The 72,089-nt window shown below is 43.3% G+C and overlaps 3 protein-coding genes across 3 annotated transcripts; all 3 read right to left on the reverse strand.

The window, feature by feature from the left end:
• Positions 1–214: 214 nt before the first annotated feature.
• Positions 215–5,999, reverse strand: LOC147855110 (phosphatidylinositol 4-phosphate 5-kinase 9-like). The gene is made up of 8 exons (XM_087330444.1): positions 4,077–5,999; positions 3,435–3,599; positions 2,957–3,122; positions 2,443–2,553; positions 2,130–2,317; positions 1,670–1,818; positions 1,017–1,152; positions 215–769 (listed from the first exon to the last, which is right to left on the reverse strand). Exons 1-8 carry the CDS (start codon positions 5,336–5,338, stop codon positions 478–480), a joined length of 2,469 nt encoding a protein of 822 aa, XP_087186570.1. The 5' UTR covers positions 5,339–5,999; the 3' UTR covers positions 215–477.
• A 10,105-nt stretch (positions 6,000–16,104) lies between these two features.
• On the reverse strand, positions 16,105–23,844 carry LOC147855111 (26S proteasome regulatory subunit 8 homolog A). The gene is made up of 9 exons (XM_087330297.1): positions 23,642–23,844; positions 20,916–21,013; positions 20,618–20,842; positions 20,451–20,513; positions 20,210–20,373; positions 17,600–17,756; positions 17,383–17,481; positions 16,594–16,704; positions 16,105–16,492 (listed from the first exon to the last, which is right to left on the reverse strand). The coding sequence occupies exons 1-9, from the start codon at positions 23,784–23,786 to the stop codon at positions 16,352–16,354; spliced, it is 1,203 nt and encodes a 400-aa protein (XP_087186423.1). The 5' UTR covers positions 23,787–23,844; the 3' UTR covers positions 16,105–16,351.
• A 3,259-nt stretch (positions 23,845–27,103) lies between these two features.
• LOC147855112 (single-stranded DNA-binding protein WHY1, chloroplastic-like) lies at positions 27,104–31,455 on the reverse strand. Its single transcript, XM_087330802.1, has 7 exons — positions 31,165–31,455; positions 29,122–29,210; positions 28,946–29,038; positions 28,692–28,786; positions 28,160–28,233; positions 27,988–28,076; positions 27,104–27,616 (listed from the first exon to the last, which is right to left on the reverse strand). Exons 1-7 carry the CDS (start codon positions 31,382–31,384, stop codon positions 27,506–27,508), a joined length of 771 nt encoding a protein of 256 aa, XP_087186928.1. The 5' UTR covers positions 31,385–31,455; the 3' UTR covers positions 27,104–27,505.
• Between the last annotated feature and the right edge of the window lie 40,634 nt (positions 31,456–72,089).

The following is a 72,089-nucleotide window of genomic DNA, read 5'->3' on the forward strand; positions in this document are numbered from 1 at the left end:
TATTCCCCTTTTTTTCGGATTGGGTATTGCCATGCTTGATTGAATTCCAATCAACATGGGGCAATGATTTTGTCCACTGATTAAAATTTTCTTTAGTAAAGAGGGGGAATGCACTATTTTTGAAAGAAGACACGATATTCATCCGTACAAGCTTGTAGATCACTGATCGAATATGTCCTTTTCTATGAAATATGATCACAAAAGAAGGAAAGAATGCTTTCAAAGAAGATTATATATAATAGATATTCATCCATACAAGCTTGTAAAACAAAACTGTCACAATTAATGGAGATGGTGGGACGGCATTATGCATTAGGTTACACTCTTGTAAGATACAAAAGAGAGGTTACATGTATATTAAGATACAAGGAGTACATAGATTAATGAAGGGCTATGGTATACAAAGAATACATTGTTTCGGTAAGCCGAGATCACCAAGAACATCTATAGATCCTCGACGGGGTGCAACAAAACGTGCTATACGAGGTTCTCTGGGAAGACCTTCTTTAGAAACTCTTGAAACCTTTGAGAGTAAAGGTGCGGATCGACAGCCGATATCGAGACAGAATCGAATTGGAACGACTTATACGCATGCTCGATCTTCTTCACCACATTGTACTCCTGCAAGATATCGATGATGCCGAAGCATAGGACGACATCATACGACTCAGCGAAAGAATCCTCTCCTGGAGACACATCTCCACCGGTCACATTTTTCGACTTCTTTTCAGCCCTTGCAGGCATGTTGGCACCTAGCTGGATTTGAAGCCTAGTTGGTGTAATGCCAAAAAACAAGGAACTAAAGCTTAGAACATATTAGAATTTCTATGTTTAAAAAGATAGCACGTGCAAACGGTGTTATCAAGATAATCAAAAGACCTGTATGTGCACAAAACATTATTCTAAAGATGATCGGAGCCTGGTGGTTTGAGCCCCTTCCCAAATAAGCCGACTCCCACCATGTCCCGGTTAAGCAAATTAATAATAAGATACCAAAGTGTGAAAAACAATCGCACCTTGTTGTCCCAGCGAGGAGGTCCACTTGTCCATCACCAGCGATTGCAGCCCTCAATGAGCTACCACGAATATGGGATCCTTGTGTTTTGTCATTTGGTTCATGAGCCACCAGCACCAGGCTTTGTGGATATACGCCTAAAATGTAGCAAGTGGTTTTCAAACATATAATAGTGAACGCGATGAACATGAAAGGGTCTCGACTGGAGCCCCAAAACACCAAAGAATTCCCAACATTTTTCATTATTTACCAGAGTACCCCCCTCAAGTTTCAGAAAATTACCACAATATTCCTCACCAACACACACACCCCTAGCATTTTTCATCTTTACCAAAATACCCCTGAAGTGTCCGAAAATTACCACAACATACACCCCTCTGTTTATAGTCAATGTTGTGTTAGAAGACACACATCTCTCTGTAGTTGTTGATCTTGTACTACATAGGGTGTCTTCTGGTAATTTTTTCAAAAACTTCGAGGTATTCTGGTAAATATCCAAAACCTTAGGGGGGTATTGCGGTTTCCTTCCCAATGACCAAAGATTTCTTCCAAGATTGTCATTAAGGTTGTAAAGCTACAGGAGTTATGTATTAGTTCATGATGGTGGACACTTAATGGTTTTGGGATTTGTTTGCATGTGTGTTGAGATGTTACCAACAATCGTCGGCGTTGTTCCTCCTTCCTTTGCATCTTTGTTTGTATTCAAAGTTTGGTAATTTGGTGCCCTAAAGTGAAGCCCTAACAGAAGGCTGTAGTCCATGATTTGCTGGGAGACAAGAAAATTGCAATCATCCTCGATTTGCCTGTAAAACAAATATTGCGATCGCAATTAACTTCCACCATCGCCCTTTCTATTCATTTTTTTCCGCGGTCAGCCCAAAGTTCTCACTAGCCCATCCACCCAAGTTCAGATCTCACTATTTGCACCAGTTTAAGAAATGCCCTCTCTCTTGGTTGGCTTGCTGGTTTAAAATCACAGGGTAGTTCTAACCTCGCTAAGGGCTCGGCCCCATACCCATAGATTGTGTTTGGTCTCCCATGTTTAGAAGCAACTCGGCGCAATAAACCAAAAATAAGAAAACACTATGTAGGCACAGTAGTAATCGCTCTTTACCTTAGAAGAGCATCCCGCCACGATGGTTCCAAATGGAAAGTAAAGTCCAAATCGAGGTCTTTTAGTGTTGTCGTCTCATCTATCTCAATCTTATCCGTCGACCGCCCTAGTGACGATCCTTTCAAGTCAAACCGACGATGAATCCTCAATTCAGTGCAAAAGACATTGCCCATCACTACAAACCGAACCTTCAAAAGACAAAAAGCAAATGGCATGTTAGTCTACAACTAAGTTAATAACCCTCATATAAAGCCTCTGAATAAAGAAGCACATTCATTTATTTGGGACTTGAAAAGGAGGGTTTCCGTTGTACCTTGTGGCCACCCACAAGCTTGATACGATGAAGACCAAAAAACTTCGTGACCAAGGTGTTTTCATATTTGCAAACATGGCTGTAGTAGTGCGGTAGCATTTTTAATAGAATCTGTATCATATACCCAAAATGCAAGAGATCTGATTATAACAGGGTGTTTGGCGGTAGTACTAATGAGGCCCACAATAGTTAGCCAACTATTTCTTCGAAGTTGTATATAGTTTTTCTACATACTATTCGCATTGCCTTTCTGGAAGGAAAACTATTGTTTTCAAGATTCTATTTTGAAAACAATAGCCTTAAAACTATGAATCAATAATAAGCTCCTATGCCACATCAGTATATGGAACTAATTGCTAGTTCTTTCTATCACTTGCTTTTTATTCCTTTCCTAAGAAGTTTCAAGGCATATGTTTCTCTTTTTATTGTGTTTTGAATGTAATAATGCCTTGTTTCATAAATAACAACGGAGCAAATGAAATATCCTAATATATACGATATCTTAAATACATACCTTAAGTTCTTGTTTTCGTAAAGTCTTGATAAGAAAACGATCATCGTGGGAAAGAAAAAATATGCTCCCACTTTTCCCTGGCGACGAAAGCTCTCTCAATGCATCGTTTCCACAGATCGTCAACATGTAATCAGCCGCATCGATTTTGAACATCTCACGTAATGTCCTGAAATTCCCATTGAGAAAAAAAGTTTATATATTCTATAGCATAAAGAAAAAGGAAGAAAGAAAAGACAGATTAATTTGTCCCTCCCTAAAAGACCACAAAATGGCCAACAGAGACCTAAACGAACAAAGATTACAATCCTCTGATGTCGACATGAGCAACAAAAGAAAGATGTGTTTGTTTTTGTAATTAAAAAAAAACTTACTGAAACGCCCATAAGAAAAATATCTATGTGTATAAAAATAGATAAATAAAAAAGAGGGTTTGTTCTATAGTATGAAGACATATGACCTAGACATCGTTATTTCTTACCTGAATACAAGGGGGCAGTAATCTTTCCATCTAAAATCGACAGAGTGATGACATGGTGTTGTATGAGAGCCTTCTCGGGGGAAATTCATCCAGATCCTTGCTTTGTTCCCGAAATCCGACGGTTCGAGCTCCCTGTTGAGATGATCTAACTTTCCTACACTCCACCTATAACAAAACCAAGACAATCGAATTTTGCTAAATCTTACAAAAGATAACACACAAACCTAGCATCACTATAATCTCCACATGCACGAAAACCATCTTCATTCATTTCAATCCATCCATACAAACCTACAATCATCTCATCAATGTGTCATTCATATAGCTACATAACTTTGATTCGTTCATTGGGTCATATCAGTTTTTTCAATTTCAAATTTGATGCAAACGTTTTTCATTTCTCAACTACATACAGTTGGAAAACATTCCAGCAAAATTTCTCTCGTTTACTTTCTGAAATCGAGGTAAAACGAATTGAGCTTCCACGCACATACAAATAATGAGAATCAGTTGCCAAATCTAGAAATCCTTGACCTAGACATGGCAGGCACCTTCTCTAGTAAATAATAAACTCACAAAAATCGTGAGTAATACTAACCCTACTAGTAACTACTTGATTTTAAAACACCTGATAGAGCATACCTGATCCCAAGTTGCAAGTCAAGCATAAGGTCATAGCTTCGGTGCCCTTTGATAATGGTTTCCCCAGGTCTCTTGCTTTCTTTTACTTGTTGTCGTTGTCGATTTCGCTTGTGTCTGGACAGAAGTGGACCTTTCACTATCTCACTTATGAGGACACCTTGAGCATACTCTCTCTCCACAATTGGTAATATCATAGACTTCTCGAATTGAACTTCATCATCTTCCAAGATGGTTTTACCCCCAATGAACGAGTCCATACCTAGAAACTTCTCAAACACGCCTTCCATGCTCCTCTTCCGTTCAAGGCTGACCGCCTTTGTGGGCAACGACTCGGCTTTCCGCAAGAATCCACCCGACGCGCTAACCCCTAATGCACGGTTGTTATTCGGTTGGCTTTGCTTTTGCATTGTAGAACCAGAAAGAGCTTTCTGGATGTCGGTCGACGACGTCCTCCACAATCCGAAAGACCCTCTTCGGCTACGGTTCACATCATTGCTATCCAAATTCTCTATGGACGAGCCACCATTGGGCACGGCCCCAAAACATAATGATGAAGGCTCTGTTCCAGGTGGGTAATAAGTACCCTTCCCATCCTTAAGACCTCTACTCCATGTGCCCACATAGCATCCACTATCCACCCATGTGTATACACCTCTCCCATGTTCTTTCCCATTTGTCCAATTTCCATCAAAAGAGTCACCATTGCTCCACGTAAGCATCCCTTTCCCGAACATACAATCCGATTTCCAACCTCCTGTATATGTGTTCCCATTGCTCCAAGTGTATGTCCCATGCCCTTCTCTCTTCCCTTGATACCAATTCCCTTTGTAATGGTCACCATTGGCATAATGCTTCTCACCCATCCCATGCTTTAGGTTCATGATCCAACTCCCAGAGTAAGTCGATCCATTAAGACCAGTATATGTCCCAACGCCATGCAAACATCCATTCAAGAAATTCCCTTCATATGTCGCACCATTAGGCCATGTGAACTTCCCTTTACCTGATTCCATTCCTTTGTAGAACTCGCCCTCAAATTTAACACCATCTGGCCATGTGTAGGTATTGTTACCTCTATCATGACTTGCCACTCCATTGGGCAGTGAGATCCCTCTGCTTAGGGAATGATGAGATGTAGTCAAGGTTCCATTAGGGTTTGATTGTTCTTCAGAAGGGTGCACTTGGTCTTGTCGATTCCCTTGAGTAGATGGATGCACTTTGTCCCTCTCATGCCGAGTATGAATTACTAAAGAGCTTGACATGCAGAAAGCTCGGGATAACGCCGTCTTGACCGATCTAGAAATAGAGGGTAAAAAAGACAAATATCGGAGAATGTTCCTCTTTCGATACCGGGGCCTGATGAAAAAATGGTATCATACTAGGGTTCAAGACATATTGAAAAGCTAGATTTCGCGCTTTTTATATTGGAATCCAGGTAATGACAGAAAAAAAAAATCCTCTTTGGGAGATTCAGATCAAACTGAAATCTTGCTTTGAAGCATCAAGATGGGGCATACAAAAGGATTGATTTAGCGCCATTGGACCAACCAGAGTTAGAGTAAAAGCTGCTACTGGAGAATATTGTCTCGTTGGTATCAATCAGAATTTCAATTGATCAAACTGGTATCAGACTTTGATGACCACCCTTTAATAGTGTCAGATCACAAATACTCCTGTTCGATGATAAGAAATTCAATCAAAATTGTAACAGGGTTTGATCAAACTGTAGTCCTGAATAACTCCAAATTAATGTAAAAAATCCACTATGGGAAGAAAAGACTCCTCTTTGGCATCAGAGATGTTCTGTCCAGATGAGCCCAGAACTGAATTCAAATTCTGATAGCTCTTCAAGACTGCGATTCTGGATTCAAATTCTGGTATGTTCAGCCAATTCCTTCGATCTGAAGCTTTGATAATAAAAAAAATGGTATCAGAGCTGGTGAATTAAAACGGTATCCAGCTTTTTAATCATCAGGATAATATCATTTGGTGATCAAAAGCATATAAGAGATGGATCAGCCGAATTCGGTCACCAAAAGGATGTCAGAGTTTATTGAATTGAGGCAAAAACACTCAGCCAGACCGCAGAATGTTATTATCCATGAACGTTTGAATGCAGAAACAGAGCCGAGCAGAACTCCCTCTCTCTCTGTTGTATAATAATATGCCTCTCTCTACCTACATATTTCTATCTCTCTGTAGTAGGAAACAGGGGATTCTATCTCTCTCTCTCTCTTTCTGTTTCTGCGTTCAAGGATCTATGTGTAGATAGCTAGAGCCAAGCACCAGAGCCTTGAAACATAGCTTAGAAAGAAGAGGTCAGGACAGACAGGAAAAAGGGCAAAATCAAAAGGCTGAGTGTGTTCTTTTCTTCTTCTGCTGCTGCTGCTTCTTCTTCTTGATTCTCATCATCATCATCATCATCATAAGAAGAAGAAGAAGAAAAAGGTGTTCCTTCCCTAAAATAAAGCTTCTTCAAGTAGTGATGAGCTCAATGATGATGATGATGAGAGAGAGACAGAGACAGAGACAGAGAGAGAGAGAGAATCTAAAGGTAAAAAACATGTGGACATACTGTGGGGGGGGAGGAGCAGGAGGATCTAGAGAAAACACAGAGAGATTAAGTAAAAAAGGGGGGGGGGAGGGAAAGGTGAAGGTAGAAAAGAAGGGAGAGAGAGAGAGAGAGAGATGGGGTTGTGAAGGAAAAGGAAGAACAGAGAGAAAGAGGACCCACAAACAGAGAGAGACAAGAGAGAGACAATGTGTGTGTGAGAGACAGAGAGACAGAGAGACAGAGAGTGTGTGTGTGTGTGTGTGAGAGAGAGAGAGAGATGACCCACAAACACAGAGTGAGAGACAGAGAGTGTGTGTGTGTGTGAGAGAAAGAGAGAGAGAGAGTGTGTGTGTGTGTGAGAGAGAGAGAGAGAGAGAGTGTGTGTGTGTGTGTGATAGAGAGAGATGACCCACAAACAGAGAGCGACAGAGACAGAGTGTGTGTTGTGTGAGAGCTCAGAGAAGAGAGAGAGAGAGAGAGAGTAGAGATGGAGAGAGAATGTGAATGTGTAGGAAAGGGGTAGAGAGAGAGAGAGAGAGAGTGTGTGTGTGTAGGGAAAGGGGTAGAGAGAGTGTGTGTTGTGTGTGTAGGGAAAGGGTAGAGAGAGAGTGTGTGTGTGTATGTGTAGGGAAAGAGTAGAGAGTATGTATGTAGGATAGAGAGGAAGAGAGAGAGTCTGTATGTGTGTGGTTAGGAAAGAGTAGAGAGAGGGTGAGACAGAGAGAGTTTGTGTGTGTGTGTAGGAAAGAGTAGAGATAGATAGATAGGAAAGAGAGAGAGAGAGTGTGTGTGTGTGTGTATGTGTAGGAAAGAGTAGAGATAGATAGATAGGAATGAGAGAGAGTGTGTGTGTGTGTAGGTAAGAAGGGTAGAGGAGGAGAGAGAAAGAGTGAGTGTGTGGGAAAGGGTAGAGAGGGAGAGAGAGAGAGAGAGAGTATGTGTGTGTGTTTCTCTCTCTAGGAAAGGTAGAGAGGGAGAGAGTGAGAGTAGAGTGTGTGTGTGTATAGGAAAGAGTAGAGAGGGTGTGTGTATAAGGAAGGGGAGAGAGGGAGAGAGAGAGAGAGAGAGTGTGTGTGTGTGTGTAGGCAAGGGTAGAGAGGGAGAGACTTCCTCTTCCTGTGGAGGGTTACAATATGTGTGGTTCTCGATGCTCGAGATTCCGGACATGTACCCGTAAGTTCTCACGGGCTTCTGCCCCGTACATGGGGAAGCTAGTGATATATATATAGAGAGAGAGAGAAGCGATCCCGATATTCTCTTCCGGGTGTGTCGAATGAGTTTTGTGGGAGTCACCCCTGGGCCCTAATGTTTGAGATTTTCTTCTTCTTTTTCTTCTCAGCGTCCAATGCTCTCGGCAACGTTTTCTGTCAGTGTGCCGAGGGATAGATAGATGTCGTTTTTTACGTCCACTGGAGACCGATTGCTATCAACGAGAAAGAAAAGAAGGATATATTATTGTCTTCTAAGTTCTAAGACCAAAATCTGGCCCATCGAGAAAATTTTGATTACAGTAAAATGGGATATGTACCCAATCATCGCACGCACACAGAGAGAGAAAGAGAGGGACAATGGAGAAGAAAAGTATACTTGAGAGAGAGAATAGCCACATAGAGAAAGATTGAATCCAACATAACGTAACCCACGTTGACAAAAGAGAGAGAAAGATACGAAACCATCACAAAGTGACAAAGACAAAATGTGTGTGTGTGTGTGTGTGTACGATGATAAAGGGCACCGCCCTTGGCCCCCCCCCCCTCTATTTCCACCACCCACCTATATATACATACATACATCTATAGATGATAGGACTCCTTTTGGAAAAGAAAACCTCATTTCATCATTGCTATAGTAGCTAGTGATAGAGCAATCATCCATCCGAGAGGATCATTGACTCTGTACTAGCCTTGTCATGGGACGACCGCTTAACTCATCCGATTGCGACGAGAATGAGACCACGAGCTTTTCAAACACATTGGTGCCATGATTTGGGACCCGCACGCAATGGACGCCACCTTCCTCAGCCTTTTGGAAAACGGATTTTCATGATATCGTGGTTGTCCACGAGCTGATGGACCACAAATGATAGTGTTGCGAGTTCCGGATGTAATGTAAACTACGGTAAAGGACTTGGAAAGAAGTGGCCGCTTTAGGACTTGGGAGGCACCAACGGGTTCACAACCTTTTCATATTGCGATTTATCAACATGAGGCCACAATGAGTATCGATAGAATTCAATGATATGGCAACAAATTAGTCGAGAGGCCTAAAGTAGGACCCGCACATTCATAATCTCTTGATACAATAACAATCAAAATGTGTGGCTTACATCAACGTATCCATGATCATCAATGCCATGGAGCATGGTTTCGTGGAAACTCGCAACAATATAAGGATTTGAAGTCACTTGTCCATCATACAACGGAAGCTCATATGGTATGCTAATAAGTGGAGGTTAAGATGAACATCTTGAGACCTTTTGATTAGAAATGGACCATCATATGGACAATAGGGGGGGGGGGGGTTCTCATATTTCTTCCCTTTTGGGTTCTCATTTGAATCAACAAAGTGAATCATTCAATTTATGAGAATTTATTATTATAACTCGGCAGTTTGTTCATGTGTCATCACAAGAGTGGCTCATAAACAGTGTGGCAATAAATTATTAAATTCCCGAAGGCCATCATGAAGGAAAATCATTAAAATTCTAGTTGTCAACGTGTCATTATATGATTAAACATTTGATCATTAAAAATCCAGTTAACAATGTGTCATGATGTGGTTAAATGTTGAACCATTAAAAATTTAACAAGGGATGTGGCAATATCTTATTCAATAAAAAGGACTTGTAACACCTTCTTTCAATGGTTGAGAATAAACTTCATCTGACTCCCACCAAATTTTACGATGTGGGGTCAACCATTGGAAGAAGATTATGCCACTGGGAGAACAAGGGCTTCAATAATCCCTTCTCATATGGAATTTAGGTGGAATCAACACAATACTAACAAAACAATTAGTGAGGGATTGAAGCATCTTAGGAAGTAATTTGCATAACGATAATTTGCCCTGGTTCACGACAAGAAACACACTAGCTTAGTGATGGCCAATTTGTTTTTTAAAACAACGATGTTTGAGCTACATAGAAAGTGGATGTCTCAGATGTCTCTAGCTATGATACTTACACAAGTTATCAATGTTTCTACTCTTAAAAATGCCCACTTTGAACATTGCATTTTTGTAGGTGATACGTGGTTTTAAAAAAGACATGATACATAGGATTTACGGTTTAGGGAGAGGGGGAGGGAAGGAGAAAGACACAAAGAATACCAAGTAGAGAAGAGATAGAGATAAAGATAGAAAGACAAAGCAGGAGCTAATCCCATCTAGATTGAGATGGTTTTATCAAGCCATAATTTCAAGATGTAGATGTATTGTTTATCTCTCTCTAATCGCATGATAAAAGGCACTAAAATAGTGGGCATGAAGTGGTGGACTTCATTTCCTCAAAACACAATTAAAAATGTGGGAATTGTATGGTTGAACTCGACGAAAATAGGATTATGTTGGTATGATGCCCTCCACATCATCATTGAGTCGAAGGTGATTTGTATTAGGATAAGTGGTTATTTTTATTCATACTTGTCCATCCTATGTTGTGTTAAACTTATGTTTGAAGTCTATTACTAGGTAGTAGACCTTAACATGCGACAAAAGCAAAAGTGAAGCCCAAGTGTTCTAAAAAATATAAAAGGACGCTTTAACCTATCATAGGGGAAAACATAGTAATCTTTCACTCACTTCAAATTCAAAGCTCTTAAAAGGCTCGTTAAAAAGGGGATAAAATCCATTGATGAAAACTTGTTCTATTCTTGATAGCTACCTCAATTTCTTAGGTCATCAAGACATAGTATGTAAAGTGACACCCTTACGTCAAATTCTAAATCATTACATATGGGGAAAGTGAATGAAACATATGGTTAGAGTATCATGAATGTTCTATTTTAACGATATGAAATACATAACCTATTTAGGGTCGATATAAAGAAATTGATATAAGCTACCATAAGTTATAGTGTGTTCAAACTCAACGAGTCCTACCCTATCCATGGTCTAGTAACTATGTTGTTTAGTATGTGGATGTGTGAATTCAAAAACTATTAAATTATATTATGAATAAAGCAATCACCGCTTTCATCCTTTAGTAAAAGACTTCATATGCTCCGAAAAACACATTAGTTCTAGCTTTGATATTGCCATTGACACTACTAATTCCAACCTTCGATAACAATGTGAATATTGATCACAAAAACAAAATTTAGTAACGATACATTGTTTCTTTCTCTTCATTGTTCATGCTTCAAATATTGTGACCTGTTGTTACTAGAGGATGTGGTGATCAAAACGAATGTGAGCTACGAAGTCGTGACTCGTCAGGGTTTTCATTTCAAAAGTAGAAATATAAGGCTAGTAGAGGAAAGTCGAGTGACATTAAATGACATTGCGAGGTTAATTTGTGTTCAAGTCATGAATGGTAGTGGTTATCATACGGAAAGTAAGCGAGTGCAAGCAAGCACGAACAACTATCGTATGCCATATGTCTCGGAAGTTCGGATCATCAAACAAGGAATCCTTATGTTGTAATATTATACACATATTCTTTATATTGGAGATCCACGTATGGTTAGTGAATGATTCCAATGTGATGATTGTGCTTTGAACATTTAAGGTGATTTGCATTCATGCACTCGTTTACTAGCATGGGTTTGGAACTTCTCAATTGTGAAGACAATAGCCGAGCATTTAAAGTGTTCCCATTGTATGATTCACTTGGAACTTTTGATTCAGCGTAAGGATGGATCCAACCATTTTTGAAATTGAAAGTGAAGTAGCAATAAACTTCATTTCCTTTTTTCCATAATGTGTCCTCATATATATATATAATAATATATATATATATAAAGTGGATTGACTATGTTTCTTTCTTTACAAATAGTGCCCCTATCAAGTATGGTTGTCGAATCTAGAAAACAAAACAATTTCTTCGATAGAATCTTCAACAAATTCTAGGTCATATTAATTATTATTATTATTATTATTATAAGAAGCCCACTTAATATTAATATCAGACTTTGCACTTCCTTATGTTGGGGTAAGGAGGGGTTCGTCAACAAGCAAGTTCGTGTAAAGAAGAGCATTTTGTTGTTTTCACTTGAAGGAGAAAGTGGTAGAACGAAAAGTTGATACCCATTGATCTATTGTATACTGTCGTTGCAGGAATTTTTTTTAACAAAAACATATCGTGATTTTGTCGCTAGTTAAAGCATTTCAACAATGTCCCTTCGAAGTACCAGTAATTGACTACACATGGAAGGAATTTTGTTGTCTTCGGTGCCACGTGTAGTTTTAAAAACCCACTAAATTCCAATAGAAAGACCCACGACGGCACTGTATTTCAAGTTATATATGCATCTTGTTGTACATTTATTATTCAAGAAACTAGTCGTCGTGTTTATTTAAATCTAACATTATGTTTTAGCCCAGATTTCATGTGTATGATTGGGATTTATGCTTTTAATAAATTTGGACTATGCAATCACGGCTACTATGAGCATATCTCTAAGGATTCATAATTCTTCATAGGTTTTGTGCTACATATTGGCATCAATACTCTCTTAGGTATCAAATTCTCTCAAAACATTGATGAAGACCAACAATATATATAATCTAATAGCAATATTTTGTATCATATCCTCACATGTTGGTATATTTTCAATCCGTGGGTTGTGGAGTATGACTTGTAAAGCCATATTTTTTTGGAGTAGTTCCTCATGCACAAGATCTTTGCTAAAAAATATTTTTTATTACAAACCTAGTACCATCAAATCTAGATTTTGAGATTTGAACCAAAATCCCTAAGGCATAACATAAGTAAATCATCTTTAAATGTTTATGTTCAAGGTTTTAGATAATGAATCAATCAATTGCTAGATGGAGAATGTCTAAAATGTTGTAAATAGCAAAAGAATGTAATGCCTTGACAGTGTACTTACGCAAGTGATGCCTTGTTTCAAATCCGTCCCTTTAAGCAAAACAAAATTGCATGTATGTTTATGTGTATGGATGTATGTATATTGTTTGATAGCTATGTACTCATGGTTTTTAGAAACTCTTGTAGCATAAGGATGATGTGATTTTGAGAAGCATACGCATGTTTCTTCTAAAGTCTTGTAGCAAAGGGGTGATGTGATTTGGAGAAGCCTATGCGTATATCATTACGTAAGTTCAAGATATTTCATCACATGCAAATCATAATGAGAATGAAGTTGCTGAGAGACAAAAAAAATCCAATTACTTGTTTGGAACTATTGTAGCATCAAGATCACAAGCACAAACGATGAATATATTGATGATAATTACAACTAGAAGCACATGGAGTGTTCTTTAGTAAAGAAATAATATGTGTTGTTTTTATGGAATCAAGAGCTATATTTCTAAGTTCAAGAACTTTTTAATATTTGAAACTATTTATGTCAATGTAAACTTTCCAATAAACTACCCTAACTATGCTTGTCAAAACAATAGACCATCTCTTAGAGAAGGGATTGGTAATAGACTGGAATCACGTGTTCATTATCTTCATTTTGAGGTGTATTGAAGGATACACCCGCATAAACACAACGATTGAAATTAATGCAAACTTTGAATATCTTGTTTTCTATGTGTGCATTCAAGAACTATTCATATTTGGCTTATTCAAAGCTTCAATAGTTCGAAGTGCAAATTCCAATCAATTCGGAAACTATATAGTGGATATATTATTATGCTCAATGTATATGTGTGTACGGCATACCCATGCTAGCAATTTGCTTTCCATATCATACATAACACACACATTAGTCTAAATGTCTTTCTCTTTCTTGGTGAATAGAATGATAGCTCATTGTATCCTTAATCATATTACACTAGGTAAAGACTTTTCATATACGTGTATGAACATTTTGAAGTCCATGCGGGAATCTTTTTTCATCAATGTGTGTGACCATTAGAGAGAGAGAGAGAGAGAATATCACGTCAACAATTGTATTGGACAATGGACATATTATTTTCAGACAATACACTCTTAATACATGTAGACCCAACTCAAGACCTCTACGTAATCCTCAATTAAGGGACACCATGCGAATGTTTCAACAAGGCCCTCTCACACACCACGAGCATTAGTATGATTTAGTAACTACAATTATTAACCACAAATAAAGTTCACATCAATGTATAAGAGTCTTGAAAGTTTCGCAATTCTCGACAAACTATCCTTTGGAACAACTTAGACAAACGTCAAGAAAAAATACATCTTTACTATAGAAAACTCCCTTGTCTTATCGAAATGTTTTGAAGGAATGCAAATCCTTTCTTTATGTACCCATTTATTATATATTTGGTTCTGAATTTCCCCAACAATTGTTTTACATGTCCAATTATATTTTTGAAACAAATTCATTCTAAAAATTTTAGCATTTTCTCCTTTCTAGCATGTGATATTTCCATAACCTTCATTAGACATGTCTTTATTCTAATTTAGGGCTCACACCATTGTAAAATCCTTGTTATAGAAGTAGAAAAATGGAGCCGGTGCAAAGAAGAGACTAGTTGTCATATCTATGAGTTAGTCAAAGTTCATCATATCATTGAAATTCGTAATGTTTCAAGAATGGAACCATTCAACCAGAGTATTCTTGAACGACAAACCGTTTGAGAATCCCTTCACTAATAAGTAAAGACAATTTCTTAAGTTGTTGCAAAAGATAGGGGTTATGGTCAAGAGGTGATGAAATGATCATTATATGATGATTGACGCCGTGGCATTGGAACAAACTGGAGTTCTTAAAAGAGGATTGTAGGCCCAAGATAGAGGGAGGACATATTAGTGTCCACTAATGAAAATTAACAATGCCTACAGAATTTGGAAGACAATAAAAGTGCAATTCACGAAGCATTTTTATGCTTGAAACATGATCATACACAAGTACATAAAACATGGGGTTAGCTCAAGGGTAGTTGGTGCAGTTAGGCTACCATTATTTCCCTCAAATCTTTTCATATTATGTGCCCACTTGAAAGAGAGAACGAATTATCCGGCTTCCATCTCTTAAAGCAATTTTGCATGACTTGTGCCCAACCAAAAGACAAAATGCTTGGTCTTCAAAGTTGATTGGTGGAATTCAAACATGGAGTGTTAAGCGATGCATTCACCATCGTTTCCTTTACTACTTTATGATAACTTTAGTCACACAACCATAAAATAGTAATAGAGTAACATATTCATGCTACTTTGATCACACTACCATTGCAGCCTCAAAATCATGCTACCATAAATAGTAATGGAGTAACATATTCATGCTACCTTGATCACACTACCATTAGAGCCTCAAAATCATGCTACCATAAATTAGTAAACGGAGTAACATGTTCATGCTACTTTGATCAGACTACCATTAGAGCCTCAAAATCATGCTACCATAAAATAGTAAATGGAGTAACATATTCATCCGCAATGGCTAGTCTCTACATGCACACGAGGGAGGTGGAATTTTAAACCCTGCAACAACCATTTATCCTGCAATGTTTGGAAGGCAGCAAGTCTTAATGAAGGCTTTCAACAATATAGAAATGCATTAGACCATGAGGTTGCATCAAAAGAGAGTCAACGACATAAAAATGCACTCGTAAAACATAATATACATTCATCCTACAACACTTGCATATCAAAAATAGCAATGAGATACATCCTTGCATTGTCTCCCTTTTATCTCAACCCAAATGTGTTACAACATGATCCATTCAAAAGTATTTGTTTGGTTCATGTGGTGCTCAATGAAAGGCTGTTTCCTAAGTTTCTTCCTCAAACACATTATAGTCCCATAGATCTCGTCTCTACTTGCAAGATCTGTTCAGCAAAATTGCACCAGTGAATTTAACCAACCCTCCATTAGGACTCTCCATGAATTCACAAATTTTTTTTCAACTATGTTAACTTTTCATATATTTAACTACTGTTACATATAAAGCCCTGCACCATATGTATGAAAGGAAACAATGAGATCTACAGAAAGAGAAACTAAATTACAAACCAAGAAAGTTCAACGACGAAACAGAGACTGACACAAAGAGAAACAATGTTTTATGCCGAAGGCATGCTTACCTAAATAGAAAAAGACGACTTGTTCATTTACCATATTAGCATGCTAATGGAACATTCTTGATCACTTGAAAACAAAGCCCAATTGATGAATTGAAGACGAGTAGAAAAACAAGCTTCACAATGGTACACCCCCAACTTAATAATAATAAAAACAAAACATACAGCTGAGAAAAGAGATTTAACACACTTTGACATTGATCAATATTGGATAGCTTCATGGTTACTAAACTCTCTCTCAGATCGTCATAGGCCTAAATGCATGAATGTGACACAGGTTCATGGAAAAAAAATAGATAAATCAAATCTTTACCCATCTTATAAGATGGAGCACAGTTCACACTCTCATATGCCATCAGACGCTACTTCTTTGGGTTGACATTACATTGGAGTTCCGATTTCCATAGCATTCTTACATTATGAGTGAAAATATATTCATTGACCAGTTTTAAGTATGGGATATATTCATGTTTGCAAACCAACGAAACAAACAAAACCTATGGACTAAGACTATCGATGCACTGCTCACTTCCATAGCTTTTTTAATGACATATTCTTTTCGGTTTCCTTCTTCATAACTTTGGCAACTGACATTTCGAAGTCCTCTTGTGTCACATGCACCCGACGCTCTCTTAATGCAAACATACCTGCTTCTGTACATACAGACTATATATATATACAGAGACACATAATAATCAAGTCAGTAAATAGATTTCTCAAGCCCAGATAACCTGAAAAAAGGGGTTAATACATTAAACAAAGATTACCTTCAATTCTGCACCTGAAGCACCATGCATTTTTTCTGCAATTTTCTTCAAATCTATACCTCTCATAAGATTCATTCTTCTTGAATGGATTTTCAAGATGTCAAATCGGGACTGCACATTAAGAGAAAAAATTGTCAATGGAAACTTGCACACAAGCCTCGATCTCTATTTCAGGACACCATCCGCAGGACTAGTTCCCACTATCCTTAACCCTAACCCTAATCCGAAATCTTAACCCAAAACCCTAATTCAAAATCTTCTCACCATCCTCAACCCTAATACCCTTAAATCTTTAAAACCTTGAAGTGTTTCTTAACCATCTCCTTTCCTCTCCACTTGCATTTAGTTAATGCTCATTGGAGTTCTAAGTTTAAAGCAGTCTCTCTTACCTCTCAAGCTTAGAACTGTGTCTAAGCACCCTACTTGGGGTAGCTTAGAACCCCTTCCTATTGGTGATTTGTTGCACATCTATTGAAGATTAATATAGAAATCATACATATTATACATGAAAACGTTTTCAAACAAATCATGTCAGATGTAGTCTGAAACCAGAAAACAAACTTGAAGTTTTACTCCAGCCTGCACATCTATGCAAAATTTCATGAATGCTAAATACACACTGTCATGCATCCCTACTGCAGAGCAGAAACTGAATAGAGATAAACAACTGAAAACCGAAAGTTAATGATATATTTTCACTCTGAGATCAAGAGCATCGTAATATAGCTAAATATATGTATAACGGTACTATAATAGCCTGAAACTCATAGTTTGAACCAGAATACTTACTTCCTCGGTAGGATTAGGAAACTCAATTTTCCTATCAATTCGCCCAGGACGCAGAAGTGCCTGATCCAGAATATCAATCCGATTTGTTGCCATAAGAACCTGCATAGATGCATTGAGTATGGAGACAAAATGTTCAGTTCTTTTAACAATTCCCAGAATCTTTAGTCCACAGTAAGCATCAAATATTGAGATACACCAACTTGAATAGAAAGAGCACCTTGATCTTATTCGATGCTTCAAAACCATCAAGTTGATTGAGTAATTCCAACATTGTTCGTTGCACTTCACTGTCACCATTTCCATTGCCCGATTCCATCCGTGCAGAACCTATGCTATCAATCTCGTCCATGAAAATGATTGATGGAGCATGCTCTCTGCAGAAGCAATACATGTGATGCTTAAATAGGTTCACATTTAAGAACTGCAATGAGCATAAAAATGATTGAAGCAGAGCGCTTTCTGAAAGAAAAGATGCATGTGATGCTGATTAGGTTCACATCATTGATCAGATACAGCAATAAGCCAATACTTTCAAATGCTACGAAATATTAAATCGCCTTCACGTTATAAAACACTAAATCTTTCTGAAAGAAAAGATGATTGCAATATTAAATAGGTTAACATCAATGAACAGATTCTGCAATTAGCTAATACTTCTAAATGCTATAAAAGAGTAAATATTAGCTTAACTGCATAAGATTTATTTTCACGTATTCCACAGGCACATAGTAATATTGCAGGCCCAATACTTAGCATCATATAGTCACAATTAGCTAGGGATTATACAATCATACACAAAGAAGTACAAAACTAGGAATGATAACATAAATCTATTCTAAGTATGCATGATAATAAAGTTCTAGCCAAAGATCTGTGCTAAGAAAAGTACATTCAGATGAAAAATATTAGGGAATCAACCATGAAGTTGAGATAATTCTCTACCCAAGAAAAACCATGGAGCTTTCATACTGAATCAAGTGCTTTTTTCAGCATAGATTTTTGTATGCCAAGTTATTCAAACTGAAACATCTGCTAAATGGCAGTTCAATACCAAAATACCCCACTTAAAAGAATAAATTCATCATATTAAAAAAGTTGAGATTTAAAGATTGCAAGAAAGATTGATACTGAGATATAATATATCATCAACTCAAATCAGCTTGGGTCATTGTAAACAGAGTCTCTTGAAGCAAAACTCAAAATATTGCTGCTCTATTATAAGACATTCTTTCACGGTTCTCTCTATTCAGCTGAGGGATCGTCAAATGGACTTTGGGTCCCCCTTGAAGAAAAACTACACAGACCACACAACTCTGATCTGAACTAAGATTCTTCTGCATTTCTTTTTATCAAGTCTCTTTGCACAATTATAAGAGTTATTATGAAAAGGATGTGATCAATAAACCCGTGCCTCATTTGCCCAGATCTTGAGTTTATAGCTGGGGTCAACTGTCAAACATGCCTTGTGACTTCAACTAACTGCTCTAGGGATGAACTGATTTTACCATAAAAAAGTTCAACCATTGGACAAGATCTAAATTTTTTTACCTTAGATGAATGATGAAGCGAAGTACTGGACAATATGCCACAACTACAAGATCTAAATTTTTTTACCTTAGATGAATGATGAAGCGAAGTACTGGACAATATGCCACAACTAGCAATGTAGCTCTACTTAGGGTAAGCAACTTGTACCCAATGCTCAATGCATCAACACCAAATTTCCCTTAATAGACACTAGATGATTTAACAATGAAAAACACGTAGTAGCTATAGATTACTAGTATAAGCTCAATCTAACTTCAAGATATAGTTCATAATTCACCCCATAAACTTTACATTTTCATTAACTACAATGAGTTGATAGCTGAAAAGACAAGCCCACATGGGTACACTCAAATCAACAAAGAAAATTATCCTGAGAACTAAGTATCAATGCTATACCACGAGGGCACACCTTTGCAATGGATAAACAAAATTATCGTGAGGGTAAATTTTGATGCTAAAAGACAATACATCAATGTTTGACCCAGCCTCCAGTTCCACTATTTTTTGGATCTGGTCATATGGTCAGGCTGTGATCCCTGGATGTATTCAGCACCCACGAGGTGATCTCAAAAATCTTACAGGATGCTAAAAAAGATCAACCCCACCTTCCAATAGGTCTACCTTGTTATAATATCACTCCAACCATTAGTCATGGAAAGAAAGGTTTTCACATTATGGAGATAACACTAGGGAATAACTACAGGAATTCAGATAGGCTATTATTGCTTTCTGCTGTTCCAACATCCTTGCAAAGACGTGATGGTAGGATGCGAAGGAGGTGGTAATATTTCGGGAGTGGGAAGATGGGGATCAATACTGGGTTTTCTTATTAAGTCTTATTTGCATGCACAGACTTACCTTTCAACTATCTAACAAACGTGATACAAAATGAACAGTAGCGATGCTTCACCAGTGCAAATTTTGAATGTAAGATAAAGACCAGAAACTAAGTCCATCTAGCTGAGCATAGACTTTACCAAGTGACGAATCCATGGCATAATCATGTCATGAATGCCTACAAGTAGGAGAAAGATTAAATTTTCTACATTCGTTAAAGTAATGTTTAAGTGCATGAACCACTATGTTGAGGTGTTAAAACTTCGTCAAAGAATGATCCTAGATGGTGGTAGTCTTTGAGATGTTGGGGAAAACATCAACTTTGGTTATATAGTCTAAGCATTTTCCTGCTTGTAGAGATTTGAATACAACCACCAGAGAAAATAAAATACCAAATGAAAATAGCATAGGACAGGAAATTTTGTTATAAAAAGGAGGATACCTAGCCATAACAAAGAGTTCCCTAACCATCCGTGATCCTTCTCCAATATATTTCTGTACTAGCTCGGAACCAGAAACTCGAATGAAGGTACAGTCAGTATGATGAGCAACAGCTCTGGCAAGCAATGTTTTCCCTGTACCTGGAGGCCCATATAGCAGTACGCCCTAAGAAATACCAACACATTTTTAAAGTTTTGTCATCATTCCGCATATAAGTAAAATCGTCAAGCATAAATCACTACCTTTGGTTGAGCAATACCCAGGCTCTCAAAAAGTTCTGGATGCTTTATTGGTAGCTCAATAACCTGTACATACAACAGAGACATAGGGCAGTTAGTTACTGAAGTCATTATGGACAGAGACAACAGAGAGAATTAAAAAATCTAATTTGTAGATTACTATGATTTACCTCTTTGATTTCCTTTATCTGCTGATCCAAGCCACCAATCATATCATAAGTAGAGTCAGGGACCTTCTCAACTTTCATAAGGTTCACCAAAGGATCAACTTTACTTGGTAAAACCAAATGCAGAACGTAACTGTCATTTCTTAGTGCAACACGAGTAGTGGGAGTGATCTTGTTGATGTCAATGTCCTTGTCAATATCTACCACATATTTTCCTTCAGGGTGAATCTGTATTCAAATATTTGTCAAGATATTGTCCATTCCACATCTTAAAATACTGACAGAATGAATTTATGAATACCTTGACTAGGACCTTCTTCTTGCCCATGACTTTGACAACTTCACCTACATATGACCCTGGTTCCTGAAGTAGCTGCAACTCCTCTCTCAGCATTCGCACTAATGAAACAAAGTTCAACATTTGCTATTAGTTCATGTGTATCCACGCAGAAGATAGGACAGGAAGCATCTTATTTGGCTAACAACAGTTGTATGTGCCCTACAATATTTATAGAACCAAAGCATGGTTGGGAGTACAAAAACATGGGAACCAGAACATAGTTGTGAGTATATACAAATGAAATAAAACAAGCACTGTTTCCAGTATCTAAATCGAAGCTGCATTAGAAAGAATGTTGCACGCTACTTTGGCAGTTTTGCCATTTAGAAATCTTACAGGCATGAAGCATCCTTAAGGAGGAAACCATTGAATTTCTGTTTTGTAGGAAATAAAACACAGAAAAACTAAACAGATGTACAATAGAAGCAAAACAATGATAAACATAAAGAAAGTATTCAGGAATTCTTGTTGCGACCAAAATGATATCAGAATACAATGATACAAAAAGCTTGTTAAACAAAAAATGCCCAGATTCAAACTCTCAACAATGATGAATTTTGAGAACTTGTTTTTGTCATCCCAGACTTTTTGAAAGTTTGTTTCAGCTACAAGAACCGAATTTTGGTGCAGAATTTGGTGAGAGTTTTGGACCTTCGTGATTTCTTGGCCACCTGAGAGATGGGTAGTGTATTCTCTGATAAATTGAGGAGCACCTGCTATTATTTCAAAGAGTTGTAATGTCCTGCAATTCAGTCTATAAACTTTCTAAGGTCTATGACTACGGGCAAGTCTTAGCTAAATCTGTTTCTTTTCTTGGTAACTCCTATAACATCCACGCTAGCCTAAAACTCCTACATTTACTTTTACATAGCCACCATCAGACATCAGGTGGGTCCAAAATGACCAAAATAACGGCCTTAATAGGGATTCTGCAAATGGGCACAACTCTGGACCCTCTGGAAATTTGATGAAGGTGCTTGAAATGTCATTTTGGGAAGTATCAGACTCGAAAAAAAACACATTACAAATCACTTGCTCTTTATTCTGAAATTCTCTATTAATTTTTTCTTTGATAATGTCATCAGTCATAGCATCCCGTACTTAGATTTAATATGGCATTCGTCAATCATTGTGAGCAGAAGGTCCCCCATCCAATTTTTATTCATTTAATCAATGCAAACCCCTTAAGACCTTCATCTTCTCAAGTTTGGTTGTTAACTCAAGGATTTCAAATTAAAAGAAGGGCAAACTATTTTCTGCAGTTGGAGAAGCTGAATCTCTTGTATATAAGATCATTAATCTAATTGGAATATTGAGACAATCCTCTCGCCTTTTTATTAATACCTTCTGATTGTAATAGAAAAGCTGAATCTTATAGCTTCCACAGATCTACAGCATGATTTCTTTTATATGTCAAGGAAAGTCAGCAGCACATGTCTCTTACTTAGCCACAATTTATATACAATCACTGATGCAAATGGGCATACATCCATTGAAAATCCCAATCTTTTTTAGATCAACAAGCTAAGTATTTCCCATCTCTACGAAGTTGGGCCACAATTTCCATGTGATTCTCAAGCCAGGAGCACAAATCTGCCAGAAGACACCAAGCTATGGTGCCTTATGCTAATTTAATGTTCCTTTATCAATATCAGAAAATTCAGCATTACACATCTATCTCAAGCTAGCTACGACTGTTACAAAATCCAAGCAATTGCAATGTTTGTTTAACAAACAATTCAGCAATTCACAACTGTGTCCAGTTAACCACGAAGGGGAAACTGAGAGAAAAAGAATGTGCAAACCAATAAAGCAGTTGTTCCTTTTCAAAATAGCATTCACTTCTTCCACATGTCGAGGAGAAGAGAATCAGGTATGACATAGATCAATGGCGAAACACAAAGGAAAGGGAGAAATAGAAAGGAAAAGAAATGGTAGCCTCAAGTTTGCAAGTAGCACATGTTCACAGTTCAATGGCGAGACAGAAAGGAAAAGCTCTGCCACAATTTTTCACATAACTCTGATACAGAACGTTGATGTTCATCACAAACTACAACTTCCTCAAATCAAGTAATTCAAAATTCACCTATTAAATTATCGCATCTATCACGGGAAAATAAGACAAAAGAGGGAAATAGGGCTGCCAGAAGTTTTAAGATATTGCAACGAACGGGAAGCAAAATGAACACAGAGCAATGGTTGAAACAGAAAGGAAGAGAAAGGAAACGGCCTCACTGATTCCTCTTCAAAAGCAATAGCTTGGGCAAGTGGAGACAGATCGATGGCCAGACAGGAAAACGAAAAGAAAGGCGAAATGAAGGAAAAAAAGGGACAAAAAAGGAACTGTAAACGATTTCATCTTAAAGACATAAGACATGGGAGTGTTGTGAGGGAGGGCAGAGACACATCTGAATGGAGAAGAAATAAAAGAAGGAAAGAACGAGGAGAAGGAACAAAAAAGAAGAAGAAGAAGAAGAAGAACTGTGTGACCTATCTCCTTTTCAAGTCGGTCTTTAGAGCGTATCAAAACGAAGGAGAGTGCAAAAGAGCGAATTCTTGGTTAGCACAGATCAATGGAGAGCAACAGGAGAAAACATGGAAGCATCAAAAGATGATGCCAAGATCAATTGAGAAACAGAGAGGAGCGGAAATACCAAAGAAAGAGAGACAGAGACAGAGATGAATACCTCTGGCGTTGTAGTCATTACGCTGAGCTTCAAGGCGATTGAGGTTATGCATCTTGTTGCGAAGCTGAAGCTGAAGGTCATGGATATGGGAGACGTAGTACTGCTTGAATCCCTCTCCTCCTCGCGCTCCTTCCTGGCGGCCCATGGCGGCTTCTTCTTCTTCTTCTTGATCCTGCTCCGCTGCCTGTCCACCTCCTTCTGTGCGTTCGTTCGTTTGTCTGCGTGTGGTCGGAGCGTCCTTCGTTCGTTTGTCAGAAGACAAGAAGACGCAGGCGTGCAGAGAGAGAGAGAGAGAGAGAAGAAACAGAGGATGCGGCTATGGCGTTGCTTCCTTATAAACACAGAAAAAACAGAGAGACAGAGAAATAGAGACAGAGAGAGAAAGAGACAGAGAAAAAGAGAGGACCCGAATAATGGCCGGACAACCCAAATAATGGCCGGACAACCCAAATAATGGCCAGACAACCCGAATAATGGCCAGACAACCCGAATAATGGCCGGACAACCCGAATAATGGCCGGACAATCCGATGGCCTGGATAGCCCCCCCGAGACCCATCACTTTGCCCCCGATGGCCCAACACCGACCCGAGCTTTGGCCCATCCCTTCACCTGTACCACAAAACTCGAGCTGGCCCGATAAGCTCCCTTTCCTTTCCATTTTTGCCTTTTTAGCCTTTCGCTTGCTCCTTCACTTGGAATCCGACCTGGGGAAAAAAAAAACCGGAGACGCCACCCCCACCCCACCCACCTGGCTTTTTACGTGCTCATGTGTGTATCCTCCTCTCGCTTGCGTTAATTAACCTAACTTTGCTACGAGTTCCTACATGCTTCTTTCTTGTTACTACGTTGTTTGCCTGGCTTGCTATGAGTTTCGACATGCTTGCTTTTGTTACTTGCTTTCTCACTTCGTCTTTGACCATTTAACTTAACTCATCGAGCACGTACTTGAACCTCTATTACTTATTATTAACATATGTCTTCCGTTTGTATAACCTAACCTGCTCTTACTTGAACCTCTATTACTTATTACTGGTTTGTATAACCTAACCTGCGCTTACTTCACCTAGCTCCTTGTTGCTTGTTTACGTGTATTGTCGATTATACAATCTAACTTTCTTAGGCTTAACTTGGGTTTCTATGTTCTTGTTTGCATTTCTGTTCAATTGTATAACCGACCTATTGAGGCTTTATCTACCCGTCTACTGCTTTGTCACTTGTATCTTAATGTATAACCTAATTTACAAAGGCTTTAACTTCACATACGGCCTACTTGTATCTTCCTAAACCGTAATGAAGTTAATGCCTCCATAAGCCGTAGTGATCTAGCTGTGTAGTAAAAATTGGATCACTAATGCATTGACATAATTGAAGGTTATTGTGGTTTCATTCTTGATTTGCATAAATGGTAGTTGGCCCATCAATTTCCATCTGATGTTGTATGCATGTGCCTCAGTTTATCAGTCGGCAAAGCAAATTCCAAGTGTTTTTTAAAGAACTTAAACATTTGATGGCTTTACCATCGTATTTATTCCTACTTGGCTTTGACCATGGGTGCATTAGTTTTCCCTACATTTACAAATAGATTTGTTATGGATGCATAGAACACATGTCCATGTGAACAAACATTTTCAAGAGTAGCATTTATACGAGGAAATATATGAGTTAGCAGATATCTTTGTGGATCATCTAGGTCACTTTTTATGGTCCATAGATTTGTATTGTGTTAGATCACAATATAAAATTTATCAATCATTTTTGTTGGGGGCGTTCAAACAACATGCCATCCTGAAATTGGTGTCCACACTAAAAATGTTAATAACGTATTTGAACATATGATCCGCATGTACAAATTTAGGAGGATTCTTTTCTCCTTTTATAGTTCGCAACTAGCATTGTAGGAGTTTTTATGGGTTTGGCCCATTTGTGTCATTTAGGATTTCCAACCTTGATCACTCATCATCGTTGGGTTGTAACAAGGAAACCTTTCTTAACATTAGGATTTCATTTTATACCATTAATGTTTGTTAGATTTTGCACATTGCAATATTCAAACGTGGAGTATGTGATATATGTAACACAACCCATGAAGACATCAACTTTGGTGTGGCTACAAAATCTAGTTTAAGACTAGGAAAAAGAGGGATAGAACAAAAGTGTCTTTAGAGCTTCAAGCCAAATGACCACCTCAATGTGTAAGGGGACAAAGCCTTTGTAAAAAGGTATAATAAAAGTCATTTTTTGTGACTTTTTAGCTTCTTCCTTGATCTTGAGTCTTGAAGAAGCTATAGCACATGGGTTTTATGATGGTATAGAATATCTATGAAGTGGCTTCATTTAATTACTTGTTTACACATGAAGAAGATTACATAGTTTGATCAATAATTTATGTTCAAGTGAAAAACACTCCTACTACCAATGGAAGTGTTTCTTTAAGATTTCTCCAATGCTTAATCACAAAATATAAGAAGCTAAAAAGTACTCCTTGAATTCAGGTCCATTTATGATTGGATGGAAGCTCAAAAAAGTGGATTTTGTCATGGTATAGAATATTTAACAACCAGAAATGTTTTGTGATGCCCATACTCAACTAAAAATACTTCCTTCGCAGATGGAAGTGTTTCTTTAAGGTTTCCCCACCATATTTTGATTGCTAGAGGTTGATTTGTCATTACAAATCAAAACACTAATAGTCAATAATGAACATTTACATTAAGAAAACAATAGATAAGGGTGCTTAACCACACTAATCACCCTTGAACAAAGGACAAAAGATGAACATAAAATACCACCAATGTCCCATACTAGTGACCATTACCTCATGCTATACCTCGGATCTTGAGATGAACTAATTTGAAAACAGAGAGCTTTGTCTCACCAATAGAGATGAAGGGGGTCTCAAGATGTCTCATGAAGGCAATAGCCAATCCCCTTATTTTAGCCCAAGGGCCAACTACTTAGTTACCAAACTATCATGTATTCCCATTGTGTTAGAGGTCCTTCAAGATTTGGAATAACTATTTTACGCTCACCCTACCTTTAACCTACTTAAATTTAGAATAGTTCTGTAAGGTCATATCTATAACATTTGATGTTTATACTTGTTTGTTAGAGAGGGGGAGCCATAAATGTCTTCAACACATGATGAGTTGGGGCAAAAGAAGAGAACAAGAATAAAGAAAACTAAACTATCTATATTGTAATTTCACTATGTTGTATAGAAGAGGATTCTTTTATAGGGTTCTACTCCAATAAACTCATTAGGTTCATTGATTCCTTGCCCTATTGTATATTCTAATTCATACACATGCCTATTTGATTGGGCACATGCTTCTTCAATCAACATGCAAAGGAGGGTTAAATGGAGTTGACACATGTGCCATGCTAGTCAGAACAAAGTATGACATATGAGCATCCAACCTAATTGACAAGCAACTTAGTAATACAAATACAAAGCCCTCAGTGCTACACAACCAGAACTACTTCCTTTCTCTGCATCAAAAATACAATGGATCTGATAAATTTCAATGGAATGGAAAAAAGTCCAGACAATTGAAGGCTCTACAATAGTGTATCAAGGTTGTTTGTTGGTAGCCATAGATTCTTCCCCAAAACCATCTTCTCTAGAAGAATCACAAACTGCATTGTATATAGATTGCACAAAAAATTTCTACACTAAAAATAATTTCATCATCATAGCTATATCTACAATTCTTACATCCTCTATCACCTTCGCTGTTGCTACAAAATTTTGCTCTGATTATTAAAATCAGTCATAAACACCGACAACTTTGGGCTGACCTTCTCTGCAACTAACAGGAGACTGCCCATTTTGTAACAAAGCAATGTATTGTACTATTGATACCTACTTTGCCCACTCTAGTTCTGAATCAGTTTTCCCTGTCGCCGAACCTTCAAGTTGGATTAAAGAAGGATTGGCAAAAGCATGCCATCCCATTAGGTATGGTATGATGAACTGCCAACAAACAGAAAAGAATGCTCAGTGTTATACTATAGCCCTCCATGAAATACTAAAGAACAATGTTCTGTCAAATACCGAAGAACACAGCAATTATAAAAAGGGGAAAACTCCGAAATAGCCAGTGTTTCTCCCAAATGCACCTAAGTTTTGTTATATCCCCAATTCCCTTCTTGAGCAGTTGCATGTGCTATTTGAGCAATTATATGTGCAATTCACCAATTACCAGCACTACCTTTTTTCTTTCAGGGGTTGACTGGCACATTTGAGGAAATAAACTTAGGGCATTTCAAGAAAAAATGAAAAAAAATCATGTCTTTCAGAGTTCTTCCCTTATAAAAAAAAAAAAACTAAACAATTACACATACATTAAATGATGATCTCATGACAGCAAACTCTGCCTTTGTGATGGGCAAGGAGAAACGTTCATCCGCTTGTTGCTTCTTGTCAGAAAAGGCTGGAAATTTGATGTGATTCAATTAATAGAATAAAGATGATAGACATTCAAAACAAGGGCAGCACATTCAAATTGTGTCTTACTCATGTTAAAGAAAAATCCTGTCTTGTCAGGCATGCCTTCAACTTTCAAAGTTTTCCGTATCGTCCCTGCATCACTGCAAATTCAACCTCTCATTTTAATCACAGACATCTCTCACTATAGATACATAATAATAGATAGATATAGATACATATATTGTGTGTGTATGTGTATGGACGGATGGATGGATGTGCACATATAATTAAGCATGTGTGTGCATATTTTCTGTTGGGCCTTTTTTATCCCCTATTTTGTGAATATTTTGACTTTGAGATGTAAAACTATTTGTGGGTTCCTTAGAGGTTTCTCATTACAGCATAATACGTGGTGCATTGCTAGAATAAAGAAAAGTGTTTGCCTATATATGTGGATGGATGGATGTGCACAAATAGACACATACATAATATATAAATATATCAAAGATGTTTACTGGAAATTTCCATCTTTGACCTTTGATGACATATTACCTCAGATGAAACATTCTCAGTCCAAGTAGTATGCACGATAAACACACGCATTATAAACATTACAAACCTTGTGCCCATGTGTGGATCATGGAAAAATTCAACACTTTCCGAAGTTGTAAGCCCTATCAGTCCACCCAATTCAGTAGCCGAAAGGGCGATAACCTGCATGGATAAATATTGACATAAATAGAATCTAAATAGTTTGAGTTTGCTATAAGAACCAAGCAGATTGAGGTTCAATATAATTTGAGTTTTTTGCAATGTATCATTGCTCCTCTGCTAAAATTCTAGGTTTCTTCACCAGCAAACAAGAACACATACTTGTTTCCGACTCCAATCATACTGACGTGGACCTGTAGATGGTGCAAACTCCATAAACAAAGAACCCTCCTTTTCCAAAGCAAATCCACCATTCTGTTGAACAACAAGGCCAATTAAAATTAGAGTCTTTCTCAGCAACATTCAAGTTACTGAGATTAGAATCACAGTAGCCTCACCTCAGTTTTCTTGAAGATAGGTCTTCCAGGGTGCATTGACAGAGCAGTTTTGGTCTTGTAAAATGTGTGATGTACAAATATTCTCGCATCTGAAGAAAGGAAAACGAGAAACAGCATGTATAATTTTCTCAAAACTGACGAAACTTTATATTGCTGAAAGAATACATGGCATATTCTGTGGGATATAAGCTTTCCATAAGGATATTGCCAATTACAGCAAGTGCATTTGTGTTAGTGTCCCAAAGTGCCATGTCTTCAATTACCTAGTACCAGAAGCATATCTTATGTGCATTCTCTACATTCTGAATGGTGATAGGCAATGATAATTGAAGTAAATGTCTGCATGGTTATCCCATAAACCATGGAGATCCATTGAAACCATATTAAAACAGCATAAAAAGTCATGAAAAACAGAACAGTTTGTATGAAAGAGATGGTGAAAGAACAATCAAGAAAACAGAAGATTTTGATGAGAAATGTGCTAGAAAATATACAGATATAGAACGAAGCCGTGAAACTGATATCTTTATATGAGAATGTGAAAGAAAATACACAAATTTAATACTGTTCCGTAATCAATATACAGATATAGCATGAAGACGCAACAAAAATGAGTGAAGAAAACAGACAAAATTATGAGAAAAGAAGAGCGGAAATCTACTACATGTTACCTTTCTGCATCAGTAAGACCTAAACAAATATATATGAAACAGAAATCGTGTATAGAAACCAGAAAGCAACGATGAGAGAGTGAGAAGCATACCACTATTCTGCACATGTAGAGCATAAAACAACACAAAAAACACTGAATGAGATAAGGATACCAATATTCTCCATATGTAGGGCATAAAAAACAGCACAAATCATACAAAATGAGAGGAGCATACCATTTTTCTGCCACATTCAATCAAGGATAGGGATACACAATCAAAATTCATCTAGTGGAAGTGTGATTTACAAATCTTTGCATTTAAATAGCTATATGAATGACGAAGATCAACAGCATATATTGGCAAAGGCAACACTATAGAAGCCATATAAAAACAACATAAAAATAATGAAAAACAGAAGAGTTTGCGTTAAAGAGATGGAGACCGAGTGATCAAGAAAACTGAAGATTTTGATGAAAATTGAGTGAGAAAATATATGGCTGTGGCAGGAAGCCGCAACATAAATGACTCTACAAAACTGATATCTTTTTACAAGAATGAGAAAGAAAATATACAAATTTAATAATATTCTGCAATCAATTAGACAGAAAAAAGCAAAAATAACTGAAGAAAACAAACAATTTGATGAGAAAAGAAGAGAAGAAATCGATTACATGACACTATTTTGCATCAATAAGACTTAAATAAATATATATGAAACATAAATTGAGTATCGAAACCAGAAACAACAATGAGAAAGAACGAATTATATCACTATTCCGCATCAATAAGACATAACCAAATATATAAGAAACAGAAACTGAGTATAGAAACCAGAGACAACGGTGAGAGAGAGCAAAGCGTACCACTAATTTGCACATGTAGAGCATAAAACAACACAAAAAACATTAAATGAGATAAGGATACCACTATTCTCCATTTGTAGGACATAAAACAGCACAAATCATACAAAATGAGAGGAGCATACCAGCATTCTGCATATATAGCAGCATATAAAACGACAACAGGAAAAACAAACAATGAGAGAAATAAAACACAAAACACCATTATTTTGGATAGGAAAGATATAAAACCATACAAATTGCACGAAATGAGAGGAGGATACCACTATCCATTCTGCATACGTAACACAAAATCGCACAAATGGCATAACATCAGAGAAGCATACCGCTATTCTGCAACGGTAGGACATAAAACAACACAAATGACGGGAGAAAACATAAGTTATTATTGTTTTTTTTAATTTCTTTTTGAGAGAGATCCAATACTACTATTTTGCATAGGTAAACAGTAAAGATCACTAAACCATCCAGGAGAACACAAACTGTGTGACCAGAGAGAGAGAGAGAGAGAGAGAGAAGGCATGGCTTACCGCTATTCTGCAGCTGTTTGGGAGACAGGGTCGGAGAGGCGGCAGTGCTGAAGCGTCTGTGAGGAGAAGGGGAAGATGCCGAGGAGGAGAAAACGGCACGTCTCCATTGGCAGAAGTGGTGGGGATTGCACGCCTGCTTCTTCTGCAAGATTTGGGCAGCCACAGAGAAAGGCGAGAGAGACGAGGGGGGCCTGCAGAGCATCTTAGACGCCATATCCATCAATTCCAAATCAAACCACAGAGACAGACAGAGACAGAGAGACCTCTGAATCGCCCACCTCAGAAGTAATGTGTGTGTTTGTATGTATCATATGTATGTATGTATGTCTTGTCTTTATATGTATCCGTATGTATGTAATGAATGTATATGTGTATGTATAGATGCATGCATGCATGTATTATTGAATGAATGAATGTATACATATGTGTATGTATGTCTTGTTTTTATATGTATCAGTATAGTATGTATATGTTCGTGACTAACTGCTACCAAATATTAAAAAGGGCAAGTGAGGGAATCGCGGAGAGGGACGGTGCAGGTTGCACCGCTGATGGCGCGTTCGATCTCCACTGTCCAAGATGGATAAAAAGCTGACAACGTCTGTCACAAGGAGCCTGACTCTATGAAAAGGAGCCCGACTTTGCGAAAGGGAGCCCCCGACTCTGTCAAAAGGAGCCCCATTGTCAGACAGCCTCTGCAAGAGGGAGCCCGACTTTGTCAGAAGCAACCCCGCTGTCAAACCACATTAGTAAGAAGGAGCTCGACTCTGTCAAAAGGAGCTCGACTCTGTAGCAACAAACATCAAAAACTCCACAAAATTGTAAGTGTACAACAAATATTTGCCATGAAACTGATCATAAAATATCTCAAAAAAACCTAAATATTCAAATAACAAGTCTTACATAAAATATTAAAATGTCAAATGTTGACAACCCTAAAATGAAATATGAATATACACGTTACATATTAAGATTATGGCTCATGTCGGGATGATTGCAACATGCAACCACAATTTTTACAACATGTAACATTTGAGTCCCTTGAAGTCAAGGTCAAGCCATCGCAACGCAAACACCGAACCTTCTCATGGTCAACCAATGGCAATCTCCTCCTAGCCCGACTAGCACCTCTTTGTAGTTTTCCGGAGTGGGATTTGGAAGTGTTTGGGGAGCTGCCAATAAGTTCTTGTGAGATGTCTACTGTTGCACTTCTTTTGGCACCGATTTGTTGGTTGCGACTTATTGATCTACCATCTTCTTCATTGGTTGATTTTGGTGCACCAACGCGATACACCTTCTTAGCCACATCTTCCAATGTTTGTATACCTTCGACAATAGTTGCACGGTCGAAGGTTCCTAACCCTTGCTCGAGACATTGAAGTGCTTTCACGACCATTTGTACTTTGGACTTGAATGATTCAATCTCAGATGTTGTGGGGTTTGTCTCCTCTACTTGCTCTACCTCTGCCTCCACTTCTATTTCAGTATTATGGTCCATTCGCATTTGGGTTGCGTGATCTATAAAAGGCAATGAGTCACATAAATGTGATCAAGAATGCCAGTGATTGAGGTGAATGAAGTGAATGAAATCAAATGAATTCAAGTGAACGAATTCAAATAATTCACATGAATGGAGTAGATTAACGATAGAGAATGAGAGTGAATGATATGAGTGCGAGTGATTAATAGACTGTTAAGGAAGGGAATGGGTTAATTGGGAATGATGGGAAGACTCTTAGTGCATGCTACTGAATTTGGTGAATTAATTTACTGTAGTCGTTAATATGACTGTTGAGACGCCGTCATTACACGTAGTTGAGCACTTCCCTATTACTGTGTCGGGCTCCCTTTTTAATGACTATTAATGAGTGGGGCTCCCTTTTTTAATGAACGTGAATGAGTTGGGCTCCCTTTTGAATAAGATTGACATTGAGTCTTGTTATGTCTTTTGTATTGTTTACAACAAGGACCAAAGCACTCTTTCTACAACAACATTCTTTGTTTACAACACTCTTTCTATATACTTACTCTTTCTTGGCCTTTCTCAAAAAACCATTGCCTTGACTACTTGTCGATAAGCTATTAGTTTTATTCTTTTGACACCCAAAACAATTCCTAGGAGAGAAATACAATTCAAATATACAACCAAAATGAGATTCAAATATTGATTTGATATTACAAAATGATTTTCGGATAGAGTCCACATTGAGTCATATACAACCAAAATGAGATTCAAATATTGATTTGATATTACAAAAAAGTTTCCAATCTGCAAGTTTGATGTTACAAAGTACAACATGATTTTCCGCATGTTCGAAGTGTGTCCGTAGTGGCTTTGAAGATCTTTATCGCTCTTGTCCTCAACTTCCTCATGTGTGATTGGCGTGATCTGTTGTACTTGAGCTCCGGATCCAAAAAATGATTTATTGATTGTTGTCTTACGTATTCGCTGAAGAATGATGTGGATGTACTCCTCATGAGACCATCTTCCTGTGTAGGTTGTCAATGAAATTAATTTGACACTTGACTCGGTAGTGTAAGAACCATGTAATTTTTTGCAAGCACTTGATTCAATTAATTTGCTATTTCCCATGGCCAGTTCCATTTGAATGTCATTTGGCAACCATTCCATGGACATTTCAAGGGTCTTTCATCCACACATGAACACGCCGATGTTGCAACAAGTATTTATGTGATCCAAATCGCTTTCCACATCCAACAAAAGTGCATGCATTTCGTTTATGCAAGTTCAGCTCTTGTTTGGAGGTAAAACTCATTGCATCAAATTGAGTCATATACAACCAGAATGAGATTCAAATTTATGACTCACAATCAAAATGTACATCAAATTGAGTCATATACAACCAGAATGAGATTCACACAATAAGACTCACAACCAGAATGTACATCAAATTGAGTCGTATACAACCAAAATGAGATTCAACTATTTACCAGATATTACAAAAAAGTTGGCAATCCGCATGAGATAGTAAATCGAGATCATATGTTTGATGTTACAAAGTACAACATGCTAGTGATTAAAATAACCCTATGCCCAGAGTCCTTCGTGTCCATTTTGCCATGATTTTCCGAAGGAGCTGCACGTCTTCGAATCCAAACCATTGCTCCTTACCCTACACCACAAGATGCCATCAACCTAAGCCCAAATTCAATTCTCATAAATACTTACAAATTGATCAGACTCAAATCCTTGGATGAACTCCTCGACCAACATTCGAATGGTTTGCATCACGTAATACCCACAATCCGTCCCATTAGGTTGGGTTGGGATATGCAATACCTGGAACCGCTCGTTGTTGATGATGCAATGGTCGTGTGTGGCCGATTGCTCTTCTTCTTCTTCTATCTTTAGCCCCCGAGACAGTACTACACGGATGCCATGTGCCTTCTGTAAGTGAGCCTCCATGTCAGCTTTTTTGCGAAACCATTGTACCTCTTTTCTACATGAATCTCCAATGATACATGTGCGACATTTGATACTTGTCGAGTCTCTTCCCGCCTTGAAGAGGGACATGGGGTCCACTACAACAATGGTGTGACATTTGCATTAGAAAAACTCAAGATATACTTACTTCAATAATGATTATAAGAATGTACATCAACTCACCATTTACACTGATATCTTCAACACCTGGCCCCACGTCATGTATGGGGTTCGTATCCATGTTTGAGTCTTCAGTAATGATGTTTTCAACATCCATATTGTTGGATTTGGGGCACCTAGCACCCTTTCTTACAAAAACCCTAAACCATCATTCAAGTTAGCACACAAACATCACTATTTATACACAATATAAAGTTGAGAAATGATTCATGCCATACCTCCCTTCATAGGGTATTGTTTCACCCAATCCGCATCAAAGTCTATGAAGGTCTTGGACTGACTAGCCATCTATACAAAACACATGCCATCTTCAAAAACCACCAATGGATCTACGATCATATTTGGACATCATATTTGAAGCAATCATGAGACATATACACAAGTTGTCTATGTTCTCACAAATGTACTGCCACACATTTTTGTGTGGATGTACACTCCATTGGGTATTTGAGCCTTATATGCATCATAGGCACAACAGAAACATGATTAAACCCCATTTATAAGACCGAATATGTTGATCTTATATATTGACACTTGTTTACCTAGAACCAATATACATTTTTTGTTACCCATAATAAATGTGTTCATGGCTTGTAATAAATGTGCATATTCTTATGTTATGCTTGATTTTCACTTTTACATAAATGCCTTTAATGTTTCCTTAGTAATTGGTAGAGTCCAAAACATTACCATATGTTTGTCTTTAAATTCAAGAATACTTGAGTCTATCCTATTGTTTCTACACAATACATTAGTGTTAAGGATTTTGGAATGGACAAAAACTGTCAATGATTTCAAAAAATAGATCAATCTTAACAAATTCTAACATATCAATGTCAATAATTTAAAATTCATGAATGCTACTTGCAGTTTTTATTTTAGTTTTTGTAATATATATACATAGAGGGCACATTCTAAATTAAGGGAGATAGCCATAATAATGATACGTTTTAAATCATAGTGATAGTTCATGAGTCCATGACAAATAGTTGGTCTTCATGGAGAATCCTAATTTCATTCAGCAATAATTTATCATTTATCATTTAGAATACTATAATGGACACAACATTTTACTTCCAACTTAAAACATACTCACGTAGACTTACATAGCACACAACTTTTTTTAGTAAGGCATTCATTACATTACTATTATTTGGGGAGAAAAAACGCAAAGAATGTATACAAGATTTGAGATTTGACATTCAAATGTGGGCATAAAAAAACCCAATAATGCATGAATCACATGGGCAAATTCAAGCATTCAAATGTTGGCATTTATGTAGATGGGCAAATTCAAGCATTGTTAATTTAAACATTAACTAATTCAAATTTTGGGTTATAAAATGTTTATATTTTTTTGTAACATACATTCCCTTGAGAAAAAAGTATTATTTTTGGGGAATTGTTTCTTTGAAGAATAAAGACCTATTTCTTCTATTGTAGGGTAAAAAACTAATATGGATGACGATTGCTTGAATACACATAGACAAGTATTATTTTTATTCCATGTCTACTCAAAATCATGGCTGATTGCTTGAAGACACAATAGAAGGAATAAAACCATATTAGGTTCAAGCAATCATCCATATTAGGTTGATGGTTTTTATGACATGGAATAAGCCCTAAACCTAATAGAAGGAATAAAAACCTAATAGAAGGAATATGATACCTAATAAAAACCTAAACCTAATAGAAGGAATATGATACCTACCTACTAACTATTGCAGGTGCTCGCGGACAATAGGTGTTGTGCCTCACTGAAGATGTCTGCAACAAGTGCTCGCAAACAGCAAGTGGTGCGCCTCGCTCAAAAACCCTAAACCCTCAACCTCACGCTTCCTTCTTTGCAAATAAGAAAAAAATGATAGAAAAAAAGGGTTTTTATACTTCCCTCAAACTAATGAGAAGGGCTCCCTTCACAAAGTGGAGCCCTTCTTTAATGAGATGGGCTCCGTTTTTAATGAGTCGGGCTCCCTCTTTAATTGGTGCACTTTTTCGCGCCTTTTCCACAGCCACATTGGATGGTGCAGATTGCACGCGCCCTCATCTAGCGACCTGCACCATCCCTCTCTGTGATTCCCTCACTTGCCCTCTTTAATATTTGGTAGTAGTTAGACACCACGGTATCAATATGTATATAATGAATGTATATGTGTATGTATAGATGCATGCATGCATGCATGCATTATTGAATGAATGAATGTATACATATGTGTATGTAGTCTGTTCTGACCAGTTCAATCCGATCCTGTCCCGGTCTCGGTCACCGGCTTTGTCCGGTCATCGTCGTCGTCTTTGTCTAGTCGCCATCGGGTTCCGATCGGCCAAAACCTCTACAAATAGTTAGGCCACACCCATTCATCCAATTAGTTTAGCTTAAGTCACCTTGAACATTCTATGATCCACTCATAGACACAAAGTAATAGATTTTGGCCCAGCTTATATACTCTAGGATCCTTATTTGTCCTGTCTATGTGGGATATCTCGTAGTTTAGTTTTTTCTCTTCTTCTTCGCAAACATCATACCCACATAACTTGCCACTTAGTTGTCCGTTTCTTATGTGGTAAAGTACATTCGAAAGCTCTTGAAGACCTCCATCATTTTGTACCAAGATATTAAACTATTATAAAATAGTATCTTCATTATTATTGTTTTATGTTGTGTGTGAAGAACCACACTCGATTTTGTACATTCCATTCAATTTTCACACCGTTGTCGAAAATCTTCACGACAACGTAATGTGAAGAGCACTAGGCCTTGTAACAAGCTAGATTATCAACGTCTTGGTCCATATTTAATCACTAAACAGATTAATGAAGTTGCTTTTCATCTCGATCTCCCTCCTCATATGCGTCTTCATCTACTGTTCCATGTCTCACTCTTGGAACCTATGAAGGATCTATGTATCGATGGAGTTAACTCCTCGATGTCGTTTGCGAAGTTCGAACCGGCGTATACCTTTTTGATGGCGAATCGGGCGGAGATGGTGTTGGACATCTCCGAGCCTCACACTCACTTAACGATTAGTAGATGATTAAGCATGATATCTCTCTCACTTTCTCAAGCTCGCTCTCATAGACAATAGGGTGATGAATGTAGAAAATAAGAGCAATGAATATGTTTATTAACCCTCTTTGCTAAGAGGTCTAGCACCAACAAGGAAGAGAGAATCTTAGTGTTCTCTAACTAAACACCTCACTAATCTCTCTTAAGCTTAAAGGTTACAAGAAGGAGGAGAGGAAGCTCTAGCTCTTAATCAAGAGGGAGATCTTTACAAATGGGAGAACCCTTACAAAGCCACTATCATGTGGTTTATATAGCAGATTTCTTGCATTTGATCGATCATCATGAAGAAGTCCTTCTTGGGGTCGGCTATCCACGTGGAGGTGTTGTAGTCGGTGAAGGGAGAGGGGGGGTTTCTACCAAAACTGATGTAAGCGGTAAAAAAGTGTGTGTCGATCATGGTTTCAAAATCTTGTTTGTAGATGGTCGGGAGCACGTTGACGCGGGTCCAGAGGCCGACCAACTGACGACGTGTGGGGCCTTTATTCAAATCAAATGCAAGACCCCACGCCGGGTGGTCGTGTTGCTAGTGAAGATGGGAGGGGGGAGTTGTTGGTGGAGCATGAGGTGCGCGAGGGGGTGGTTGAAAGGGAGGGCTTTGCGAAGAATGTCATCTGTGAATGCCCGACCAGGGTGTGTGACGACTCGTGTGTGGAGCGGGAAAGGATCGGCTGGTGGGGAGGTGGGAGGTGGGGAGGAACGGGGATGGGCAAGGGGGGGGGGTGTGCGAAAGGGGTTGCAGCCGAACATGAGGTGTGTATGATCAGGTACATGGTTTTCGCTGAGGTGTGGGTGGGTGGGAGGGGAGTGGAGGTAGGCCATGCCTTCGAGAAACAAAACAGGGAGGTGTTGGGGGAAGAGGTCGCCTACCGGTGGTGGGGGTTCATCGGTGACTTTCGGGTACATCATGAAGAGAGTGAGGGTGTGGTTGACGTCTGGGAGTACTCGAACGAACGTCGGCCGATCGGGGGGGTGGTCTTGTTGAAGAACACACGATGTGTAGTGGCTAACGACTGAAGTACGCACGTGGCTTGGGTGAGAAGGTTACGCGGTGTACGTGGTGCAGTGAAGAGTTCGGAGAGTTGGGATGTCGAGGTTACATACACCGAGAGCGCCTGAATCATATTCGGAGTAATTGGCAGAGTAGCGAGGGGGGTTTGAACGGTGGAGGCGGCAGTCGTGCATGGGCGTTCTTGGTCGTGGTGCTACGTTGTCGTAGTGTAATTCGCACACTACGTGAAAATTGCATTTTGGTTCCTCCGGATGGGGCAAGGAGGACCCGGTAAGAACTGGATCAAGCAAAACCGGCAAGAGCCGGATAAAGAAGGCCGGTGAGAGTCTCTCACCGGATGAAGAGACAAATTTATCTCACCGAACGAAGAGACAAATTTATAAATAGAAGAAAAGATTGTTACCTGCATAAGAAAGATTCGAACCCTGTACCTCCACGTAGACAAACCCCAACCTTACCATTGTACTAACTTATCCTAAGTGTTCTAAATATAGATTTAATAGTTATAACATCTTTATTTACGCCTACCTTTATTAAAAAGTAAGTCATGCATTTTTAGAATGCGTGAATACTTTATTTATAAGAAAAATGTACACCAATAAAAAATTAGTCGTGCACATCTAGAAAGCATGAGCAGTATATCTAGGAAATAAAAGCATAGTGTAAAAAGCAACTCATGCACATTTAGTGTGCATGAACACTTTAGAGAAAAGCATGAAGCTATGCTTGGCCTCTGCCATCCTTATATAAGGAGGAGAGAAAGATGTATGGGGTTGTTGATTATTTTACAAGGATTGATCAATCTAATATATTTGTGGGATTCACGAGTTTATCATAAAAATTCTCCTTCTTACAATCTAAATATTGATTAAATACACTAAACACGTGGGATTCATAAGTTTTTATTTCTTACTTCTCTTTCTACCTATTCATAACTAGGCTTATATTGTATTCTTCTTTCTCCTAGTCCAAAACCTTAGTGGTTCCCACCCAACTCACACAATGATCCGGAATCGAAAGGCACGACACAAGTGGTGAACCCGACGTGAAACCGGGTGGCAAGGAGATGGAAAATCAACCGGGGGCTAACAACATGATGGCGATGTTTGAGCGGATGCTACAAGAACAATGCATGATGTTGGAGATTGCGGCGGCAGTAGAGCGGCTCGTGTAACGGAACGGGAAATTCAACGGGAAAGACGTGTCACGATATTTGCGAGATTACAAGGCGAAAATGCTAAGGTGCAGGGTTTCGCAAGGACTGCAAGTGACATCCTTCAACCGGGTGGTGACCGACGGGCTTCAAGGGAGTATCCATGGGATACGACAGCAAAATCCGACGTGGGAGGTATTTGAAGAGGCGCTAAAGACCACGTTCGCCATCGAGGACTCCTCCAATGCAACGAGGAGGGGATTCTAAGATTGGGTGGAAACGCTGGACAAGGGGATGAAGGTCCTCCATGTGTTTTCGTCATTCAAAAGTTAGTTCGGGAGGTTGTTTGTGAGAGATCAAGCTATCCTCGCACCGGACAAAGTGATCATGTTCCTATGAGCTGTGGACATCTGGGACCGGAAAGACCTTGGAGTGCTTCTGGAGGACACAACCACCGAGAGTGGCCTCACTGTTACATGGGATAACGTGCGAGATATCGTCGCACGATACACAAAGAGGGGGCAATGGCTTGCTAACGAAGAAAAGAGGGTTTCGGAACCAATTCCGAAATCGAGATCCGGATTGGAAGACCATCAACCGCGGGCTCGGGAGACTACGACCGAGAAGGGAATCGACGCAACCACGGTGGAGCAGTTGTTGAAGGAGATGGAGAATCTAAAAATCGCGATGGTGAAGAAGTCGGATGACCGTCCCACAAGTTCCAAGTATATGGACCGTCAGTGTATATGGTGTGATAGCACCGAACATGATCGGAGGGATTGTGACGAGCACAAGGAGGCGTTACGACGAGATCTTATCTACTACGAGGGAAATCAGATTCATTCGATGGACTCTCGGGAGCCACTCCGACCGAACTTCCGGAAAGGTGGCATGAAGAAGGTCCTAGAAGAGGAAATAGTGGCGAAAGATAATTATGCGACAACAACGGGAATACGTGTTGGGGAGAGCAAAGGTGTCTTTTTGGCCGGATGTGCTAGAAAACCCTGAGAAAACCGACTCCAATGAGATCCGAAGCACCGCGGAAGGCATCCGTGAAGCTACGGGATGGGAGTGCCCCGTCGATAAGAATAGCTTGTACGGTGTCGAGGTTTTCCTCGCGGATACGTGGAATGAGGCGGGACCTCGGGGGTCCTGTACCAAAGAGCAAGAGAGAAAGGAGAAGATGCCCACTACGTGCGAGAGTAGATTCACAGGGACACGGCCCTTCGACGCAAGGACGCGAGTGGGACAGCGACACAGGAAGACACAAACGTATGTATTGTTGGGATTACGGTCCCTTCGGATGGGATGGTCGGATCCGGTTGTCGGTTTCGGATCCGGATGACGAAGACCCCGGTTTCGGTACCGGATGACGAATGTACCCGGAGAGCGATCCGGATGCAGGGACATATCCGTGAATATGTTCGCTATGGGCCCCTGAGGCTACAGTTGTAAATAGCCCAAAGTCATATGAGTATAAATATGACTTAGGGCAAACTGTTTTGTTGTTGCTTCTCATTTTTCTGTTTTTCCACTCAAGAGGAGTGAAGAGTAAGCAGCCGTGAGAGAGAGAGAGAGAGAGATAGAGCGCGAGAGAGGAAGAGGACGACGCCTCTGTGTATTTCCGCCGCCTGTGGCGAGGACAGCGAGCTCAAGGTTGTCGCCTTGGAGCTCGTCATTGTATACTTCTCTTTGTATAGTGTTGTTTGGAGTCTTGTACTCCCGTGGTTTTTCCCATCTAGGGTTTTCCACGTTAATCACTGTGTACTCGTGTATTTCTCTTTTGGTTCCTATTTTCTGCTCCATTGATCCGCAATTACTCGGTTGTGGCCGACTGAAGAAGGTGAATCGAAGCGTTGATTCTCAACAAACTGGTATCAGAGCGACTGTTGCAGAAAATGGAAGGCGGCGGCAGCGGGCAGCCGGGGATGATGGTGCTGAACGCACAGAATTACGCCGACTGGAAGATCAAGATGGAGGATCTTCTGATTGTTCGGGACCTGTACGAACCGATTGACAGGTCGGAAATACCGAAGGGGGTACTTGAGTCGGAGTGGAAGCTCCTGAACCGGAAAGCCGTAGCGACGATCCGACAATATGTCGATGTAAGCGTCCTACAACATGTGGCGAACGACACCAACGCATATGAAATGTGGAAGAAGCTGTCGGGCCTCTACGAGAGGAAGAATGCGTTGAACCGGACCTCCCTGATGAGGAAGATTGTGAATCTCAAGTACCGGGACGGCGAGAGTATGGTGGAACACGTAAGCACGTTCATGGGATTCGTGAATCAGCTTGCGGCGATCAAGTTCCCGCTGGAGGATGCAATGCAAGCCATCATCTTGATGTGTACATTGCCGGACAGCTGGGAGAACTTGGTGGTGACTCTCAGCACCTCCTGCACCGAAGATAACTTGTCCTTGCAAACGGTAAAGACAAGTATCTTGAACGAAGAAGCGCGTCGGAGAGACAAGGAACCGGCCTCCGAACCGAAGATGCTATTTACCGAATCGGATCGGGGAAGACAATGGAACCGGAGTCCGCAAAGACGGGAGAAGTCGGGGACCCGGTCGCAGTCAAGAGGAAGGCCCACATGCTTCCACTGTGGGAAGCCGGGGCACTTCCGAAAGAACTGTCGGCATTACCGAAAAGACAACGGAGCCGACGACACCGATTCGAAGAAGTCACCGGAGAGAAACGGTGCATACCGGGGAGCCACGGACCGGAGAGGTTCGGATCGGCGAGGGCAGGACCGGAAAGGAACGACGGCACTCGCGGCAAGTGAAGAAGAAATCATGCTCATCACCGAAGAAGGTGAGCTAAACATTGCCGGCGATGAGACGACCTGGGTGGTCGATTCCGGAGCATCGTTCCACCTGACCCCGGAGAGAAGATACTTCTCATCCTACACAGCCGGGGAGCATGGCTGCGTTCGGATGGGAAACGAAGGTACGTGCCGGATTGCCGGCATAGGAGACGTGTGGTTGACAACCCCGACCGGATGCAAAATGCTGCTGAAGAATGTCCGACACGTTCCGGAGGTCCGACTGAACCTGATTTCGGCCGGGAGGCTAGATGATGAAGGCTACACGGGTAGCATCCGGAACGGTGTCATGAAGTTCAGCAAGGGGAGCTTGATAGTGGCTCGGGCCCGGAAGGTCAACACACTGTACCTGATGAATGCCTGGTTGTGTCCGGAAGAGCTGAACGTGGCAGCCGACACTGCCGGTGAGCTGTGGCACAAAAGACTGTGCCACATGAGTGAGAAGGGGATGAAGAGGCTTGCAGAAGACAACCTTATCCCAGTGAAGCATGTGCACCTGGAGAAGTGCACCGATTGCCTGGCCGGTAAGCAGAACCGAACTTCCTTCCACTCAAGGCCACCGACGAGACGCAGTGCACCATTGGAGTTGGTGCACACGGACGTGTGTCAAGTAGAAACGAAGTCACATGGCGGAGCCCAGTACTTCGTAACATTCATCGATGATCATAGCCGAAAACTGTGGACGGCACCGATGAAGACAAAGGACCAAGTGTTGTGCGTCTTCAAAGAACTCCACGCGAGAGTGGAAAGGGAATCCGGCAAGAAGCTGAAAGCGATACGAGCGGATAACGGAGGGGAATACCGGGGGCAGTTCCAGGAGTACTGTCGCTCGAAGGGAATCCGACTCGAGTTTACTGTGCCGAAGACGCCGGAACTGAACGGGCTGGCCGAGAGGATGAACCGGACCATAATGGAGAGGGTCCGGAGTATGCTGGCACATGCGAAATTACCCAAGGGATTTTGGGCTGAGGCAATGTCGACGGCGACATATGTGATAAACAGATCACCCTCAGTACCTTTGGACGGAGACACGCCGCAGAGAGTGTGGACCGGTAGGGAAGTATCCTACCGGCATCTGAAGGTGTTCGGGTGTCTCGCATACGTGCATGTGGCAAAGGACCGGAGAGGAAAGCTAGATCCAAAGACCCGGCCATGCATATTCCTCGGTTACGGCGACGACGAGTTCGGCTACCGAGTATGGGACCCGGTTGACAAGAAGATATTCCGGAGTCGTGATATCATCTTCATGGAGAACAAGACACTCGCCGACTGGGAGTCGGAGAAGAAGATGAAGAGCTCCAAGTCGACTGGTGAGGATAAACTCTACGAGGAGCAGTCCCGACCGGCAAGGGACCGGTTAGCACTCGAGGATCCGGCCGAAGACGGTGAAGAAAGAGAACCGGCCGAGGAAGATGAAAATGATACCGGAACCGTTCCCGATCCCGAAATGGATTCGGATGAAGAAGAAGAATCGGGAGAACCGGTTACCGAAGCTCCGGAACGGAGATATCCTCTAAGAGAGAGAAGGGCCCCCCGGAGATTTCCGGAACCAGAGCACGTGCTACTAACCGACGAGGGGGAGCCGGAGAGCTTTGAAGAAGCAAAGCATGACACCCAGAGCCGCAAGTGGTTGAGTGCCATGCAGGACGAGATGGATTCCCTGCATGAGAACCACACATATGAACTTGTGGAGTTGCCGAAAGGAAAGCGGGCACTTCGAAACAAGTGGGTGTTCAAGCTGAAACCGGGAGATGCCGGAAACCCCCCGAGATACAAAGCCAGGATCGTGGTGAAGGGGTTTCAGCAGAAGAAGGGCGTCGACTTCGACGAGATATTTGCCCCGGTAGTGAAGATGACCTCTATCCGGACGGTGCTGAGCATAGCGGCAAGCATGGACCTCGAGGTAGAACAGATGGACGTGAAGACGACATTCCTTCACGGTGACCTCGATGAAGAGATCTACATGCAGCAACCGGAAGGATTCGAGAAGAAAGGGAAGGAGCACCTGGTATGCCGGTTGAAGAAGAGCCTTTACGGACTGAAGCAGGCTCCCCGGCAATGGTACCGGAAGTTCGATTCCTTCATGACCGACGAAGGGTACCTCAAAACGCAGTCCGACCACTGCGTGTTTGTGAAGAAGTTCGAAGGAGGAGACTCTCTAATACTCCTCTTGTACGTGGACGACATGTTGATCGTCGGACGGGACCAGGTCAAGATACGGATGCTGAAGAAGGCTCTTCACCGAACCTTCTCAATGAAGGACCTGGGTCCGGCGAGGCAAATACTAGGGATGCACATCATCCGGGACCGGAAGAAGAAGCAGTTGGGTCTGTCACAGGAGAAGTACGTGACGAAGGTGCTTCACCGGTTCAACATGTCGGAAGCGAGACCGGTCGGATCGACCCTCCCGACAAACTGCAAGCTGACCAGCAAGCAAAGTCCCAAGACAAAGGCTGAAAAGGAGGATATGATGGAAGTGCCGTATGCCTCAGCCGTCGGGAGCTTGATGTACGCCATGGTGTGTACGAGACCGGACATAGGATATGCAGTCGGAGTGGTGAGCCGGTACATGAGCAATCCCGGCAAAGAGCACTGGAACGCGGTCAAGTGGATACTCCGATACCTGAAGGGCACGGCAAACGTGTGCCTCCGATTCGGCTCCGGTAAGCCCGAACTCGAAGGCTTTACTGATTCTGATATGTCGGCTGATGCAGATACCAGCCGGTCCACATCAGGGTATGTGATGACGTATGCAGGGGGAGCTGTTTCGTGGCAGTCGAGGCTGCAGAAGACGGTTGCGTTGTCAACCACGGAGGCGGAGTACATGGCGGCTGTTGAAGCCGGCAAGGAAATAATATGGATGAAGGACTTCATTAGAGAGCTCGGTATCCGGCAGGAGGAGTACCGACTCTACTGCGACAGTCAGAGTGCAATCCACCTTGCAAAGAACGCGGCCTATCACTCCCGGACGAAGCACATCCAGCGAAGATATCACTGGATCCGGGAAAGGATAGAAGACAAGGAGTTCGTGCTGACGAAGATCCACACGGACGAGAACGGGTCGGATATGCTGACCAAGGTGCTCACACCCGACAAGCTGGAAGCATGCCGGAAGAGGATCGGAAGAGGATCCCATGCCGAAGTGAAGGGGGAGTTTGTTGGGATTACGGTCCCTTCGGATGGGATGGTCGGATCCGGTTGTCGGTTTCGGATCCGGATGACGAAGACCCCGGTTTCGGTACCGGATGACGAATGTACCCGGAGAGCGATCCGGATGCAGGGACATATCCGTGAATATGTTCGCTATGGGCCCCTGAGGCTACAGTTGTAAATAGCCCAAAGTCATATGAGTATAAATATGACTTAGGGCAAACTGTTTTGTTGTTGCTTCTCATTTTTCTGTTTTTCCACTCAAGAGGAGTGAAGAGTAAGCAGCCGTGAGAGAGAGAGAGAGAGAGATAGAGCGCGAGAGAGGAAGAGGACGACGCCTCTGTGTATTTCCGCCGCCTGTGGCGAGGACAGCGAGCTCAAGGTTGTCGCCTTGGAGCTCGTCATTGTATACTTCTCTTTGTATAGTGTTGTTTGGAGTCTTGTACTCCCGTGGTTTTTCCCATCTAGGGTTTTCCACGTTAATCACTGTGTACTCGTGTATTTCTCTTTTGGTTCCTATTTTCTGCTCCATTGATCCGCAATTACTCGGTTGTGGCCGACTGAAGAAGGTGAATCGAAGCGTTGATTCTCAACATGTATGTATTAACAAACGACAAACAACACAACACAGAGTCGGTTACAACCGAACAGGCCGGCGAACAGATGCCGATACCTGTTCGTAAACGCACAGAAAGGCAGGAGCAGGCTGGAGGTGCTGCCGGAAGCACTCGGGCATTCCTCAGAGCAGCGCGAGCCTCCCGAAACCTGCACAGAAGGAAGCTATGGAGTTTGCGAACCAGAGAGAGAGAGAGAGAAGCCTTCGCACGCAAACCGACAGCACTTCGTCCTCAACTCTCCGCGATCCCTCTACCCTCCTCGTCTCCCTCCTTTTATAGGCAAGGAAGGAGCCGTTTCCCCTTTACTCCCTACCTACCGAATCTACCTAGGATCTCCTATGTACAACTTAAGGCGCACGTGCATGAAGAGTCGGTTTCTACGCTCCGGTGCACGGATTCCGCTCGTGGACGGTTTTCTTCATGACATCCGCCCCCACCTAACCGCGCATCCACCGGCATCCGCCAAATTGTGTTGGGACGGAGAAAACCGGTCCAGCCTTCATTCCCCGCCCGTCGGTTCTTCCTCGGTTTCGGATCGTTCGTCGTCCCGGTCTAGGCTAACCGGATCCGTCTCGTTGTCATGACGCTTCTTGAACGCTTTGATCCGCTTCCCAGCTACCGGTATCGCTATTCTTGTGCCGTCGAGTTCCGCCAAATGGTACGTCCCGTTGTCGTTGGCGCTTTGTACCACGTAAGGCCCGAACCACCTTCTTGCGAACTTCCGTGTCGCTCGGTGCTGGTTGTCGAGGCTGCTGTCGTAGACTAGCACCCAGTCGCCTTCCTCGATCCGCTTCGGTCGGAGCCGGTGCGTTTGGTCGAACCGGGCTTTGTTCCTCGTCCTTGCCACTCGAAGCTTTCCCGCGGCCTGCTCCACGTCCTCCGGTCTTCGCTCGAGCTGTCGTATGTGCGCCGCCAACAGTTCCTCCCGGCTCATCTCGTCTCTCCAGTCCACGGTTGCCCAAGAGGAGATCGTGCGTTCCATCGGCATGATCGACTTCTGCCCAAACATCAGCTCTGCCGGCATGAATCCGGTTACCGAACTATGCGTAGTTCGGTTTGCCCACAACGCGTAAGGCAACAGCCGCGGCCAGTTCCCGACTTGACCTCCGCATGCCCGAACTAACGCCTTGACGATCGGTCCGTGTCCGCGCTCCACCTTTCCATTCGCCTCCGGATTGTACGCAGTGGTAAGCGAGAGCTTGACTCCTAGCCGGTCGAACAACTCCTCGGCCTCTTCGGCGTCTAGCTCCCCGCGATCGGCCACGATCTTCCCGACGCACCCGTACCGGCATATCACGTCCTCGATCAGGAACCGACATACGGCCGCGGTCGTTTTGTTCTGAAGGGCTCGGCCTTCCACCTGGTTCGTCAGATCTTCCCGAGCCAGGACCAGATACCGCATCTGTTCGACTCCCATCGGCATCGTCACCAGATCTACCATCCATTTGAAGTGGATGGTCGGAGGGTACGTAGGGTGAAGCTCGTCCCGATGTCGGACTATGGAGTGCATTTGACAGCTCTCGCAAGTTGTCACGAACTGATGCACGTCCCGGTACAGTCCCGGCCACCAGTACTTCCCCTCTCGAACGTGGCCCACGTTCCACGGTGTCCAGCCCAAGGGCTGTCGTGGTAGGCCGTCAGCAGCTCTTCCTGTTCTTCCTTCATCGCCACCACCCGGAGCGGGACGCGGTTCCTCTTCTTTGGGTGCTTCCATAAGTATCCGTCCTGGAGAAAGAATCGATATGCTTTCTTCCGGATCCGGTTGGCCTCGTCCTTCGTCCATGACGCATCCGGCGTCATTGTCCTCAAAAATCCACCGATTTGTAGCCACTCGCCGTCGTACTTGCTCTCGTCGAAGCCGTTAAGTGCCGGAGTGCTCGCCCCGTCAGTCGTCACGTACACCGCCTCGAAGAAGTCCACGCCGACTTCTTTGTCCTCCGAAACCATGCCGCCCTCGTCATCAAACCTCGCCCTCGAAAGCATGTCGGCCATGGCGTTGTCTTTTCCGGAAATGTGTCGTATTTCCGGGTCCAGGGACTTGATGTACGCTATCCACCTGAGCATCGCCTGGTCCGGTGTCGCGCATCCGGAAACCATGCCGAGAATCGGCAGGCAATCCGTCTCGATAACCACTTCCGTCCCGATCAGGTAATCTTTGTCGGCCTTTACTGCCGAAACGATACCCCAGAGTTCGCGTTTAACCTGGGCGTACCCTCGATGTCGTTCACTGAGGACCTTCGCGCCGAATCGGATCGGGAACCAAATGCCGTTCTTGTCCTCTTGGTTGACGACCCATCCGATCCCGGTCGGACTTGTATCCACTGTTATGTATACCGGGGTACCCTTCCCGTAGACAGCCTTCTGGAGCGCCGGTGCTGCCGCAAGAGCTTCCTTCAGCTTCCAGACCGACTCCGTGTGCTCGTCTCGCCACTCGAATTTTCGCCCTTTCTTCAGCAACCCATATAGCGGCTCCGCAACGTGGGCGTAATGCGGGATCCATATGTGGTAGAATGCGCATGCCCCCAGGAACCTCCGAACTTCCGTAACCGAGCTACAGTCGGTCTTCATCACGGAGATGGCTTCTACCTTTGCTGGAGACGGCTTCCGGCCATATGGTCCACATAGGTGTCCGACCACCAGGATTTCCGATTGCCCGAAGGCCGATTTCTCCCCGGAGAAGGTGAGCCTCGCATCCTCTAGCCTCTACAGCACCTTCTCGCAGTCGTCGATGTGTGTTGCCACGAATCGCCGGCATCCATCCGGCCCGACTGTCTCGTCCTTCTCCTCCACCGGGCACCCCTTTATCGGAATGTCGTCTAGAAATGGCATGGTGATGTCTGGGATGCAATCCCTCAGTAACTTGTTCATTGCATTCACCATGTGGGCCACCGAGTTGGTCCCTCCTTGTGGCAGGGTACACATTCGCACTAGGCCGAGGGGAGTTCGCATCGTCGTAATATCTCTGCTCTCCACGGCTAGCTGGAACTGGTCGTACCCCGAGTACAGATCACCGACCGAGTAAATCGACCTTCCGGCGAAGGCCTCCACGAACTCGTCTATGGTCGGTCCTATTCCTGCGTTCCGAATGGTCACTTTGTTGACCGGCTGCAGGTCTTGAATGAAGCGCATCGTTCCGTTTTTCTTTGGTACGGTAAACCATCGGTTCGAGTATGGGGCACTCGACGGTTCGAGAATGCCCATATCTACTTTCTGCCTCAATAGCTCCATCAACTTCGGGATGTGAGCTCTCGGTACCGGGATCGGCTTGAGATTCCACGGCACATGCGGTACCGTGAATATCACCATCGGCTCCAGGATCGTTGGGTCTACGCACCCGATCTCTTCCGGTGAGAATGCGAAGGCTTTCCCGTGCCTTCCGAGCATCCTCCGAAACCGGTCTTCCTCCGCCGGCAGTAGGAACCCGCCCCCACCGATTTTGAGCTCCCGGAGCGTCCCGTCGGTGAAGTTGTGTCCTATGCAGGTCGGATCTCGTAAACTGGGGTCCGACGCAACCCCTCTGATCCGGGACTCGCTGCCCTCCGGTAAGGGTGCCGCGACTGGCCTTACCTTCCAGTCCACAGCCTTGTACTTTGTGCTAACTCGGGCCGTCCGATCCGACCCGAGCCCCCGACTGAAGTTCACGATGACTTCGTACATCTCTTCGGAACATACCGGTATCGTCCGGTCTTCGTTAAGGTCTTCTTTGGCAACCTTCCTCAGCATCCCCAAGGTGTCGTCGAAGGAGACCGCCTCAACGGCTCCGCTGATTTCCTCGTCCGGGCCGAGAACTCCGCACGCTCGAAGTCGCACTTCCGCCCTTGTCTTTTCTCGCCCAACGATGCCGACTATCATGCACCCTCCGTTGCCGGAGAAGCAGAATTTTCTACCTATCGTACAAGGTTTCTTCGGTTTCTGTTCTATCGTACAGTTGTGGGGTCTTTCCCGAGTGTCCGGACTGTCTCGGCCCCATGCCTTGGCAGCCCTCTCTAAAAATCCTCCCGGTTCTCGCCACCGAGGGATTCGCGGTTCCTCTCGTGGTTCGGTCTCACGGTCAGAAATTGGACCGAATGGCGCCTGTCCTGGCTTTTGACCCTTGCGTAGGCCGAACCGTTGTCTAGCACCTTGGTCTCCATTCGAGCCGCCGTGATGTATGGTTCCCCTAATATGACCGGGTGCGAGGACGTCTCCTGTACGAAGAAGTGTTGGTCAATCTCGACGTCGCCGATCTTGACTCGCACGTTCGGGCAGGCCCCATGCAGTTGCTCGGTGGTGCGCGTCGCCGCCCGTATCTTCCACCCGTGCTTGGTGTTGATCGGCCACTTCCCCTTCTTATAGAAGTCCATGGACATCAGGTTTATTTCTGAACCGTGGTCCACCAGTGCCACCACCGGTTCCTGAACCTCTCCGATCTTTACCGGGGTCTCCGTGGTCGCTCGGGCCCAGTGTGGCCTCGAATAGTGGCTCTCCGCCCACTCATCTGCCAGCGCCGAGTCGTCGATGTGCGTCGTCCGCACCTCTACCGGTCTTTCTGGATCCGTCTCCATCGACAGCGTCTTCCGTTTCACAAAGTCTACAATGGAGTCGTGGAACTCCTTCTTGGCGATCCCTAACACCTCTCGCAATGTCAGCTCCACTTTGCTGTCGAGGATCCGTTCTTCTAGGACCTTTCGTAGGTCCGTAGTCCTTTCTATCTCCGTCCCCAGTCGGTATCCGCCCTTCCTGGGGTTATCTTGCGAGCTGGACCCGCCGGCATCGTTCCGTCGTTGCCCGAATCGGGTCTCGTATCGTTGTGAGGGCCCGACCGCTCCGGCTTTCCCCACTCGCTTGTCTTCTACCAGAGCCTCGTAGTTCTGGCAGGCGGCTTCTACGAAGCCCGTCTTCTCCTCGACCGGATTGCTCCACCCGGTTATTTCCCGGACCCGTCTCTCAGCGCGGTCCGTTTCATCCTTCTTCAACCGTGCGCCGGCAAGACCTTCCAGCATTGCCGACCAAAATCCGTCTTTGCCCTCCTTTCGGGCCTCGCTGCCCCCGACCCGAATGCCGGCCGACGCCGAGTAGTGGATGGCCTCCACGTGTCGGGCCGCTGCCTCTTCCATCAGTCTCTTCATACCTCCTCGTCCGTCGTTTCGGTTTAGGGCCCTTCTAGTGTCGCCGGCATGCACCCGGCCTTCCCACAGGTACACCACCCGGTTCCTCAACGCTTCTGCGAAATCGCCGCAGTCCTTCCGGATGTGGCTGACCTCGTCGCACCACATGCACCTGTTCCCTACTGCCGGCCATCGGTCACGAGCCGGTTCACCGCCTTCCCTTTGAGTCTGGGCGATCTGGAGATCCTTTATCGCCCGCGTCAACTCCTCCAGCGCTGCTCCTCCGAACGAGCCATTGACCATGCCGGTCGAAGCCGAACCGGTTTCGAGCCATTCCCGGGTCTCTTCCCTTCCCCGTTGTCAGCCCATTCTCGCCGTTTATCGAAACGGCCACAGACTCTCTTAACCGCAGCCCAGTCGGTTGTCAACCCGTCCTCGGTTTCCAGCAAGGAGCCGACTTGGTCCCGGTCCCGCTCGTCCACCGACTTGACGAACAGTAGGACCCGGCTCGTATCCAGAACGGTTCGGTCAAGCGCCGAAAGGCGCGCAAAGCGTTCTTCGAACTCCCGGAGGAGTGCCGTCGCGTTTCTTCCCTTGCCGGGGAACTCCACCCATTCCATGAAGTCCCTTTTCGAAAGCCGGAGCGCGTCATCCAGCCCGTATTTTTCTAGGAGTCGGCCTTCAAACTCCTCCCAGGTACGGCTCTCCGCCCGCACCTCGAGCACCTCCGCATGGATGCTCGGCATCGCCACTCGAGGAAACCCGGCAAGACTCCTCTCTTCCGGAATGTCCCGCATCAACATTTCTGCCCCGTAGGACGCCAACTACTTCGTGGCATCCTTTCCGCTGAACCGGCTGATCGTACCGACGACCGCCTCAATGGCTCTGTCAAGGGCGCCGGAGCCCTCGTGTGCGCTCAGTATCCGATCCACGGCCGAAGCCATGGCCTCTGCAAGATCCGACCCTTTCATCTTCTGCTCTTCTGCCGCCTCCTTCACGTCGGGTTCACCAAGATGTCGAGGTTTTCCTCGCGGATACGTGGAATGAGGCGGGACCTCGGGGGTCCTGTACCAAAGAGCAAGAGAGAAAGGAGAAGATGCCCACTACGTGCAAGAGTGGATTCACAGGGACACGGCCCTTCGACGCAAGGACGCGAGTGGGACAGCGACACAGGAAGACACAAACGTATGTATGTATTAACAAACGACAAACAACACAACACAGAGTCGGTTACAACCGAACAGGCCGGCGAACAGATGCCGATACCTGTTCGTAAACGCACAGAAAGGCAGGAGCAGGCTGGAGGTGCTGCCGGAAGCACTCGAGCATTCCTCAGAGCAGCGCGAGCCTCCCGAAACCTGCACAGAAGGAAGCTATGGAGTTTGCGAACCAGAGAGAGAGAGAGAGAAGCCTTCGCACGCAAACCGACAACACTTCGTCCTCAACTCTCCGCGATCCCTCTACCCTCCTCGTCTCCCTCCTTTTATAGGCAAGGAAGGAGCCGTTTCCCCTTTACTCCCTACCTACCGAATCTACCTAGGATCTCCTATGTACAACTTAAGGCGCACGTGCATGAAGAGTTGGTTTCTACGCTCTGGTGCACGGATTCCGCTCGTGGACGGTTTTCTTCATGACAACGCTTTATGTCAATTGCATGAAGTGTATATAGACGAGAAACAACGACGCACGGATGATGCGGCCAGAGCATCGAAGACACCGAAAAGCTGGAACTCCTAAGGGAAGGGAAAAGAAAAGATGATTCCGACATTCAAGCTCGCCTTGGACATAGAACAACAAAAGGACTTGAAAAAGGTTTTCGAGGAGAGAATCCTCGATAGCCGGGTAGAATTTTCGCTTCGAGAATTACTCGGAATAGAGAAGAAGGAGTTCCACGATTTTCTTATGGATCTCGTGAAGAGAAAAAGACAAAGTACGGAGGAAAATGCTCCAAGGATGAATGCAAATACCGTTTTGATGAATGACACCAAAGTGGGAGACGAAATTCTGAACTCCCACTACACAAGGCCACACTGGGCACGTGCAACTACGGAGACTCCGGTCTGAATCGGCAACATCAAAGAGCCCATGCTAGCATTGATTGATCACGGATCGGAGATCAATTTGATGTCCAAGGAGTTCTACCGGAAGGGGAAGTGGCCTATAAACACTAACCATGGATGGAAGATCCGGGTAGCCACTAAAGCAATGGAAGATCTATTTGCGGCTTGTCCGGATGTGACGGTGAAGATTGGGGATGTCGATATCGACCAAAATTTCTTCGTACAAGACGAGGTCTCACATTCCGTGATCCTCAGGCAACCCTTTATCACGACTTCACGGATGGAGACAAAGGTGCTCGATAGCGGTGTGGCTTTCGCACGAATTCGGAGCCAAAGCGGAGGGAAATCTGTCCAATTCCTAACAGTGCCAACAAATCATGAAAGGAACAAGAGAGAGCTCTTGTCCCAAACAAGGATAAATTTTTAGAGCGGACTGTTGTGGAGTGGGGAAGTGATAGTCCGAGAAGCCCTGATACCCCACATAGGAAGAAAACTATCGGAGCAAAACAAGTACGAATCGATCCGGATGGGGCATCTACGTACACGGCCGTAACCGGACGAAAGAAGAAAGAATACCGAAGAGTAGAGGATAAGTTGCAATTAGCATCAATAATAAAAGAAGACGAAGAAATCGTGGGGGTAGTCGAAGAAGTGTTCTATGGGAGCACACTACAATGGCTTGAAGAGCTTGTGGAGGATAAAAGCCAAGGAGACCGGGTAGTCCCAATGGAATCGGTCGAGATGTACGACATCATTGCGAAAATGGGGCCGGATGCGCTCCGCAAAGAAGAAGCAATGGTAAGTACGAAATACAAGACTATGGAGAAGAAAGTGAAACCGGTCGCGGGACCGTTACCCGCCGATAGAGAGCAAAAGAAGAAAGAAGTCTCGGGAGATCCGACACTTCGGAATTCCGTGGATATTGGACATGCCTTCACGGATGAGACCCGGAAGAAACTTCGGATCAGTGGAGGTGGTTTCCTTTTGCAAAATGAAGAAGAACGATTCCGTGGGATGTTGGAACAGCATGGGAAAGCATTTGCATTCACATCGAAGGAGATAGGGTGCGTTGATCCGAAGATAGTGGAGCTGATGGTGATCTTCACAATTGACCGTGTGCCGTGGAACCTGAAGTTGATTCCGGTGCCGTGGGTGCATATTCCCAAAATCATCGACTTGCTCAAGGAGAAGGTGGCAATGGGGATTCTAGAGCCATCAAACGCTTCGTACTCAAATCGATGGTTTACGGTTCCGAAGAAGAATGGGTCACTGCGATTTATCCAAGACTTGCAACCGGTGAACAAGGTCACGATTCGGAACTCCAGAGTCGGTCTGATAGTGGACGAATTTGCGGAAGCATTTTCCGGTCGTGCGATATACTCCATCGGAGACCTATACTAGGGGTATGACCAATTCCAACTAGCCGTAGAGAGCCGAGACATCACTACCATGCGAACACCAATAGGATTAGTCTGAATGTGCACACTACCACAAGGAGTGACAAACTCGGTAGCACATATGATGAACGTGATGAACAAGGTGCTTCGAGATTGCATTCCCGAGATAATGATGCCATTCCTAGATGACATTCCGATGAAAGGGTGCGCGGTAGAAGAAAAAGATGAAACTATGGATGATCGGGGATGCCGAAAGTTCGTTGTCGACCATATTTGTGATTGCGAGAAAGTGCTTTGAAAGTTAGAAGATGTGCACCTAACACTTTCTGGGGAGAAATCGGCATTCGGGCAAGAAGAGATATTGGTGGTTGGAGATCTATGTGGGCCCTACGGCCGAAGACCGTCACCAACCAAGATCAATGCGATTCAAGCTATGAAAGAAGTATGCGAGTCACAATCCGAAGTCCGAAGGTTTCTTGGAGCTTGTGCATTTTATCACATATGATTCCGCACTATGCACATATTGCGAACCCACTCTATCACTTATTGCGGAAGGGGAAGAAGTTCGAATGGAAACCGGAACACACCAAAGCCAGCAAGAAGCTCAAGAAAACACTACGGAGGGCTGAAGCACTTAAGAAGCTAAGCTACGAGAGACCAATCATAGTAACAGTTGATACAAGTCCAACCGGGATCGGATGGGTCATCAATCAAGCTGACTCAAATGGGTCGATATCCGATCCGATTCGGAGCAAAGGTTCTCAACGAAAGGCAACACGGATATGCACAAGTCAAAAGAGAATTATGGGGATTCGTGTCGGTAATCAAATCGGATCGAGATTATTTGATCGGAGCCGAAGTAGTGATCGAAACGAATTGTCTTCCGATACTCGGGATGATGCGGTGTTGCACGATACCGGATGTGGCTATGCTAAGGTTGATTGCATATGTTAAGTCACTTAATCCGGAGGTACGACACATCTCTGGAAAAGACAACACGGTAGTGGATATGCTATCAAGGGCTCGGTTTGGAGACGACATAGCCGAATTCGATAATGAAGAAGTTTCTGAAGACTACTTTGCTTCGGAGCACATATGCCGAGTAAACGTAATCCGAGAATTCCGAGAAGAAGAATACGAGGGGGAAAGCTTGATGATCGGGAAGGTGCTACAAGAGATTTTTCACGGACATACCAAGCACAGACTAAGACGGAGCACGGATGATGAGGCTATGACGAAGCGATGACGGAATGACACAAGAGCATAAAGATAGAGATGAATATTAAGGAGAGAAGATGGGCGAAATGAGAATACTAGATTGATATGTCCATGACTGGCGTTGTTCACCTTGAATTACTTCAAGGTGAACTCAACTATTTATACTAAGTGGCATGCATACTTGTTGCACATATGTGATACAATAGAGCATGTCGGCAGTAGGTACGCATGCATATGCCAAGTGTTAATAATAGAAGGGAGAAATTATGCACATGATGCTAGCTAAAACCTACAATGAGGAAGTATGTACATGATTATATGCTAGATGTGTGGTTAACACATAACACTCGATTATAACATGGTTATGCCAAGAGTTTAAATCTTGACATTATCCCCCCTCCAACGATGCCTTCCCAAATCGTTTGTTGGCTTAAGGGGATATTGTTGATGAAAATCTTAGATCACCTCCAAAGTATTTTGTAAATCCTAGACAATGAGTAACCCTTCCACAAGACGAGGTATTTAACACCAACGGGCATGAGCGACCATGTGCGGTCCTCACGGGGAGCATGAACACCAAGGGGCATGAGTAACCATGTGGGGTCCTTGCCGGGAACTGGAACGGTTCTCGTTGAGAGTTGGAACACGAACACCAATAGGCTTGAGCAACCATGTTGACCTCATCGAGAAATGCAACATGAACGAGTGAGCGACCATGTGGCTCTCACCGGGAACACGAACACGAACGGGAGTAATCGACCATGTGTGGTCCTCATCGGGAACTGGAACATGAACAACAACGGGCATGAGCGACCATGTCGGTCCTCACCGGGATCTGGAACACGAACGGGAGTGAGCGACCATGCGGCCCTCACCGGGAACAGGAACACGAACGGGAGTGAGCGGCCATGTGCGGCCCTCACCGGGAACAGGAACACCAACGGGAGTGAGTGGCCATGTGTGGCCCTCACCGGGAACAGGAACACGAACGGGCATGAGCGACCATGCGGCCCTCACCGGGAACTTGAACACGAACAGGCGTGAGCGACCATGCGGTCCTCACCAGGAACTCAAACATGAACGTGTGTGAGTGACCATGCGGCCCTCACCGGGAACTAGAACACATGTGATACAATAGAGCATGTAGGCAGTAGGTACGCATGCATGTGCCAAGTGTTAATAATACAATGGAGAAATTATGCACATGATGCTAGCTAAAACCTACAATGAGGAAGTATATACATGATTATATTCTAGATGTGTGGTTAACACATAACACTCGATTATAACATGGTTATGCCAAGAGTTAGAATCTTGACAAGATTGAGGAATCATCGGACGATAAAGAGAAGAGAGCCGAGATCCGAAGGAAGAAGAGGCAAGTCAAAAAATTCTTCTTGAAAAATGGATTAATATGGAGGGAGCAATGAAACCGGATAATGTCTGAGTTTCACGAATCTGATTGGGCTGGACATCGAGGGACATGGGAAACTTTTGTGAAAATCAAACAAAAATATTGGTGGAAGAATATGTAGAAAGATATAGCGGAGTTCATGGAAAGCTGTGAGAAGTGTCAAATCTACTCCGGAGTTCGACACCGAGATGAGTTACATCCGACATTATCACCAACAATCAACTTCAAATGGATGGTCGACATTGTAGCCATGCCAACCGGGATCGGACGAAAGAAGTACTTGGTGTTAGCTCGGGAAGATCTCATAAATCAAGTAGAAGGTCGAGCGCTATGAAGGAAAATGTGTTCTGCGGTATGCCAATTTCTTTTGGAGGAGGAGTTTTGCAGGTACGGGTGCATAGGACAAGTGATTGTGGATCGAGGAGAACTCGACTCTGATAAAGCTAGGGAATTCTTCACCAAACATGGAGTTCGGTTAACACTAACAACGACATACAATCCCGAAGCCAACATGAAAATCGAACGAGGACATAGTCCGATCGTCAAAGCACTTGCCAAAGCATGCAACGGAAGGGTGATGGATTGGCCGCAGATGCTCTTGTACACACTATGGGTGGATCGGACGACGCATAGCTCCGTAACCGGTTATATGCCGACAGAACTTATGACCGGACAAGCACCGATAATGTTGATGGAAACCGCGATCGTGACATGGACAATGCTACCGTGGAAGGAAGAGATGAGTTGGGAAGAACTACTAGCGGTCTGGATACGACAACTAGAGGGAAGACCGGAAGACATAGCGGAAGCAACACACCGACAACAAGAAGTGCGATTCCGGAACAAAAGCCGGTTCGACACAAAGCACTGACTACGACCACGGAAGATTGAAGAAGGAGATTGGGTGATTGTCTATGACAGTAGTTTGGATCATCAACATACAATGATACGGAAGTTCGCAAAAAGGTGATTTGGGCCATACGAGGTTCGGAAAGTTTTTGACAACAGAACTTACACAATATGCGAGTTGGATGGAACGATACTACGAGTGCCTATAGCAGGGAAACGGGTAAAGATCTTCAAGAAGCGGACTGCCGACGAACCCTATGTAACCCTAGACAAGACCGACAACGAGTAGCAACTGGACAAAGATCGCGGTGATGCGAAAAGCGAAGAAAGTGGACTTCAACTCGTAGTCGACATAAGGGGAGAATCGGAGAGTGCTACGGATGAAGGCGAATAATGAGCATCGGGAACTTCGACACATACCGGAGGATGTGCAGGTTTGGAGGGGGCGAGTGTCATAGTGTAATTCGCACACTACGTGAAAATTGCATTTTGGTTCCTCCGGATGGGGCAAGGAGGACCCGGTAAGGAGACCCGGTAAAAACCGGATCAAGCAGAACCGGCAAGAGCTGGATAAAGAAGGCCGGTGAGAGTCTCTCACCGGATGAAGAGACAAATTTATAAATAGAAGAAAAGATTGTTATATCCATAGGACAAGATTCGAACCCTATACCTCCACGTAGACAAACCCCAACCTTACCATTGTACTAACTTATCCTAAATATTTTAAATATAGATTTAATACTTATAACACCTTTATTTACGCCTACCTTTATTAAAAGGTAAGTCATGCATTTTTAGAATGCGTGAATACTTTATTTATAAGAAAAATGTATACCAATAAAAAATTACTCGTGCACATCTAGCGAGCATGAGCACTATATTTAGGAAATAAAAGCATAGTGTAAAAGGCAACTCATGCACATTTAGTGCGCATGAACACTTTAGAGAAAAGCATGAAACTATGCTTGGCCTCTGCCATCCTTATATAAGGAGGAGAGAAAGATGTATGGGGTTGTTGATTATTTTACAAGGATTGATCAATCTAATATATTTGTGGGATTCACGAGTTTATCATAAAAATTCTCCTTCTTACAATCTAAATATTGATTAAATACACTAAACACGTGGGATTCATAAGTTTTTATTTCTTACTTCTCTTTCTACCTATTCATAACTAGGCTTATATTGTATTCTTCTTTCTCCTAGTCCAAAACCTTAGTGGTTCCCACCCTACTCACGCAACAATCCGGAACGGAAAGGCACGACAACGTTGTCGGGGCTTGGTGGAACTCATCGGCGAGTTCGTGGTGTCGGGTTTGTTCAGCAATCAGTTCTTTCTTGAGGAGGTTGTAGGCGGCGGCTTGGCACTCGTTGGTATGGTGGGCGTTCCTCACTTCGGCGGCCAAGACCTCGTTCCTTGTAGAGGCCTCTCGTTGTTCAGTGGTGGTTTGTTGGGCCTGTGCGTGGACTTGGTGTAGGCGTCAATTCACAACTAAAGTCATCTTGAGGATGTCTGTCACCATGTCGGCTAAGGGCTTGGTGGTGGTGGAGGGGGTTGGGTTAGGGCAGGCAGTTGTGGTAGTGGATGGGTTAGTGCGGGGAACAGGGGCTAGTAGGAGTGCTAGTGGGGTGGTCGTCCGGGTGGTATCAGGGGTGGGTTGGGAGGTGACAACCCGGCTTGGAGACATTGGTGGGTTGGGATTCTCAAGAGGAGGAAGGGGGGTTTCGACCCCTGGGGCGTTGTGGCGGGCTAGCTTATGGGGTCGAGGTTGCAGGGTGTCGTCAGTAGGCATGGGGGGTGGTGGCTGGGTGGTCGTGCAAGGGGAGGCAAGCGGGGATGCACCGAGGAGAGAGGTTGGCGAGGTGGGGAGGGTAGGGCCACCGGGTTCTGTAGGTCGTGAAGGATTGATTCGGTGGTGCCGCTGCGAGTACAAGGGGTCGTGGCCATGGTTTGATGGGACACGTAGTGGAATGTGGTAGACAATGCCTGGATTTCTGCAGGGTGAATTCGTGTGTCTGGAATTCTTTGACGCGATGGGTGATATCCTTAGGTGTATCGAGGGTATCTTTGGCCGTCACATGGGTGATTTGGGGTTGTTTGTGCGCCGGTGGGCATTCACATTCACCTTGGTGGACTTTCCTTAAGATGTCACGTTCTGGAATGCGGAGACGCTCGGGTTGACCTAATATAGTTATCTTGAGATGTCATTCCTGGCAGCGTATGAAGGGAGGGGTTGGAGGGCTGATGTTGAATTTTGCGCATAGGTAACGAGTGAGGAACCAAGCAAAATTGGCTACCGATTTGGGTCATGTTTGCCATCCCCTAACCCGTCGAACGAGTTGGTGGGCCCACTGGACTGGTTGAGGATCGTGTGCCCACTTGAGGAAGTTGTCGGTGATGCGTGTTAGGAAACAAGTCTCTCCGGATGGGAAGTGAGAAGTACCCGGCAAGAGCCGGATGGTGAAGACCCGGTGAGAACCGGATCAAGAGTACCCGGCAACGGAAAACCCGGTGAGAACTGGATGAGAAGTACCCGGCAAGAGCCGGATGGTGCTGAGTATAGCGGCAAGCATGAACCTCAAGGTAGAGCAACTGGACGTGAAGACGGCATTCCTTCACGATGACCTCAAAGAGGAGATCTACATGCAGCAACCGAAAGGATTCGTCGAGAAAGGGAAGCAACACATGGTATGCCGGTTGAAGAAGAGCCTGTATGGACTGAAGCAGGCTCCCCGACAATGGTACCGGAAGTTCGACTCCTTCATGACCGATCAAGGGTACCACAAGACACAGGCTGACCACTGTGTGTTTGTGAAGAAGTTCGAAGGAGGTGACTTCCTGATACTCCTTCTATACATGGACGACATGTTGATCGTCGGACGGGACCAAGCCAAAATACGGATGCTGAAGAAGGCTCTCAACTGGACCTTCTCAATGAAAGACTTGGGTCCGGCAAGACAGATGTTGGGGATGCATATCATCCGGAACCGGCCAACGAAGCAATTGTGGCTGTCACAAGAGAAGTACGTGACAAAGGTGCTTCAGCGGTTCAACATGTTAGAAGCGAAACCGATCGGATCGACACTCCCGGCAAACTGCAGATTATCCGGTAAGCAAAGCCCGAAGACGAAAGCAGAGAAGGCTGATATGATGAAGGTTCCATATGCCTCTACCGTCGGAAGCTTAATGTACGCAATGGTGTGTACCCGACCGAATATAGGATACGCAGTCGGAGTGGTGAGCCGGTTTATGAGCAATCCTGGCAAGGAGCACTGGAACGCGGTCAAATGGATACTCCGGTACTTGAAGGGAACTTCAAGTATGTGTCTCCGATTCGGCTCCGGAAAACCTCAACTTGACGGTTTTACCGATTCGGACATGTCGGTTGATGTGGATACCAGCCGGTCTACATCCGGGTATGTAATGACATATGTAGGGGGAGCTGTTTCGTGGCAGTCGAGGCTGCAGAAGACGGTTGCGTTGTCAACCACGGAGGCGGAGTACATGGCGGCTGTGGAAGCCGACAAGGAAATATTATGGATGAAGGACTTCATCGGAGAGCTCGGTATCCGGCAAGATGAACACCGGCTCTATTGCGACAGTCAAAGTGCCATCCACCTTGCTAAGAATGCGGCCTACCATTCCCGGACGAAGCATATCCAACGAAGGTATCACTGGATCTGGGAAAGAGTAGATGACCAGGAGTTCGCGCTGACGAAGATCCACACGGCCGAGAATGGGTCAGATATGCTGACCAAAGTACTGATACCCGACAAGCTGGATGCATGGCGGAAGCGGATCGGACTAGTAAGACATCCAATGCCGGAGTGAAGGGGGAGTTTGTTAGGAAACAGGTCTCTCCGGATGGGAAGTGAGAAGTACCCGGCAAGAGCCGGATGGTGAAGACCCGGTGAGAACCGGATGAGAAGTACCCGGCAAGAGCTGGATGGTGAAGACCTGGTGAGAACCGGATCAGGAGTACCCGACAACGGAAGACCCGGTGAGAACCGGATGAGAAGTACCCGGCAAGAGCCGGATGGTGAAGACCTGATGAGAACCGGATGAAGAGTACCCGATAACGGAAGACCCGGTGAGAATCGGATGACAAGTGCCCGGCAAGCACCGGATGATGGAGGCCCGGTGAGGAGTGTTCACCGGATGAAGGGACATATTCGTAAATATGTTTTTGAGAGCCCATCGGGGCTATATTTGTAAATAGCCGAAAAGTCATATTAGTATAAATATGACTTAGGGCAAACAGAGAAAGCGTGTTGTTGTCATTCTTGTTGGCGCAAGACTAGAGAGCGCGTAACAGTGTACAGAGAGAGAGAGAGAGAGAGAGAGAGAGAGAGAGAGAGAGGAAGAGGTTGTTGCCTTTGTTGTAACCGCCGCCTGTGGCGAAGATCGTGAGCACGAGGTCGTTGCCTTCGTGAGCTCACTGTTGTAATCATTGTGATATAGTGATAGTTTGGAGTCTGTGGACTCCCGTGGTTTTTCCCTCTCAGGGTTTTCCACGTTAAACATCCTGTGTACTCTTCTCTCCTTTGTGTCGTGTTTTTTTTTATTCCCCGTTTTCTGTGTTTGATTCTAAGCTCGGTTGTGGCCGAGCGGTGTTCATCGGAGCGTGTAGTTCCTGACAATGCGGGCGATGGCGTCAATGGAGGCGGTGTCACCGATTTGGGCGATGGCACCACAACGAGTGTGGAGGGGATGGGGGATTTCGGTGAAACGCCAACCTTCGCGTCCGGAATACTCGGTGTAGGTGACGGGGATGATCTGGAGGATGACGCTAGGGGCCTTCTAGTGCGGAAGGGGATGCCATCCACTAGCAAATGTAGCGTAGCATAGACGTTGGCAACATTGAATTGGAATTCCACATAGGTGGTATCCGCGAAGGCGTTCTTCCGAACGTGGCCGGTGTCGAGGTTGTATCCTGTGAGGAATCGGTTGACCAGCTCGGAAAGTACACCCCATGGGCCAATCCCAAGGAAGAACTTGAGGTTGAGTCGGGAAAGGGTGTCGAAGACGTCAGGCTCGAGGTACTTGAGTTGTCTGGCGGCAGTGGGTACCCAATAGGTACAACGGGTATTGTTGAACTTGACTTGAATTACCAAGGAGCCACAACCAGCGTCAGGGTAGTATGTGTCGAGGAGTTTGGTGAATGGGGCGAACGCCATCGGGGATAACCTGCTAGGAAAAAGATTAGTATGGCCGTAAGGGGGTGTACCAATTCTTATACTGCCCTGCCTGTGTCTTCGCGGTAATACTACTAACGGTATTGAATTTACGGGTTGGTGGCTAGGTTGTGTCGGAACCCTCTCCTCGAACCAGGGGGTTCGAAGGGTACCTCTCTTCGAATTGGGACGGAGTTCAAAGAGGACCTCTCTCTAGAGGGTTTGAAGAGGACCTCTCTCTGGGTTGAAAGAGAATCGCTCGTCGAACCGGAACGGTGTCGTGAAGATTTTCGGCAACGGGGAGAAAATTGCATGGAATGTACAAAATCGAGTGTGGTTCTTCACACACAATATGAAACAATAATAGTGAAGATATTGTTTTATATTAGTTTAATATCTTGGTATGAAAAGATGGATGTCTTCAAGAGCTTTCGAATGCATTTACTTACATGTGAAACAGACAACTTAGTGTCAAGTTATGTGGGTATTAAGTTTGCGAAGAAGAAGAGAAAAAACAAAACTACGAGATATCCCACATAGACAAGACAAATAAGGATCCCAGAGTATATAAGTAGGGCCAAAATCTATTGCTTTGTGTTTATGAGTGGATTATATAATGTTCAAGGTGACTTGAGCTAAACTAATTGGATGAATGGGTGTGGCCTAGCTAATTGTAAAGGTTTTGGCTGGACGGAGCCGACGAGACGACGAGTATTTTGTGTTTTAAAAAGGATGTGAGCAAGGCTTGAACCTTGCACCTTCAAGATAAGAAACAATATACTTACCACTAAGCCAAGTCATTTCCTTAAAAGCTATATTTTTATCATTATACTTTTACATGGAAATTCTCATACATGAGAGCTTAGATGATGACATGGAAGGCATGCATTACGTGCATGTCTTGCACCCTCACATGCACCAAATGCATGGGAGCATATATAAAAGAGTGGAGTAATCAAGCAAATGAAACTATGAAAAATTTGGGAAAAATAAAAAACTTGTAATCCTATTGTTGATGTATCTTCTCTCTTAAATCTAAAAGTTAAAAGTTCAATCTTTATCTCAATATCTCTCTTTCTTCATATCAATCTCTCTCAATCTCTCTCAATCTATCTTAAATACTTTCTCTCTAAAATTAGTGCAAACTTTGAATCCTTCTGATCCAGAACCCCAGTGGTTTCGCCTCACGATCCGCACGTAGTGACGGATTTTCGCAACATAATTATGTGGTGAACCCGACGTGAAAGAGGCGGTAGGAAGGATCAAGTCGAGGATCGACCGATACTTGGAGATGGCGTCCTCAAGCAATCAAGTGGGAGAATTCAAAAGGATGATGCTAATCGTCGAACAAATGATGAGATCTCGAGACAACGATGCGAGCGTGGAAAAGGCCATAGATCGTGTCGTGGAGCTCGAGGGACAATTTGATGGAAGGAACATTACGAAGTTCCTTGATGCATACAAAAGGGAGATGAATCAAAGGGACATGTCCGAAGCACGTCAAATCAAAAGCTTCAAGAGAGTTGTTGCCAACAACATCCAAAGACGCGTCATCGAGCTTCAAGAAGGCAAGACAACGTGGTCAGAGTTTGAGAGATCAATATTAGCGGAATTCCGGAGTTCTACAACTGCACAAGTCTCCGGAACTCTGACTCGATCAATTGCACAAGTCTCCAGAATCCTCTGCCATTAATTCTTCCATAGCCACCTTCCATCGAGTCAGAGTTCCGGAGACTTGTGCAGTTGTAGAAAGCCAACGTGAGACCCAAGAGATGGAAGGTGGTAGTAAGGGGAAGGACCAAGAAGGTGTGCACAACATCGAGGTGAAGATAGATGTGGACGAATCAATGGTGAATGATGGCAGTGACAAGACTTTTACCCACATTGGTTCTAGAGACTTGGGCAGTTGCGTCCGAGAATCAACAGAAGACCCAAGAGACGGAATGTGGCAACAAGGGGGAGTTCAAATCTAATGTGAAAGATGACATCAAGTCAAAGGTGTCGAAGGAAATTGACCAAAGACAAACGGATTCCTTCGAACATGTTCTAGAGACTTGGGCAGTTGCATTTCAAAGCCAACGTGAGACCCAAGAGACAAAAGATGATGGCGGGGAAGCAAAGGTCCAAGCTGCTGCTAATAACGATGTTGGGGAGTGGCTGACAAATACATATGGATCTCTCCACACTCATTCTGGAGACTTGGGCATTAACCGATGTAAGACCCAAGAGAAGGACAATGACGACGAAAAAGCAAGGGTTGAAGATTATGTGTGGGAGGAAGAGGTCAAGCAAAGCATAGAGACAAAAGTTGATGCGTACAACAAAGAGTCCGAGCAAAGAATGACAAGGGATGACGATGGCCAAGCAAGACATCAGGATCCGAAGGATGTGATCAAAACATCTAGCAAAGACGCTAGTGTGAAGATTTTCAACTCTAACATGAGATTGTATCATGAAACTCGACAAAGTGAGAAACATAGAGCATGGTCATGAAAGGATCTCAAATTGGGCATGAATTTGAAGGTACCACATGGGGTAGTCTATGTCATTATTCAGATAAAGGCTTGGGTGTCACAGACATGACAACAAGTCATGTCAAGATTTGAACTCTTGACCTCTTATATATAGTCAAGTGTTTTCTCTCATCCTTTGTATCTGTGTATTTGTGTTTCTTCAGAACCTCAACATCTCAATCTCTATGTTTCTTATCAGCCATCTCTTTCTCTACTTCCATCATTGCCATGGTCAAAGTCGTTGCTTCCAAAGTCACTTAGTCAAAATCATTGCCTTCTTTGCTTCGTCTTCGACATCATCATCTTCAACCCTCTTGTTGTCGTCATCAACACTACTTTGTTTAGCCTTCATTGTTGTCAAGTGTTCCAGTTCCAGGTGAGGACTGTGCAAGGTCGCTCACACATCCGTTGGTGTTCGTGTCTCAGTTGAAGAAGACCACATATGATCACTCACGCCCATTGGTGTTCACATCTCTGGTGAGGACCGCACAAGGTCTCTCACACTCATTGGTGTTCCCGTTCCCGATGAGGACCACACATGGTTGCTCACGCCCGTTGGTGTTCCCATTCCTGGTGAGGACCGCACATGGTCGCTCATTTCCGTTGGAATTTGTGTCTCCGGTGAGGACCACACATGGTCTCTCACGCCCTTGGTGTTCGTGTCTTTGGTGAGGATCACACATGGTCGCTCACGTCCGTTGGTGTTCCAATCCCCGGTGAGGACCGCAAATGGTTGCTCACGTCCGTTGTTGTTCGTGTCTCCGGTGAGGACCGCACATGGTCGCTCACGTCCGTTGGTGTTCGTGTCTCCGGTGAGGACCGCACATGGTCGCTCACGTCCGTTGGTGTTCGTGTCTCCAGTGAGGACCACACATGGTCGCTCACGCCTGTTGGTGTTCATGTCTCCGGTGAGGACCGCACATGGTCGCTCACATCCGTTGATGTTCTTGTCTCAGGTGAGGACCGCACATGGTCACTCACGTTGGTGTTCAATCTCCGATGAGGACCGTACATGGTCGCTCATGCCTATTGGTGTTCCAGTCTCCGATGAGGACCATACATGGTCACTCGCGTTCACCTGTGCTCCTATTTCTAGTGAGGACTGCTCATGGTCACGTTCTTTGATTTTCTCATTCAACTCACCCCTACACCATGCTTTCAAAAAGGCAGCCGTAAAGGGGAGGATAATGGCACAGACATGACTTGTTGCTCCTATTTCTAGTGAGGACTGCTCATCGTCACGTTCTTTGATTTTCTCTTTCAACTCACCCCTACACCATGCTTTCGAAAAGACGGTCGTAAAGGGGAGGATAATGTCACAGACATGACAACAAGTCATGTCAAGATTTGAACTCTTGCCCTCTTACACATAGTCAAGTGTTGTGTTCTAACCAACACGTCCAAATATATTATCATGTTATGTATATCTTAGTAGATTATCTATTTCAAGTTCTAGGAGTTTTTAGAAAGTTCTAGAACTAGAAGGTTCTAGAGGGTTCTAGAATATTCTCCTGAATATTCTAATGCATGTACTTCGACTCATAATATAAATACTTGTAACTTCCTTGGTCCCTTTCAAGGGATTCAACACCAGTCATTGACACATCAATCTAGTATTCTTGTTTAGCCCCATCTTCTCTCCTTAATTTACATCTCTATCTTTATGCTCTTGTATTTGTTCCTAGTGTCTTAATTTCCTCATCTCATTGATCCCAACTTCCCGAGTTTCTAGCCTCATTACATCAAGTTCCACGTTCGTAACCTTATCTTTGTCTCCTTGATCTTTATTTTTGTCTTCAAGCCCTCATGTCGCTCACAACATCTAGAGTTCCTAGCCTCGTCACATCAAGATCCAAACTCATCCGTCGCTCGTAGCCTCATCATCTGTGCTCCGTCCTAGTCCGTGCTTAATGTGTCCGTGACATTGGGGAGAAAAACATAAAACAAAAATGTGTGACAGGTCAAAGTGCCTTGAGAAAGGAGACGATCGGGAAAAAGGTGGAACATGCATAAAGCCTAAACAATTATGTTCAGAAGGAGAAAAAGGGGCCTTGACAACTGGTCATAGTAAATAAAAGAATGAGCGAATAATATGGTGGATTGGGTGGTGACAATGGTTCGAGTGAAGGGAATTGACATGCTCAAAAAATAAAAATAAAAATGACGTACTAATCACCGTAGCCAAAATCTCACACTCTCTCTTCTTGGCACCTACCGGAGGACGTATGGTTTGGTGGGGGTGGATGTCGTGAAGATTTTCGGCAACGGTGAGAAAATTGCATGGAATGTACAAAATCGAGTGTGGTTCTTCACACACAATATGAAACAATAATAGTGAAGATATTGTTTTATATTAGTTTTATATCTTGGTATGAAAAGATAGATGTCTTCAAGAGCTTTCGAATGCATTTTACTACATGTGAAACAGACAACTTAGTGTCAAGTTATGTGGGTATTAAGTTTGCGAAGAAAAAGAGAAAAAAAACTACGAGATATCCCACATAGACAGGACAAATAAGGATCCCAGATTATATAAGCAAGGCCAAATTCTATTACTTTGTGTTTATGAGTGAATTATAGAATGTTTAAGGTGACTTGAGCTAAACTAACCGGATGAATGGGTGTGGCTTAACTACTTGTAATGGTTTTAGCCAATCGAGACCGGGACCGGATGGCGATGGGCAAGATCGGATTGAACCGGTTAGCACAAACGGATCGGTCGGTTAATCACGGTGCATGGTGTTTTGAAGATTTTTGATATAACTACAAGATCAAAAGCCTAGTAGTATTTTGTGTTTTAAAAGGTATATGAGCAAGGCTTGAACCTTACACCTCCAAGGTAAGAAGCCATATACTTACGACTAAGCCAAGTCATTTCCTTAGAAGTTAAAGTTTTATCATTATAGTTTTACATGTAAATTCTCATACATGAGAGCTTAGATGATGACATGGCAAGCATGCATTTCATGCATTACGTGCATGTCTTGCACCCTCACATGCACCATATGCATGGGGGCATATATAAAAGAGTGGAGGAATCAAGCAAATGAAACTAATGAAAATTTTGGGAAAAATAAGAAACTTGTAATCCAATTGTTTATGTATCTTCTCTCTTAAATCTAAAAGTTAAAAGTTCAATCTTTATCTCAATATCTCTCTTTCGTCATATCAATCTCTCTCAATCTATCTTAAATACTTTCTCGCTAAAGTTAGTGCAAACTTTGAATCCTTCCAGTCCAGGACCCCGGTGGTTCCGCATCATGATCCGCACGTAGTGACAGATCTTCACGACAACGGGGTTTGAAGACGACTGCTCTTTGAACCGGGGGGTTCAAAGAGGACCTCTCTTCGAACAAGGGGGTTCAAAGAGAACTACACTTCGAACCAGAACGTGGTTCAACGAGTTGGGGTTCGAAGGGGAAAGGAGGCAAAAGGAAAGAGTTGTGAGGGAGAAAAAGGGGGGGTGGGGAAAGGAAAGCAAAAGAGAGAGAACCCGCCTACCATGCAAAATTATACGTAAAAGAAAGAGTTGAACCAAAATAGATTGACCACAAGCAAAAATAATCACCCGCGGTGCCCCTAAAATTAAAGGGTAACTCTGAGATTGTAAATACTAATACTTATACTGAAAAAATGTAAGATTGCGGGCGTGGATTATTGTCGACCGAGCACAATAACAGAGGTCGAGGGAGAAGACGGGTTGAGTAGTTGCTGAGCGAAGTGACATAAGATAGGGGGAGGGGTTAACAGGGTGTGGGGTGGGCCAAGATTTATATGCGGACGGTAGAGTGGGACAGGAGTCCACCGGGGGTTTCGTGAGGGTTTGGGAAATTTAGGGGTTTTTGGGAGGAATTGAGGGGGCGGGTGTGGGGGGTGTGTTGTTCGAGTGTTGCCCGAGGATCTTTGTATACCTTTAAGGACCTAGACCCGTGACATCCTTTCCAAAGGGAAAAGGGGGGCTTGTGAGGTGGTTTCATGGGGCATTTGACCTCCTAGTTGTTGAGTCCGGTCGGGGTCTATGGCCTTAACCTGGGCGGGGTATTTAGCCGATGTGTGTAGTTGTCGGGTGTCTCGTACAGTCGTGGTATGGTCGTGGGTGGGAAGTCGGCTTCGTTTCGGGACCCAGAAGCTAGTGGCACCTTTGTGCCAACCTTGGGCGTTTGTGAGTGTTTTTCTGACTCGCCAAATAGCACGTTCTCCGCGGCGTGGTCCTTCAGCGAAAATCGCGTGGACGTTCACCCATTTGTGTGGCGGGGTTGTCCTTGTTCTGATGTTGGTGTTTCTCTTAAATTATCATCAAGAAATCTCCAAACTCCTTAAGTGAATTTGTTTTTACAAATATGCTAAAGTTGCCCATCCATGTTATTTGGAATCATCCAAAGCACATGATTTACAAATCTCTTGGAAATGAGCAAGTCATGAACTCTCAAAAATAAAAAATAACATTAAGTTCATGAAGAAATAAAATCAAGATCAAATTAGTTTTACAAAAATTAAACCTTTTTACATTAAGTGTGCGAGAGATTAAGATGATAATAATAATAATAATACATTCATATCCTTGATTCAAGGTGGAGTGTCTACGATTAATGGCAGTGTTGCCTTGTTTGTTGTAGGTCTCCCATTATCGCCTTCATGATTCTCTACACCATGATATCCCATTTGTCAAGAAAGATTGAGCATTTGATTCCCAAATTCTGTAAACATGAGAATGAGCTCTCATCCTCATTCCATAGTTTTGAGGAGTTCTTTTTCCTCGACAAAAATAGAGTTCCTCTTTTAGTATGCAACAATGCGTTTTCTTTTAGTATTTTCTTATCCTCACATGTGCATTTATCCCATACGTTAAGAAAGATTAGCAGTTGATTCTCAAATGTTGAGAGTTTCAAATGAGCTCTCATCCTCACTATATAACTTTGACGAGTTCTTTTGCTGGATAAAAACAATGTTCCATCTTTTAGTGTGCACCATTTTTTTTTCTTTTAGTATATGATGAATGAGAGTTGGTGATGAGAGTACATGGAGTCACCACTTTCAAAATAAAACACGACCACTCGACTACAAACAAAGAAAATAGTATAGATGGATGAAGGAGTAAAACAAACAGAAAAGTCTAAATATTAGGACCTAGGAATTGGAATGGGATATAGATGTAAGAAGATGTAGGAATTGGAATGGGATATATGCAAGAAGATATAAAGATAACAAGAATGAGGTAATTGTCAACAGAGCAAACAATGCGATAGGGAGAGTTGAAGAACAAATGAATTCTTTGTGATACAAAAATGCTATCTATAAGCATTGAGACAACTAGAATATGGAATAAGGATTCAAACATGATAAACGGGAAGAGATTCTAACACCAATTAACCTCAGAATTGTCAAAAAAACTGAGACTTCTTATTTAACAACTGTCAATCTTGTAGGGCTTATATGTACCTCGCTACAATTCCGATTAGAGTGAAATAAAGTTCAATAGATTGACTCACAGAGAGGAATCCAAAGACACCTTAAAATACAAGAAACCAACTTTATATGCATCCGCTAGAGCCTTCTGAAGTTTTCAATTAATATATGTCGTTCTTTTACATAGCCTACGCAACCACTGCTTCCATAAGCCAAGTGGTCGCCTGTTTTTTTTCATGGGAGGAGCTTCATATACCTTCCTCTATTATTATCATGGCGTCTCACGTATATTTTGCTTTTTCTTTTTCGTCTTTAGGTATCCCATCTTTATCTTCTTTTGTGCCCATCTCATAAAAAACAC

This window comes from Azolla caroliniana, unplaced genomic scaffold (genome assembly GCF_043228905.1).
Source record: "Azolla caroliniana isolate FFs.n. ecotype wild unplaced genomic scaffold, voAzoCaro1.0.p SCAF_14, whole genome shotgun sequence".
Lineage (NCBI taxonomy): Eukaryota > Viridiplantae > Streptophyta > Polypodiopsida > Salviniales > Salviniaceae > Azolla > Azolla caroliniana.

Coding starts and splice junctions, on each gene's coding strand:
- LOC147855112 (XM_087330802.1), bottom strand. CDS start 31,384: ATGGATATGGCGTCTAAGATGCTCTGCAGGCCCCCCTCGTCTCTCTCG. Junction 29,211..31,164: donor CAAACAGCTGCAGAATAGCG/GTAAGCCATGCC, acceptor TCCTTTCTTCAG/ATGCGAGAATATTTGTACAT. Junction 28,077..28,159: donor AGGATTTTTCTTTAACATGA/GTAAGACACAAT, acceptor TCAAATTTCCAG/CCTTTTCTGACAAGAAGCAA.
- LOC147855111 (XM_087330297.1), bottom strand. CDS start 23,786: ATGGGCCGCCAGGAAGGAGCGCGAGGAGGAGAGGGATTCAAGCAGTAC. Junction 20,514..20,617: donor AGATAAAGGAAATCAAAGAG/GTAAATCATAGT, acceptor TTGTATGTACAG/GTTATTGAGCTACCAATAAA. Junction 17,482..17,599: donor AAGCATCGAATAAGATCAAG/GTGCTCTTTCTA, acceptor GCATCTATGCAG/GTTCTTATGGCAACAAATCG.
- LOC147855110 (XM_087330444.1), bottom strand. CDS start 5,338: ATGTCAAGCTCTTTAGTAATTCATACTCGGCATGAGAGGGACAAAGTG. Junction 3,600..4,076: donor GACTTGCAACTTGGGATCAG/GTATGCTCTATC, acceptor GTTTTGTTATAG/GTGGAGTGTAGGAAAGTTAG. Junction 2,554..2,956: donor TACGAAAACAAGAACTTAAG/GTATGTATTTAA, acceptor TATATGATACAG/ATTCTATTAAAAATGCTACC.